Source organism: Trachemys scripta, chromosome 2 (genome assembly GCF_013100865.1).
Source record: "Trachemys scripta elegans isolate TJP31775 chromosome 2, CAS_Tse_1.0, whole genome shotgun sequence".
NCBI lineage: Eukaryota > Metazoa > Chordata > Testudines > Emydidae > Trachemys > Trachemys scripta.
In genome coordinates this window covers 241,874,188-241,946,276 of record NC_048299.1, presented here as the reverse complement: position 1 = coordinate 241,946,276, position 72,089 = coordinate 241,874,188, and the positions used below count along the sequence as shown (strand labels likewise).

General features: G+C 43.8%; 1 protein-coding gene and 1 non-coding gene across 3 annotated transcripts; both read left to right on the top strand.

Moving 5' to 3' along the window:
• The first annotated feature begins 36,280 nt into the window (after positions 1-36,280).
• Positions 36,281-36,362, top strand: TRNAS-AGA. Its single transcript has one exon. It is a non-coding gene; the product is annotated as a tRNA-Ser (tRNA).
• A 171-nt stretch (positions 36,363-36,533) lies between these two features.
• On the top strand, positions 36,534-59,134 carry C2H8orf37 (chromosome 2 C8orf37 homolog). Of its 2 annotated transcripts, none has more exons than XM_034763327.1 (6): positions 36,534-36,718; positions 39,598-39,697; positions 42,753-42,823; positions 43,854-43,919; positions 53,378-53,473; positions 57,198-57,446. In XM_034763327.1, exons 1-6 carry the CDS (start codon positions 36,594-36,596, stop codon positions 57,274-57,276), a joined length of 537 nt encoding a protein of 178 aa, XP_034619218.1. In that variant the 5' UTR covers positions 36,534-36,593; the 3' UTR covers positions 57,277-57,446. The 2 variants fall into 2 exon arrangements, with proteins under 2 accessions (XP_034619218.1, XP_034619217.1); XM_034763326.1 differs by lacking the exon at positions 57,198-57,446 and adding an exon at positions 57,681-59,134 and having other exon boundaries at positions 36,539-36,718.
• Positions 59,135-72,089: the final 12,955 nt, after the last annotated feature.

Here is a 72,089-nt window from a genome sequence, read left to right as displayed (position 1 = left end):
ACACCAAGGGGCCAGGTCCACAGGGGATGTAAATTGGAAAAGCTCCACTGACTGCAACAGGGCTCTTTTGCCGGGTTTGAGAGTCCAAGCTCCAACCCAAGCAGGAACACCTACACAGCTATTTTTAGCACCATAGTGTGAGCCCCACAAGCCCAAGTCTATAGATCCAGACTCGGAGACACACTGCCGACGGCCGCAGGTCTTTCTTTGCAGCGTAGACAAACCCTAAGAGATTTGGGAGCTGAGACGTGTTCCCTGATATGATGGGGAGCTGTATTGAGAGTGCAGTTAGACCAGCCGCTGCACTCATAGCCAGGCTTCTCTTTTGCACTGTTACAGTGCACTGGGTCACAATCTGACTTCTCAAGACTGTGTATTACTATTTATTATTTGAATAGTCTTAGTGTGATAGGTGCTTTACAGACAGTGAAGAAAACTACTTCTGCCCTGAAGGTTTCACAATCCAAAACTCCAATCCTGCCATTTGTTATGCAGGAGTTGTCCCTTGCACCCACTCGGGAGACATTGCAGGGCTGTAAATGAAACCCTAATAATTTCATACAAATTGTGATGTGCATGTCAATATGGGTGAGGTTCTTTGGCCAGTGTTATGCAGGAGCCCAGACTATATTATCATCATAATTGATCCTTCTGGCCTTAAAATCTATTAACCATATAGATCATTAATCTCATCTATTATTTTCCCAGCTATTCCATTTAAGAATTCTGGTCATTGTACTAAATATCCCATGCACACATTTTTACTATGCAGACACAGAAACAAGATAACATTAGGCCACAGACTAAAGCCCATGAATTAAATTTATATCTAGCTACATAATTAGTATTTTAGGCTCTAATCCTACAATCCTTGAACCCGTACAGAGCTCCATTGACTTCAGAGGGACTCCTCATGGTGCAAGGGTCCGCCTACATGGATCAGATTGCAGGATCAGGGCCTTACTCAAATTAGTTTGTTAAAGGGAATCTGCAAAAAGATTTTTGTAATTATTTTTATGTGTATAACGAAGGAATGGTTGGAGAGCTGATGGACTAGAGCCACTGAACATTTCACTTTACTATCCAGGATGAAAATTACCATTTATTTGGGGACATGTCAAAGTATTGTTTTCATTACAATAATAAATACTGTAAAGTCTAAATAAAAAATGTTCTAAGTTCTGGAACATGTCTTATCTAAATCTATATGATCTGGAAATACTTAGCAAAGGAGTTCAGTAATACAAAGCAGAAACAGAAAGGGTCCTGGGTAAAGCCTTTGGGAAATGCCAAACTATTAATTACACATTAACTGAATGGTTTTTATTTTTCTGTTTAACAGCAACTATTCAGCATCTATGCTATAGTGTAACAGTATAAGCTCGTATATAAGTCCGAGCTCTTTTGGTCCCTAGAGTCAAAGAGCTTTAAAGGATGATTTCCTCCCCTCCACCCTGCCCCCACCCCCCACCCCCCAAAAAAATCAGGGAAAAAGAGACAAAATTCTGATCCATTCACACATTTTGCAAAAACTAATGATGAATTAAAGTTGAGTGCTGGCAAATATTCTTAAAATAAAAAATAAATTAATGGAGATATCCTATCTCCTAGAACTGGAAGGGACCTTGAAAAGTCATTGAGTCCAGCCCCCTGCCTTCACTAGCAGGACCAAGTACTGATTTTGCCCCAGATCCTAAGTGGCCCCCTCAAGGATTGAACTCACAACCCTGGGTTTAAGCAAGCCAATGCTTAAACCACTGAGCTATCCCTCCCCCTGACTATTTACCTATGAATTCATTTTCTCACCAAAATTATTTCCCCCCATGAGTTTAAACATTTGATAGGAATTACTGATCTTGAAACACTTGCATTAAAGTCAAAAGAACTACTCCCATGAGTAAAATCACTCACCCATGTAAGTATTTGCAGGACTGAGCCCAGTGTGTGTTGCACTTTCAAGCTTGTAATGCTAGCCATTCATCTATAATAATAATAATAAATAATAACGACATTTAAAAAAGGATTTCCAAGGACATCACAAACTATGGCCCTGACCTGTAAGCACCTCTGTGCAAACACAGGATTCCCCCCAAATGCAAAGCTCTGGGGAAAAGGTTACATTTTGGGCAGGACACTGGAGTAAATCCCCGGCTATTATGAAAAGCACTACAGGATCTTTAATGTGTAGACAAAGCAGACATGACCTCAGTTTCTAAGGTTTCCTCAACTCCCACTGTAAAAGGTCACAGAATGGTTTAGGTGTTGTTGACATTTTGTTGTTTTGTTTTTGTTTTTCCACTTGGCTGACCTATTTCCTCCCAAAATTTAAAAGCCATAAAGGCAGATTCTGTGGGTACCTAAGATAACTAAGATAAAAGAAAGGAGTGCGGGCTCTGGAATCTCTTCTACTCTCTGGGTATCTATGTCATCACTAGCCTTTAATATTACTAGAAGTTGCATGTGCACACTGAAGGAAGAATGGATTAATTTGGAAGCCATGTATGGGAGAACCGAAGTTCATGGTCACATGTTAATCACAAAGCCAAGTGAAAAAGAACATAGAACTAGAATCCAGTATCTCTCCATCCTCATCTGCAATAGGCAGTTCCTCCCTAACACTAGTTCCTCAAACACTAACGATGTGCATAGGCCTCTCTGTGCAGATCGCCTCATCCCATATGGAGGGAGCTGGGAAGCCTCAGAGACAGCAAGAAAGCACAGCAGATACCCCAGATCTTGGGGTTTGTTGGTGGAACTGCTGCCAATTCAATGGTGGCAAACCCCACTTTTCTCCCTTCCCAAGGGAATAATTTTGGGGAGATTTCATGACAGAAATTCTCAGAGATTTCCTCCCTCTAGATTTCCTCCTACCTACCCACAAGACAGGGCGATCTAGCCTCTAGTAATCAGTCTCATCCCCTCCGAGTACACATGCATGGTGTATCATACTAACTAATGCCAATGACCCACTGCCTTCCACTGGATGGAATCTGTAGCCTGTCCAAATGTTTAAGACCCTGTTGCCCTCTAGTGGCTGCCCCACAGAAGAAACATACCTTAATGTAACTACAGTGAATGAAGCTCTAGTTGTAGGGGCCCTGCATTTCATCATTAATTATGACCTGAAGCCCGTGAAGCCACTGCATGTGGAATAAATGACAATCATGGAGTCCTGCACAGCAGTGGATTCATTATAATTCATCAGTCTGTACACACAGATTATGGAGTTTTTGGAAGCAGTATTGCCAACCTCAAAAGATAAAAAGTAGACTCATAGACTTTAAGGTCAGAAGGGACCATTATGATCATCTGGTCTGACCCCCTGCATGCTGCAGGCCATAAAACCGTCCCTACCCCTTCCCTGGACTCTGCTGTTGAAGTCCCCAATCCTGTTTTAGGTGACTTCAATCGGCAGAAACCCTCCTGCTAGAGATCCCTGCCCTATGCTGCGGAGGAAGGCGAAAAACCTCCAGAGGCTCAGCCAATCTGCCCTGGAGGAAAATTCCTTCCCGACCCCAAATATGGCGATCAGTAAGACCCCGAGCATATAGGCAAGAGTCTCCAGCCTGACCCCTGTCAGCCATTATACAATTTACCTACCATTTCTTGGTTTTCCTTGACTACTATGTTTTACCATTAAACCATTCCCTCCATAAATTTATCTAACTTAATCTTAAAACCAGACAGGTCCGTCGCCCCCACCGTTTCCCTCGGAAGGCCGTTCCAATATTTCACCCCTCTGACGGTCAGAAACCTTCGTCTAATTTCAAGCCTGAACCTCCCCACGGCCAGTTTATATCCATTCGTTCTCGTATCCACATTAGTACTAAGCTGGAATAATTCTTCTCCCTCCCTCGTATTAATCCCTCTAATATATTTAAAGATAGCAATCATATCCCCCCTCAGCCTTCGCTTTGTCAGACTAAACAACCCAAGCTCCTCTAGTCTCTTTTCATACGACAGGTTTTCCATTCCTCTGATCATCCTAGTGGCCCTTCTCTGCACCCGTTCCAGTTTGAGTTCATCTTTTTTAAACATGGGAGACCAGAACTGCACACAGTACTCCAAATGAGGTCTCACCAGCGCCTTGTACAACGGAAGCAGGACCTCCTTATCCCTACTAGATATACCTCGCCTAATGCATCCCAAGACAGCATTGGCTTTTTTCACCGCCACGTCGCATTGTCGACTCATAGTCATCCTGCGGTCTACTAGGACCCCTAGGTCCTTCACCTCTTCCGTTACTTCTAACCAATGCGTCCCCATCTTGTAACTAAAATTTTTATTAGTCATCCCCAAATGCATCACCTTACACTTTTTACTATTAAATTTCATCCTATTCCTGATACTCCAATTCACAAGCTCGTTCAAGTCTCCCTGCAGGATATCCCTATCCTCCTCCGAATTTACAACGCCTCCCACCTTCGTATCATCCGCAAACTTTATCAGCCCACTCCGGCAATCGGTTCCGAGGTCAGTTATAAATAGATTAAATAAAATGGGTCCCAAAACCGAACCTTGAGGCACTCCACTAGTAACCTCACTCCAACCCGACAGTTCACCCTTTAATACGACCCGCTGCATTCTCCCCATTAACCAATTCCTTATCCACCTCTGGATTTTCATATCGATCCCCATGTTTTTCAGTTTAACCAATAATTCCTCATGGGGTACAGTATCAAACGCTTTACTGAAATCCAGGTATATTAGGTCCACCGCATTTCCCTTATCTAATAAATCCGTTACTTTCTCAAAGAAGGAGATCAGATTCGTTTGGCACGATCTGCCCTTCGTAAAACCATGTTGTAATTTATCGCAATTGCCACTAACCTCCAGGTCCTCAACTAGTTTCTCTTTCAGAATTTTCTCTAACACCTTGCACACTACAGATGTTAAACTAACAGGCCTGTAGTTACCCGGATCACTTTTTTTCCCTTTCTTGAAAATAGGAACCACATTAGCTATTCTCCAGTCTAACGGGACCACCCCCGAGTTTACAGATTCATTAAATATTATCGCTAATGGGCCTGCTATTTCCCGCGCCAATTCCTTCAATATTCTCGGATGAAGATCGTCCGGTCCTCCCGACTTAGCCCCATTAAGGCATTCAAGTTTTGTTTCTACTTCGGATACGGTAATCCCCCATCCTGAATGCCCCTCTGTAGTGGTGCTAGTATCCCTAATACCTTCATTGGCCTCATTAAACACCGATGCAAAATATTCATTGAGATATTGCGCCATGCCTAGATTGTCTTTAATCTCCTCTCCGGCAATAGTCTTCAGCGGTCCCACTTCTTCTTTCTTTGCTTTCTTCCTATTTATATGGCTGAAAAACCTCTTACTATTGCTTTTAATTCCCCTCGCTAGGTCCAACTCTACACGGCCTTTGGCCTTTCTCACTCTATCTCTACATTCTCTGACTTCGCTAAGGTAAGTTTCTTTACTAATCCCTCCCCTCTTCCACTCTTTGTACGCTTTCTGTTTTTTCCTAATCGCCCCTTTGAGTCGGTCGCTCATCCAGCTCGGTCTAAATCTCCTGCTTTGTAATCTTTTTCCCTTTATTGGAATGCAGGCCTCCGACAGCTCATGCATCTTTAACTTGAAGTAATCCCAGGCCTCTTCTGCCTTTAGATCCATTAATACGTTTGCCCAATCCACTTCCCTTACCAGTCCCCTTAATTTGTTAAAATTGGCCTTTTTAAAATTATAAACCCTAGTCTTTGACTTAATTCTGTTACTCCTCCCATGTATTTTAAACCGAATTAGCTCATGATCACTGGAGCCCAAATTGTCCCCCACTACCACTTCCTCAACGAGGTCCTCACTACTTACCAGAATCAAATCTAAAATGGCCTCCCCCCTCGTCGGTTCAGCTACCACTTGATGAAGGAATTGATCAGCAAGCACATCTAGGAACATCTGAGCCCTATTATTACTACTAGCGTTTGTGCCCCAATCTATATCTGGGAAGTTAAAGTCCCCCATAATTACACAGTTTCTATTAGTAATTACTTCTCTAAACACATTAAATAGTTCCTTATCCATATCCTGGGTCGATCCCGGCGGTCTATAGCACACTCCGAGCACTATCCCCGGAGAGGCTCTAGTAGTCCTATTACCCAGTGTGAGTATTGCCCAGACGGACTCTGTGTTATCTAATCCATCAACTATTATTTCTTTACAGCTTATTTCACTATTGACATACAATGCCACCCCCCCACCTTTACCTTTGTTCCTGTCTTTCCTAAACAGCGCATACCCCTCCATACCTGTGTTCCAGTCGTGACTGCCATTCCACCACGTTTCTGTTATTCCTACGATATCTGGTTTCATCTCTTGGACCAAGAGCTCCAATTCCTCCATTTTATTACCTAGGCTTCTGGCATTGGTGTATAAACACCCTAATGTATGTCGTTTAGCCTGTCTCCCATTCGTAGCACTATAAGTTGCGGGCCTCCTTGCGTCCGTCCCCCCTGTCCTTCCTATGTCCAATCTCATCTCCCCGGCTATGTCTCCTCTCATTTTACTCACCTTTTCCATACTGGAATCTGGCGTGGAGATTAACTGTGCATCTCCCAACCTTCTCCCCAAACTTCCTAGTTTAAAGCTCTTTTGATAAGATGAGCCAGCCTCCCTCCCAGAAGTCTATTTCCTTCCCTACTCAGGTGAAGCCCATCCCGCGAGAACAGGTGCCTGTCCCCGAAAGCCTCCCAGTGGCCATACATCCCAAAGCCCTCCTTATAGCACCACTCTCTTAGCCAACTATTTATTCTCACAATCCTATCAGCCCTTTGCTGCCCTTCCCTCGGAACGGGCAGAATCCCACTAAAGATAATCTGAGCCTCTATCTCCTTGAGCGTCTTCCCCAGCCTAGCATAATCTCCCTTGATTCTCTCTAACGAGAACCTAGCCGTGTCATTCGTTCCTACATGAAGGATTATCAAGGGGTTCTTACCTGCTCCTTTTAGGATCCTTTTCAACCGCAGGTCCACATCGCGTATCTTTGCGCCCGGTAGACAGCACACCCTTCTGTTCTCCGGGTCCGCCCTGGTCACAGGCCTGTCCAATCTCCTCAGTAAAGAGTCTCCAATTACATACACCTGCCGTCGCCTGGCAACAGTGCAATCTAGTAATCTAGTCTCTAGTCCCTCTAGTCCTGACCTGTGCCTGTTCCTATCTTCCGTTATGCTCCCCCTTATGCCTTCCTGATTCCTCCCGGGGCCCAGAATTGGTGCTGTCTCCATCAACTCCTCCCCTCTCTCTCTCGGACTAGCTGCTCTTCTCTTCTTCCTCACTCTCCCACCTTCAGCCGCCATCTGCTGCCCCTCCACCTCGCTATCCAAACACTCGAACCTATTCCTGAGTTCTATTCCCCCCTCGCTGGCCCTTCTTTTCCTTGGCCTGCTTCTCACAGTCACATGCTTCCACCTCCCATGTTCTCCCCCTTCCATTCCCCTCTCACCGTCCTCTGCCTCTACCTGCGCTGCAGGACACTCTCCTTCAGCCCCTCCTTGCCTGTCCTCCATCAGCTGCTCAAACCCCCGCCTAAACTCCACCAGGGTATCTACCTGCATCTCTAGCCCCTTAATCTTTTCCTCCAGTAACACTATCAGGCGACACTTCATACACACATACCTGTGTTCCAGCTCCCCTGCTAGGACCATATACATACCACAGCTTCCACATGCAGCCATCTGCATTCTGTCTGCTCCTGCTGCTTGGCTCATGCCTGCTGCACTCCCTGCCCACAGCACCTGTGGACTCAGAGCACACACCACACCGTGCCCTCCTGCCTCCCCCTTACCTCCCCTGCAAACTCCCTCTCAAACTCCCCTGTTAGCAGCCCTGTTTGCTGCCGCTGCTGGAGCCCCTCAAGAGATCAAAGATCATGAGTCAGGCATCCACAAATCATGAGTTTGGCCCCAAAACTCATGAGACTTAAAATACCCATCAAATCATGTTTATAGTCTGTTCTTTGACTTTTTCACTCCCCTCTACACCTCTGCCAATGTACGTGTGATAATTTCAGATTGAAAGATCAACCTTTAATGCACATCTCTCCCTGAGTGCTCCGATAGAGATTCCACTTACCATCTCTTCACCCCTCAGAAAGGGGAAGTGCCATCCATTGCCTATTACTGCCTTCACTCTCTCCCCTCCTAGTTTATTTCCTTTGATAAAAGGATGGGTGGATGGTAAATAGTTTGAGAACCACTGACCTAATTAATGCATCATGATTCACATATCCATAGAACTTATACTACTTTTTAGAGTTGATGAGTTACAGACATGCATATTAAAGAACTTTAAACTTAGTATCAATCATCCATATAAATGACAATGTCACCGTAGAAACAACATGGAATTGATTTTGTTTGTCACAAGAGGCAATGCTTCCCTGACTCCCCACTATCACCACTTCACTACCCAAGACCGGGCAGCATTCCCCCAACTTCTCCTCTCTCCCTCCCACTACTCCCTCCACTTTACCCCCCCTTTCTTTTCCTGTCATTTTGGTCAGACCCCCTCCATTTCCTGTTTCATTTGTAAAGAGTGAAATTAGGGATTAAACAAATTAAACATGATTAATGGCAATAGAATACCATTTATTTAAATATTTTGGGTGTTTTCTACATTTTCAAATATATTGATTTCAATTACAACACACAAAACAAAGTGTACAATGCTCACTTTATATTTAATTTTTATTATATTTGCACTGTAAAAAGAAATAGTATTTTTCAATTCACCTAATACAAGTACTGTAGTGCAATCTCTTTATCATGAAAGTTGAACTTACAAATGTAGAATTATGTACAAAATAACTGCATTAAAAAATAAAACAATGTAAAACTTTAGAGCCTACAAGTCCACTCAGTCCTACTTCTTGTTCAGTCAATCACTCAGACAAACAAGTTTGTTTATATTTGCAGGAGATAATGCTGCCTGCTTCTTGTTTACAATGTCACCTGAAAGTGAGAACAGGTTTTCGCATGGCACTGTTGTAGCCGGCGTTGCAAGATATTTACGTGCCAGATGCGCTAAAGATTCATGTCCCTTCCTGTTTCAATCACCATTCCAGAGGTTCTACTCGATAATGATCCAAAGCAGTGCAGACCAACTCGTGTTCATTTTCATCACCTGAGTCAGATGCCACCAGCAGAAGGTTGATTTTCTTTTTTGGTGCTTCGGATTCTGTAGTTTCTGCATCGGAGTATTGCTCTTTTAAGACTTCTGAAAGTATTCTCCACAGCCCATCCCAATTGGACTTTGGAAAGCACTTCAGGTTCTTAAATCTTGGGTCAAGTGCTGTAGCTATCTTTAGAAATCTCACATTGGTACCTTCTTTGTGTTTTGTCAAATCTGCAGTGAAAGTGTTCTTAAAATGAACAACATGTGCTGGGTCATCAACTGAGACTGCTATAACATGAAATATATGGCAGAATAGGGGTAAAACGGAGCAGGAGACATACAATTCTCCCCCAAGGAATTCAGTCACAAATTTAATTAACGCTTTTTTTTTTAAAAAAAAACAGGCATCATCAGCATGGCAGCATGTCCTCTGGAATGGTGGCCGAAGCATGAAGGGGCATACGAATGTTTAGCATATCTGGAATGTAAATACCTTGCAATGCCAGCTACAAAAGTGCCATGCAAATAACTTCACACTTTCTGGTGACATTGTAAATAAGAAGTGGGCAGCATTATTTTATTTGTTGTTCAGCCAATCACTAAGACAAATAGGACTGAGTAGATTTGTAGGTTCTGAAGTTTTACATTGTTTTGTTTTTGAGTGCAGTTATATAACAAAAAAATTCTACATTTGTAAGTTGCACCGATAAAGAGTTTGCACTACAGTACTTGCATGAGGTGAATTGAAAAATACTATTTCTTTTATCATTTTTACAGTGCAAATACACCTCTACCCAAATATAACACGACCCGATAGAACACAAATTCGGATATAACTTGGTAAAGCAGTGCTCCGGGGGAGCAGGGCTGCGCACTCCGGTGGATCAAAGCAAGTTCGATATAACGCGGTTTCACCTATAACGCGGTAAGATTTTTTGGCTCCCGAGGACAGCGTTATATCGAGGTAGAGGTGTATTTGTAAACAAAAACAATATAAAGTGAGCACTGTACACTTTGTATTCTGTGTTGTAACTGAAATCAATATATTTGAAAATGTAGAAAAAACTTGAAATTTATTAAATATTTTGGAATTGGTATTCTATTGTTTAACAGTGCAATTAAAACTGCTATTAATTGCAATTAATTTTTTAAATCCCGATTAATTTTTTTGTAATTAATCGCATGAGTTAACTGTAATTAATCAATAGCTCTAAGTGAAACTGAATGAAGTTATGTTGAACAAGGGGAAGTTTTTTTAAAAAGTGTGCTCTGCTCTGTCCTTTCTTCAAGCCTACACTCCCCACATTCCCTGTTTTTCTGGAGTCCCACCAATAACAGTCCCTCCAGGGAACCTGGGGCCTCTGACTCCAGTCTCACAACTGATACATCTTCCCTACTTTACAAACATTTTAAAATAAACATTAAAACCAAATAAATAATGCCTAGACCCCACAAGTCAGGTTTGTACAAGAGGGGGAAAGTACATGAGACAGGCAATAATATCTTGACTCTCTCCTTGAGTCCAAGAGCATATCAGATTCAGGCCGTCAGGACAGGAAAGCAACATGGGACAATACCAACCTCCATGCATGCAGCAATCTTAATAGAGAAACACCCTGTGCGATATCAACTGGATAGTGGGGCCTCCTGAAATGTGATTCCTCGGGGTAAATTGGACTCAGATGCAATCTAATAATGTACAATGAGAAGATAATGCAGCCCATGGGAAAATGGGACCTCATAGAAACTAACCCAAAAAAATAACAGAGTACAACCTGACATTTGTGGGGGTGGATGGAAGTGCCACAAATCCGACTTGGGCAATACAGCCATAAAAGCCATGGATCTTCTCAAGGTACAGCCTCAGAATTTTATAGTTGCAGTTCAAGAAGCAGAAGCTGGAATCCTGCTGGACAATGGAGGCCATTTTAAAGGCATATAAGGATATTTTCAAAGGAAACCAGGGCCTGGAAGGTTTCAGAGTAGCAGCCGTGTTAGTCTGTATCCGCAAAAAGAAGAACAGGAGTACTTGTGGCACCTTAGAGACTAACAAATTTATTAGAGCATAAGCTTTCGTGGACTACAGCCCACTTCTTCGGATGCATATAGAATGGAACATATATTGAGGAGATATATATACACACATACAGAGAGCATAAACAGGTGGGAGTTGTCTTACCAACTCTGAGAGGCCAATTAATTAAGAGAAAAAAAACTTTTGAAGTGATAATCAAGATAGCCCAGTACAGACAGTTTGATAAGAAGTGTGAGCATACTTACAAGGGGAGATAGATTCAATGTTTGTAATGGCTCAGCCATTCCCAGTCCTTATTCAAACCGGAGTTGATTGTGTCTAGTTTGCATATCAATTCCAGCTCAGCAGTCTCTCGTTACCTTCAGCCCCCAACTAAAACCTCTCCAGCGCATCATCAGAGATCTACAACCTATCCTGAAAGATGATCCTTTACTCTCACAGATCTTGGGAGACAGACCTGTCCTCGCTTACAGACAACCCCCCAACCTAAAGCAAATACTCACCAGCAACCACACATCACTGAACAAAACCACTAACCCAGGAACCTATCCTTGTAACAAACCCCGATGCCAACTCTGTCCACATATCTATTCAAGTGACATCATCATAGGACCTAATCACATCAGCCATACCATCAGGGGCTCGTTCACCTGCACATCTACCAATGTGATATATGCCATCATGTGCCAGCAATGCCCCTCTGCCATGTACATTGGCCAAACCGGACAGTCTCTACGCAAAAGAATTAATGGACACAAATCTGACATCAGGAATCATAATACTCAAAAACCAGTGGGAGAACACTTTAACCTGTCTGGTCATTCAATGACAGACCTGCGGGTGGCTATATTACAAAAGAAAAACTTCAAAAACAGACTCCAACGAGAGAATTTGAACACAAATGGGAGTCTGACAATTGGTCCTCCTCCCCAGCACACCCACAAAATAAGGTGGAATCAGCTATGGAAACAGATAAGAAACTGTTACACATGGTTGTTTCTTTTACTTCAGACCTTGTTAGTATTTTTTGGCATATAGGAATACCCCATTACAAGGGTGCCAAACCAGTCCAGCACAGGCACTGATGGGATTCAGAACCAAAACCCAATACCAATGAAGGGAGACCTGTTGTAAGGATGGAGATACCATCAAGAGGAGATGGCAGAGCAGAAACTACAATACAAAAGTAAGCCAAGGATCTAATAGCCTTTGAGATAGGCATTCCTGTGAGGATCCAGCCATTAGAAAGACACCAGAAGGGATGGACTGAAGGAGTCGTGGGGGTGCGGTAAAACCCAGGTCATACGAGGTGACTGTGCAAGAGGAGGGCATGGATCAGCATTCACGTCGTGCTTCCTGTCAATACCCGGCCCGGGCTGGGGAAGCGAATGATCCAACCAGTAGGCCAAATTGAGAGATGAATCCTGGTGACATGCCACCTGAGGCACGTTGTGCATACGCTGAGAAGAGGACTATGCAAGACGAACAAGTGATCCAAAGGAATAGGAGACAAGAGCCAACAGACAAGACCCAGAGTTTGCCTTCAGAGATAGAGATCATAACAGAACAGAGAGACAGAACCATCTAGAAGCCAACTCCATAGGGAGGGGAGACTTCACAGATAGTTGGCTAGACTTGGAGACAAGTGACAGGAAGACAGAGATAGGCCACCCCACTGTAGTCATCTGTTGAGGAGACTAAACTATCTCAAAGACTAGCTAGCTGAGTCTGTAGAAAAGGCAAGACTGCAGCTTGGCTATGCACTAGCAACTTAGGGCTGAAAGGACATGGGGTGGGGGCCTGCACATTAAAATGCTTTTAAAATAAGGAAGATATATCATAATCAGTGGAACTGGAATCAGAGGGCCCATGTTATTGACAAGACATAAGGAAAACGGAAAGTGGTGAGTTAGGCTGGAAGCAACGCAGCCATGTGGACAGAGAAGGCTTTAATAAAGTTCCTCTTGTTCAGCTTCACTCTTTGCAAATGAAACATGCATGAACGGCTGTAGGGAAATGGCAGCCATCTTGCCATTGACAGTGATAGGAGATGATGGCCATTTTAAATAAGGAAAAATTTGTGAAATGGCAGCCTTTCATTATGTTTTCATGTGACAAGAGGGGGTTAAGCCCACACTATGGGTGGCGGAAGTCCCACCCTTCAGACCATGCTGGGCATGTTTCAACTACTACCGCGGTATAAAAGGGAGCAGCCCAGCTCATTCTAGGCTGACCGCCAGAGGAGAAGGTCCTTGGGCAGAGGCTCCAGCCAAAGAGCCATCACAGCCTTTGCCTGCGGGAACTGGAGACCCTAAGAGCCAGACCGGAGCTGCAGGGAATCACCCGTGCTGAGGAGCCTGGGAACTCCGATGGTCAATGGCCAACAATGCCTGGAAATGCAGTAGGAAGTGACCCAGGGAGAGTGCGTGAGCCTCGGCCCAGTGGAATCGGGTGGACCCGGGCCTCTCTACCTGGACCGCCACTCCCCTGGCNGAGCCTCGGCCCAGGGTCCTGACAGTGGCAGTGGGGTCAGCGGGGACTCCCACCTGAGTGAGGTCAGCATGTTTTGGTGGGAGTCCCCACTGACCACGCTGCCACTGTCAGGACCCTGGGCCGAGGCCCAGTGGAATCGGGTGGACCCGGGCCTCTCTACCTGGACCGCCACTCCCCTGGTGGCAGCCACTTCCTCCTCCCTGGATACTGGCCATCGGGCCTCACTGCCCTGCGCCTAGGGGCTGCGACATTGACTCCGGCCATTGGGCTGCATTAATCTGTATCAGAGGGCTGTTATATGGACCCTGGCTGCTAGGTCATATTGCCCTGCAACTGAGGGCAGTTATATTGACTCTAGCCACTAGACCATGGGTTCTCAAACTGGGGGTCAGGACCCCTCAGGGGGACGTGAGATTGTTACATGGGGGGTCGCCAGCAGTCAGCCTCCACTCCAAACCCCGCTTTGCCACCAGCATTTATAATGGTGTTAAATATATAAACAAGTGTTTTTAATTTATAAGGGGGGGGGTCGCACTCAAAGGTTTGCTGTGTGAAAGGGGTCACCAGTACAATAGTTTGAGAACCACTGCGCTAGACTGTGCTGCCCTGAACGCAAGGGCTGCCATAATTTACTCTGGCCACTAGGCCGCGCTGCCCCAAATGCAAGGGCTGCTGGAATTGACTCTGGGCCCTTTTGGCTGTTGCGGGGGAGGGGGACTGTAACAGCAGTGGTATCACGACCCTACCCCATCCCGAAAGGGGGACCAGGTGTGCGTATCCTGCGACAGCTACCTTAATTAAGTTCTCAGTAAATGTTTCCCTATATCCGTATCTGGGTCTGGCAGTAAAGTATATTCTGAGCCAGCCTCCTTTTGTAGTATATGAACTAGAGCTAGGCAAACTATTCATAGAAAATAATTGTTAAATAACCTTTCAAGTGAATATAGTTTGTTCTTAAATGAGTCACTTCATCTCTTTCTCTGCTGTTTGTTATATGTTATTCATGGGCAGTAATTGGTTTCCCAAGTCACGTAGTATTATTTCTACCTGTTCTTTGAATCAGTGACACTTTCAAGAACAGAAATAAAATCAAAGTTTCAAGATGGGCACCCAATCACTTCTGACATGAATCTTTGTGCAAACATACATTTGCATAAGTATGTTCTTGCAAATAAACGATTACACATCAGAACGTTAACAGAAAATGATTTAAAAGGGTTGGGAATACTGTTGGAGTTCATTTATTTTTATTCAAAACAAATCTGTACAAATACCTGACTGTAATGCAAACTATATAATTTATGCATCCTTAGATTTTTAATAGTGCTTGTATTCGCAAATCAAAGATACACAAACGTAATTCCAAAGAATCAGAATATACGCTATTGCCTTGTACATTAGTTAACTTATGCAACATTATTATGATTATTATTTTTATAAGGTTAAACAATAAATATGAAATGTAATCTCACCTTTCAAAAATAGAGAGATGCACCTAAGCAGCAAAATTTCTATCCAAATCTAGATTTCGAATATCCCAAAGTTCAAGGTTAATACTATCCAGGGTTTTGGTTCAGGATCATCTCTAATAGCATGCGCTTGAAGGCTTTACTTATTAAATGGCTGTATAAGTTACAGAACGTCTACACTGGAAAGTCAGTGAAAAATGTTTGGCAAAAAGCAAACAATATGCCAAAACAAAACCACTCCGGGCCAAATTCTGTCCTGAAGTCTATTTGGCCTGCATGTGGGATTTGGCCTATTTGAATACAACTTTTGATAAAACTTACCAATTTAAAAATATATATATGCTGCTTAAACACTATTTTATTGCAGAAAGTGAATTAACTGAAAATACACTGTTCATATCAGGTACTGTACAATTTGAATCTGCCTAAAAACTGTCAGAAACCCTTATTATTGACTTTGGGTTATGCTCCAGCAGTAATATTAGCTCACTTCTCATGTTATTCTTTTCTTTTAATCAAAATCATTATCCATGAGCTAAAGTTCATCAGAATTTTTATGAAAAAATAGATATTTAAAATGTACAGCATTTTTGCAGTTTATCATTCTTTCTACTGTAGTGTAGCATGAACTCTTCAATTTGCTTCTGTAAATATTCGCAACAAATCAAAGAAAGTACTATAAGTCCATGCCACGCATTTTAAACTAAACATGGAACGCATGCCAGGGTATGAAATGTTTTTTTAATTCACTAATTTTCCTATGGGATTTGTTCTTCCATGGCGACAGGCACACCGATGGGAAAGGCAAACTCTGAAATGCCATATGCTTAGTGCCTATTGTTTATTCCTCAATGTTCTATTAGTTTTCCTTCATTTCTCACCTGTGCTGTGTTTGGCAACTGCTGGCAACTTGACTTATGGTATTTAATACACATGGATTTTAATTGTTTTAAATGTTTTCATTATATATGTTTTTTTCTTATAGGTCCATGTACCGTTCTGTTGTACCCACTGAATTTGGTTACATTAGGTTGAATTTGGAACAGGGACTCCAAAGGGAGTCACAGGAGTATAACATAGGGCAGAATTAGGTCTCGAGACAGATTCTGATCTCATTTGCACCAATATAAATCCAGATTAGCTCCACTACTACACTGATATAACTGAAATTAGAAGTTGGCTCACTAACTCTAAGATCTAGATGTAAGAGTTTTCTTCCTTTCAGCTGCCAGTGGCTGCAGAGTTTAGCCACCTAGAATACTTCTCTTTTTCAAAAATTGTCTGTCCATTATATGCATGTATCCTAGAACATACGAGCACACTTATTACTCAAGGCCTCAGTTAAATCCTAAGGAATTGTACTAAATAATGGTAAACCCATGATGTATGCAGAAAAAAATCTGTAATAATCCATAATTCACATTTCCTGTCAGTGCCATACAGAAAATATAGCCTTGCTGCAAGTTCAGCTTTACATATATTATCTTTTCTCTAGAAAACAAACACCATTCATCATGATTATTATATATAATATAAAATCACCGTTTTATCCTTAGTCGGCCCAGTTTTAACAAGTAATCTGTCTTGGCTAATCCTATTTTCCCATAGCTGATATAGAACACAAACATTTGTAAGCACAATTAAATGTAGGCAAATCTAAAACTGCACTAGAACTAGCCTCTTGCATATCAAAACCTCTTAATTATTGCAGGTTCTTGGATTTTGGGTACAGATCCACACAACCACCTACAATTTTGGATCCAATACAGACACAACCACCATAGCAGCACGAATAGGAGGATGTATAGGGCCTGGAGGCTGAGTGAGTGGACGTATTGCTGAGTGAAAGGGATATGAGTGAATGTGCAGGTGTATGTCAAGTTAGGGTCGGAGATGAGTCAAGGAGTGCATGGTGTTTATCTGGGGAAATCAGTGAGTGCTGGGTGCATTAGTGCGTGGATGAGGGGACCAAGTGAGTGACTGGATGCACAGGTGTGGGGAGGGTGGCTGAGTGAGTAAACAGGTGCATTTCTGTGAGTTTGGGGATGGCTAATGGGTTCCGAGATGTTTCTTCTCCTACTTCGGCTATCCCTTGATGCGAGGATGTCTACCGGGGGGTTCATTGGTGGGTTTTAAGTAGCTGAGGAGCCCAATTCGTGCCTTGCAGATTTTCCCACAGAAGTGACAGGTGTAATCTTGGAGGAGACAGTGTTGTTGGCTGGACTGTTGTGCCCTTTCTTTCCTCCTTTGTCGCTTCTCTGTCTCATGAGCACGTCTGTTCTCCTCAAAGTGAGCTGTGACTTGGGTATGGTGTGGCACCACTGTGTTCTGTTCCGACCAAGTCCTCCCAGTTTTTTGGGTTGATGCCTCCCTTTTTAAGGTGTACTTTCAGTATGTCTTTGAAGTGCTTCTGCTGCCTTCCCTGATTTAACTGAGAGAAGAGTACTTGCTTCAGGAGGCGAGTGTCAGGCATACGTACACAGTGGCCAGCCCAGCAGAGTTGATGTTTCATGACCTGTGCCTTTATACTGCTGATGCTGGCTGCAGAGAGAATGCTGATCTTAGTGCGTCGGTCTTCCCGGCTGATCCTAAAAATCCTCCTGAGGCAGTGTTGCTGGAACCATTCAAGCTGCTTGAGATGTTGTCTGTAGGTTACTCAGGTCTCACACCCATAGAGAAGGATGGGGATGACAACTGCCTTGTAAACCAGGATCTTGGTACCTGTTGGCAGATCCCTATCATTGAAGACTCATTTGAGTCAGGGCCGGCTCTAACTTTTTTGTCGCCCCAGGCAAAAAAGGAGAGCGCCGCCCCGCCGTAACACCCCCCCCCCCCCGCGCCGCCGCCACCCCCCCCCCCCCAGCGCCGCGCCGGGTCGCCCATACCCCCACCCTGAGCAGCTCACCAGGCCACCAAACCGCCGCCCTCCTCCCCGAGCGCCACACCAGGCCAGGCCGAGCCGCCCAAACCCCCCAAGCACCGCTCCGCGCCGGCCAAACCCCCGCCCCCCCGCAGCACCGGGCTGGGCCGCCCAAACGCCCGGAGCGCCACGCTGGCCAAACCCCCGCTGTCCCCCCCCAGCACCGGGCCGGGCCGCCCAAACCCCCGGAGCGCCGTGCCAGCCAAACCCCCCAGCGCCAGGCTGCCCAAACCCCTGCCACCCCCTGGAGCGCCGCACCGCACCGGGCCACCCAAACCCCCAGAGCGCCGCGCCGGGCCACCCAAACCCTCACCCCACCCAGTGCCGCGCCACACCATGCCACCAAAGCAAAAAAAAAAAAAAAAACCCTCGAGCGCTGCCCCGCCAAACAAAAACAAAAACACCGCGAGCGCCCCCTGCCACCTCAACATTGGCCACCCCTTATAAGGTGCCACCCCAAGCACGTGCTTGGGCAGCTGATGCCTGGAGCCGGCCCTGATTTGAGTAGTCTTCCAAAGGATGTGCTGGCACAGCAGATCTTGTATTCAATTTCTATGTCAATGCTGGTTCTTTGGGAGAGGTGGGTGCCAAGGTATGGAAAATGGTCCACATTTTCCAGGGGTTCCCTGCTGATGGTGATTTGTGGAATACAAAGAGTAGTTTGTGCAGGTGAGGGATGGTAGAGTATCTTGTTTTTCCCCCCGATGATGAGACACATCCAGGCTGTGATAGGCATCCACAAAAAGATTTAGGGTACTTTGCAGGTTGGCCTCTGTGCGAGAATGATGCAGCCATCTGCATACTGAAAGTCAGCAATGCTAATTTTCATGATCTTAGATTTTGTTTGGAGACGTCGGAGATTGAGTATCATATGGATGGGGAACTCCTCAATCTCGATTCCGTCAGGAAGGCGGTCATGGATGAGAATCAGGATCACAGAAAGGTAAATGGAGAAGAGTGCTGGAGGAATGACACACCAGTGCGAATGATGAATGGTTCCGTCTCTGAGCAAGTGACTGAGATACATGGCTCTGGGTGGGTGGGCTCCATGACTATGTGTGTATGTGTTGACCTAGATTCAATCTATAGAAGATAGTGGCTATCAGTTGGCAGTGGGAAACATTGTGGGGAACTGGCAAAATCTGTATGACTGTTCACTCTCTTTCAAATTAGCGCATCTGTCCAAACTATTGTCAAAGAGGTTTGCAGTCTTAGGCTGTGACTCCCAGATTCCCAAAGAGGAGCAGTGGCCAGAAATACCACCTTCAGCTAATCAACAGATTACATCCTTTGTTCTCAGTTGTGGACTTTACCAGAATGTCTTTAAGTATATCAGAAGTAAGAAGCCTACTCAACAATACGTGGGGCTACTGAACAATCAAGGTGCTAAAGGAACACTCAAGGAAGACAAGGCTGTTGCATAGAAGCTAAATGAATTCTTTGCATCAGTCTTCACTGCAGAGAATGTCAGAGAGATTCCCACACCTCAGTTAGCCTTTTTAGGTGATAAATCTGAGGAACTGTCCCAGACTGAGTTGTCAATAGAGGAGGTTTTGGAACAAATTGATAAATAGTAGTAAGTCACCAGGACAAGGTGGTATTCAATTCTAAAGGAATTCAAATATGAAATTGCAGAACTACTAATTGTCACTACTATTTTGCAGAACTACTAACTGTATGTAATCTGTCACTTAAATCAGCCTCTGTACCAGATGACTGGCAGACAGCTAGTGTAACACTGATTTTTTTTAGAGAGGCTCCACAGGCAATCCTGGGAATTACAGGCTGGTAAGCCAAACTTCAGTACCAGAATAATTGGTTGAAACTATAGTAAAAAACAGAATTGTCAGCCACATAGATGGACACAATATGTTGGGAAAGAGCCAACACAGTTTTAGTAAAGGGAAACCATGCCTCACCAAGCTATTAGAATTCTCTGAAGGTGTCAATAAGCATCTGGACAAGAGTGATGCAGTGGAAAGCTTTTGACAAGGTCCCACAGCAAAGGCTTTTAAGCTAAGTGAGCAGTCATGGGAGAAGAGGGAAGGTCTTCTCATAGATCAGTAATTGATAAAAAGATAAAGGGGAGAAATAAAAGGGTGGCTAGCAGGGGAAAGACTGAAGCCAGAGCTCCATGGAAGCGGAAGAGAGCCCAAGCCCTGGTGCAGGAAAGGGTGTGGGTCCAGCACCTGCCATCACCACAGCTGACAGCTGCATGGCCCCTGCTATGGCAGCTCGGGGCTCCAGGTGTCCCCACCACCTACGGCAGCTCAGGCCCTGCTGTCCTAGGGCTGAAGTGGAAAATGTCATGGAGATCTCTGAAAGTCACAGAATCCTTGACCTCTGTGACATAATCTTATCCTTAGTCATGATAGAAAGGAAGGGGAGGGAGAGCAGAGGACGAGGACCCAAGTTCTCCCACTACACTGGGTCCCAACCCAGGACCCTAAAGGGGCATTGTAGTGTCCAGACTACTTGTTGGTCCACCCCAAATTACACTCTGCCCTGGTTTGCTGCACACCAGGCTGTGGCGTCTCCATTTGGGGCAGGAGCAGAGTTTTAGTAGTATCTGCTTCATCTGCCAGGGAACAACATCCCATTCTTCAGTGCCTTTTGTGAGTTCTCAGCACCAAAGGTGGATGGAAATATGGATCACTTCCCCAGAGTGCCCTTACCAAAGCAGTCATTCTGTCAATTGCCCCAGGCATCAATCTCACTTCCTTGTGCAGCCTGTAACTCCTCCCTCCAGGCTACCAATGCCCTTTTTAAACAGTTCCTACAGTTGGTGCATGCCCTATAGCTGTTGAGGGGTGGGGTGTCTCTGGCCCAGTACTGCTTCTTGTTTGCTCTAATTGAGCAATAAATAGTTGTGGCTGAGTGGCTAAGGTGATAGATTAGAAATCCATTGGGATCTCCCCATGCAGGTTTGAATCCTGCTGACTATGAGCAAACAGAATTTTTGAACCCTTGGTCCAGTAGCTCCTCCCCTTAGGCTGGAGTAGGGGCCTTCAGACATGGGCAGGCTTGCGTCTACCCGCCTCCCAGATTTCAATGGGTGCTCTGGTTTAGTATGGGGTCTGCCCACTCCTTGAATACTGTGTGCAGTTCTGGTTGCCCCATCTCAAAAAAGATACATGAGAAATGGAAAAGATACAGAGAAGGGCAACAAAAATGAGTAGGTGTGTGGAACAGGAAAGATTAAAAAGACTTGGGACTGTTCAGCTTAGAAAAGAGATGACTAAGCAGGGATGTGATAGGTCTCTGAAATCATGAATGGTATGGAGAAAATGAATACGGAAGTGTTATTTATCCCTTCATATAACAACAAACCAGGGCTCACACAATGAAATTAATAGGCAGGAGGTTTAAAACAAACATAAGGAAATACTTTTTTACACAACACAGTCAACCTGGAATTCATGGCCAGGGGATGCTGTCAAGGCCAAAAGTATAACTGGATTCAAAAAAGATTAAGAAAAATTCATGGAGGATTATCCAAGATGGACAGAGATGCAATTCCATGCTCTGGGGGTCCCTAAACCTCTGACTGCCAAAAGCTGGGACTGGATGACAGGGGATGGATCACTTGATAATTGCCCTGTTCGGTTCATTCCCTCTGAAGCATCTGGCACTGGTCACTGTCAGAAGACAGGATACTGGAGACCCAGTATGGCTGTTCTTGTGTCTTGATATGGATGGAATGACAATCAAGCCAATTCATGCCCTCTTACTTTTTCTGTGTACACATTTTTTCCACTGGTTTGCTCAGGCAAAAGTACAAAAGAAAGCCCATAAAAAAACATAATCCAGAGAAAACAAAATGTGGCCAGTTAAACTATAAGCAATGTAAACAGGAAAAATGTTAAGTCATTTGGAATCAGAACATCAGTTTAAAAAGCTTCAAAACAACAGCTTGTTTGGAGGGATTTTTGGTTTAATTCTCTTTCGACAGCAACAGTGATATAGGGTAGGGGATACTGGAACAGAATCAAAATTGGTGTAAACCAGGACCAGTGAGATACTGCTATCTATCTATATAAATTAGCTTTTCTTTTTAGCCAAAGATTAATGAAACACCTCACAAACCCTGCATATTTATGTACAGTGTACAGATAAGTATGCAGTGTACACATGTACTGTACACTATTCTTGTACATTACCTGTCAGCAGCTTCATCAGAGGCTTTACTTTTTTAGACTTTGCAGCCAAGGAATTAGCTGTGGCATTGCCAAGCAGCTGTGTATCCTCCACGGACTCTAGAACAAGCTATAAAAGAAAAAGGTAAACAGGCTTTACCAACTCCTCGCAAACCAGAGCCAGCACTTTAAAACCAAGTTGGTAATTTTCCGCCTGGCAAATCTTGAGGCTGGCATCTCAGGTCACCATCAGACATCAACCAATTCTAGCAGGCTATTGTTGGGATGGCAAGCTGAGTGAATTAAACAAAAGCCAGAACAAGACAGTATGTTGGGGGGTCCTATAACAAGGCAGTTACCATGTGGTCCGGGGCTGTTCTTTCCTGGGACTCTTCCCTTGCTGTCTGCTTCTTTTCTACTTGACCCTTCAACTTGTTGGGGAACTTGGACCATCGGACACTGCAAGCCAGAGACAGGGCTGGTCCTTTGTCTCTTAGCACCAGGTCCTCAACTAAGGACTGAGTATGCAATTCTAAAAGAATATGCATAGAATGATACCACAGATCTTCTATTATTTTTATCTTGTTATGTGCTTTGGATATTTTCTAGCTTTCTCTATTATTTTAATAAAAGTATCTAAGGTTTTACTTTGCCCTCAGTGTGAGTATCCTTGTTGTCCACCCTCAGACTTCCCATAAGATATTGAACTCCATAGTGTGAATTCTATGTAGCCTGATTCGGGGGGAAGAACCTTACTACAGTCAGAATGATTGGTCATTAATCTAACATTATCAACCTTAAAAAGAGTCAGGCAACACTGAGAAGATCCTAGATCTAGAAAAATAGTGAATTCCATGCTTTTTTTTTTTTTTTTCCTTTAAGCACCTAGGTAAAAACTATGAGTTATTCATTGGGGTTTTTGTTTGTTTGGGATTTTGTTTGTTTGTTTGTTTTTGTTTGTTTGTTTGTTTTCTGTTATTTTACATTGTAGCTTAGGTTCATTGCAAACTCTAGGACAGTAAACCTTATAAAATTTGCTAGAGGCTCACAGAGCTAGCATAAACTAAAAAGTTACAAGCCCACATAACCCTAATTTTATGGTCATATAACACATTTATTGCTATAGCATAAGTTTGAGAAGACTGTTAAGTATTCAGCATGGGAATGCTGGGAATTTTTCTTAAATTGGATTTATGAGAGAATGTGTTAAATTGTGAGGGAGGCCCTTTTTTGTTCTACAAAGCAGAATACCTATTAGGTTAAACACACGGTTTTACAAAGAAGCCAAAACACTTCCTCCTAATCATTCACTGAGGCCCCAATTCAGGAGAGCACTTAAGAACCTGCTGAATTTAAGCATCCATGGGACTTAAGCATGTGTTTAATGTTAAACATATCCTTAAATGCTCTCCTGAAAAGGGATGCTTTCCTGAATCAGGGCCTGTGTATTTGCTTTTTAAAACATTTTTAAATGTTTTCCCCAATATTTCTTTTCTTTAACTTTTTTACATTTCTCATCCTCACATGCATGCTTTACTTTTACTTCTGATCTGTACTTCTCATTTAAATTACATCTATCGTGTTAAATTTGTATCTTCCCTTTATTTTGTTGCTATTTCCTACAACCACATCTACCCAAGGTATTTATTGAGAGCCAAGCATTCCTGTGCTTCTTTGTTTGATGTGAAGCATAAATTTGTTAAATTCTAGTATTTCCTTCTATTTCTTTTTTTAATTATATTTGTAATTACAATTTACTTTCCACCATAGCTCATACTTACTCTCTCTCTTTCTGTTACTTTCTACACTGTTTTTATTGATGGCAAATTTAATGTCTACTCTCCCTTCTTATAAAGCATTATGACTCCCTTTTTAACTTTTTTCTACAGATGATAACACAATCAAGAGTCTCTTCGCCTAAAGCCATGCCTTCTCAGTTCAGACTGGAGTATCCTTCAAAAACAAGAATAGAAGTTGTGTACTGTCTGCAACATTAGAGGATAAACTGTTTTCATTAGAATTTGATTTTCCTTCATTCTTACACCACAAATGTCTTTATCCATCTGTCCCTATATTAATCTCACTAAAAACAACTCTTGACTTAAATTTACGGATAATCCATTGCCCCAATGAAGATCATTAAAATAAACTTTAGACCTGCAAAATGGTTGCTTCAAGTACAATTTACTTTCCATTACCTTTTCCTTAAAAAACAATCTCACCCTGCAGTGTCCCCTGCTGGTAGAAATTAGCTAAAGTTTGAACAAAACCTATTTTTCTGTGTTTTCTAGCAAGAAACAAGCTATTTTTTAATGAGATGAGGTGGATTTTCATTTTTAGGGTGAAATCCTGGGCCACTGAAGTTAATGGGAGTTTTGCCATTGACTTCAGAGGGGTCAGGATTTCTCTCTCTCTCAGGAAACTACGTTACTTATCAGTCTGAAAAAAATAGCTGGATTAGCTAGTTATTTCAAATACAAGTGATAATTCCACTATTGCTTTGCTTTTATTTTTAAGGATATTAAATCATTCTCTTTTGTTACGTACATGAACTAGTGCAAACCCATTGAATGTACAGATTTGAAGGAAGCACAGAACAGTCAGAGACATTATTTCTCTTTAGGTTTATAAACTAATTAAACATAAAAGCTTGTTTGAAACAACATTCATACATAACCCACGTGCTAATCTACCTTGTAAAATATACAGTGAGCAAGATTCGGATGCTGAAGAAAAGACTCAAACAAACACAATGCAAGAAGACAAAGAAGGAAATGCATATGGAACCTGATGCAATAACCAGAATTATTTATCCTAAACTGCTAAAGCTATAACGAAGGATCTTTGCCAGAAAGGAAAAAATGTAGTAAAATATCTCAGAGTTAATTAAATCCATAAAACATTAAAGCAGGATTACAACATTATTCAGAAGGACCTTTAAATACATTCATAAAGAAACTGAACAAAGAAATATTACTCATTTTTTTTTATTCGTGTAAAGGAAGGATTTTCTTATTCTGTCCAGACAGGAGCAAATCCTTGGCCCAGCATGCACCCTGAGAAACTAGCTAGGAACTTAGCGGACAGGCATGAGAGACATCCTCCCCTAAAGTCCATGGGACAGCTATGGAGCCATTCCATCTCAACAAAGCTCCAATGTGGTGAGAAGGATTGGAGAATCTATGCTGCAGCAGATTCTCTGGCTTTACCACTGATCTCCCTCAGATCACCCATATCCTGCCCCTACCTGTGTGCTGCTGAACAGGGAGTCTCTTCAGAGCTGGGCTACATAACATGCAGATGTGAACGCCTTACAGAACCCCACAATACAGACCCCTCCCTTCTGAGTATCACTGCACTGGGTCCACTGCCTGAGGGGGCCTTGACAACTGCAGAGGCAGTTGCTTGATTTTCCCCTAAGAGGACAAATCAGGTACGATCCACATTGTGGATATGAGAGGTCCTGAATGTATTATGTGTCCCCAGAATGTGGTAGTCATAAAAGATTGGCCGGGTTTGAAAGACTTAATGGCTCACTATGTGCTATATCACTAGGCAAGGAGACACCAAGGGAAAGAGATAGCAAAGAGAGGAATGTTTAACCCCACATAGGGAGAGGAAGGGGAGGAGGATCTCACAGTCCTGGGGCAGAGGAAGGGGGAAGTCAACGGAGAAGAATTGGAAGAGGGAACCCCACAGTGTAGAAAAGAGGAAATTACAACCTCACTGTGTGTGGCAGAGGAAGTGGGGAAAGCTCCTTGGGAGCAGGAAGGAGGACCCCTATATAGGAGAGAGCAAGGGAATACATAACTAATCAATGAAAAGCAGTGTGATCCAGAGGACATCCACTCAGGAGACTTGGGTTCTCTTTCCAGCTCTGCTACTGGCCTGCTGGGTGACCTTGAATAAGTCACTTCCTCCCTCCATGCCTCAGTTTCCTCTCCCATCCCCTGTTTGTTTGAAGTGGAAGCTCTTCAGGACCATAACTGTCTCTTACTATGTGTGTGTACAGTGCCTAGCACAATTTGGGATCTCTAGGTGCTACTCTAACACAAATAATAATAACCAGTAGTGCAAGTACAGTGGTATGGTCCAGTATGCCATAGCTGGTACGGCGTACTGGAAAGAGAAAAGAGGAGCCCGCCCCCTGCCCTTCCATGGAGCTGTGTCTCCTCTGTCTGTACAGCAGCCCCACCGGAGGACAAGGCTTGAGGGGCAATAGCTGGGTAAGAGAATGTAGGATTTCTTGGTGTTTTGGTCTCCTAGAAGAGCAGATATTTAAGAACAGTGTGAAAACTATATCAGGTTTAAGAGCTTGATAATAAAGATACTTTAACAAAACAAATAAAAGCAATCAGAGTTCACCGGAACCATTATCTCCCACTCACACAGCCCTCCACACCCACAATCTTCTAGTGGTTTGGTGCTTAACCCCAACTCCCCAGCTTATCTGGAGAATCATCCCTGGAAAATATTTTCCAGTGTTGGCTACTACGTTATGTAATAGTATCACTGTTTTGATTTTTATCCCTTCTGTCCCTCTGCTAACCTAGTCTCATATGTTGTTGGTCTCTCAATGCAGCTGTGCAGTGGGCTGATAATCTGAATGATTTTTCCACAATAGCCCCCAATCCTTTTCAAGATCAGTGTGCTGGATGGCTGTTCCATATAACTCATATTCCACTGCTTTGCCCTTTCCTCCCAGACCAATTATATTATATTTACCACTAATTATTATTTTTATCTTTCAGATGGAACCATTTTTTTCTTGGTCTGAGATGTTTCCTCTGCACCAATCTGCTTTATCACACCTTCCTTCCTTCCAGCCTAATTTACAGGAACAGACACCCCTGGTGCCAGAGAACACAGGTGCAGTGATCTACACAGTGCCTGGCAATGCACTGTTTATTTGAAGTTACTCATTATTATTGTTGATTTGGAAATACAACCTTTTTGATACACAGCATTACAAGCCAACAGATTTTCCAGAAACTACTTTACAATGTTTGTTATGCCTCACAGAGATCAAAATATCATGGTTATAGGCAGAATTTCCAACCCTACGCCAGATTCATTAAAAGGATAATGGCCCAATGAGTAGATATTTTTTGCATCACAATATTTATTTAAAAATCTTTCCTTCCCTTGCTAACACCTGAATTATCATACTGTTGACGTACTTATCTAAAAATTGGCTGGTGTGGCTCTACACATTTGAAAACACATTAGCTCCTCAGCAAGACAGACCCAGCACTTCACTTTGGAAGTTTTCCAACACTTTTTAGGAAAAATTTAACATTCAGGAGGATTGGACGGCTTAGAGGACTGTTAATGGGATACAGAGTCTTGAAGTTATCAGTTCAAATCATGGTGGGAAGTGAGTGGAAGTTGTTACAGTCCGAAATCTGTTTGATGGCCTACATTTTTGATCCGCGTCTAGTCCCCAATGGACAATTCAGCTGGCACCAAAAAAACCAAACCAACAGCCCACCATTACAACTGGCTCAGCTCCTTTGTTGGAAGGCTCGGCAGACAAGTCAAAGACTGAATCAGCCTCAAGCTTAAATTGTCCTCTCATCTCTAGTGCTAGTCCCTCAGCATCACTGATGAGATACATTGACAGCATGGCATGAGGAATTTTGCACTTACTGCTACCCATGCTGCAAATGTTCTTTAGCAGAACAGAGTCTCCAGATCTAATACTTTACTGAGTATTAAGTTAACACAGAAATATTTATTATAGATTAGACTACAATTAAGAGTCTGCATTATGTCTTAATTTTCTTACATTTGTGCATTGGGACATTATTAGGAAGTAAGTGCTCCATCATTCAAAATGATACATTGGACCCACTGATCAGGAAAAGGATTTGAGGAATATTGTGGAAGAGTCATTGAAATGATTATTTAAGTGCACATCATTGTCAAGAAGCCTGGTCTATACTTGAAATTAGCACCATTCAAGCCATCAATAGCCAGCAAATGTTGTAGCTGCTGTAGTACAAACCCCTACTGTAGACATCGCAAGCCATGATTTGCACCAGTAGATCTTATCCTGCCTTAAACTAAGAAAGCTTCATCAATGTAAATCACAGCTTTCCTTGTCTATAATAGGGGTTCACACCAGCCCAGCTATGCAAGTTGTTGGCCACTGATGGCTTGAATCAAGGGCTAGTACTCATCATAGATAAGGCCCATGTCTAGTTATGTTACAAACCATTTCTTTTGTTTTAATCTGATTTTCTTTTTATTCTCAATCCTGTTTCTAATTACACCATATGAGTCTTAGACTACTGTTTGAGAGTTTCCTGCAAAACCCCAATGAAGTGAAAGGTGAAACAACCTTCCACCTCTATGAAGAAGGAGTAAAGCAAGTGTGTCTGAAGTGCATTCCACTCAAGATCCTCAATCAAAAGCACATGGACTAAGGAGCCCTCTCCCATAAGGTATGTCACTTGCAGGCCTGCAGAGTGACTGACACATAGGAAATACCTAGAATGGCCTAACTCTATTCCTACCACTATTCCAGTGATGTATAGGGGCCAGAAACTTGACAGAAACACCCCCCAAGAAATACCCCCTGCATAAGTGGAGAAAAGCCGCCAGAATGACTCTACACCACCCTCTCTTGCAGTCCCCAGCATCAGAGGCATATTGGGGGAGGATGGTGGCATGGCTGAAGTACACCACACTCTGACTATCTCAGCTGTGGAAAATGGCAGTTAGTGGTGAGTATAAGTTACAGCAGCCCTGAAGGTGCTCCAGCTTATGCTAGGAGTAACATTGCAAAGGTGGCTTAAAGCCAGCTTGATTCCTTTCCCCATACCCTCATTCCTGTGCTGAGCATAGCTTGGCCAAAATGAGGAATCTGGCCCAATAGGTCAGATTCACCCTCGTGTAAGTCCACAGACTATTATACCAGGAATTAATGTGGCCCAGTAGGTCTATATGATTGCAACAGGCCAAGTTTAGAATGACAAGACAGCAGCAGGCAAGAAATTTTATAAAAGCAATCTCTTCGGTTTGAAGGCACAGGCCTTCAAACGCTGTTCAACTGAGCAAAACTTCACTAGATTCATGAGAGAAGCTCTTCGGCAGTCCTGACTTTGGCAGTTATCCTGTAGCGACTCCATACATTTCTGACACCTAACAACAGATAAACACATTGACAACCACAGGGTTGATTGAAGGGGAAAGAAGCTGTTTTGCAGGCAAAAGAAAATGTACTTAGATTTCTAAGGCTATTTGAAAGAATGCCAGAAAAGTACTTGATTTCGGCATTCTTAAGCTCCTTATGATGGTGCAGCAAGTGGTCTTTCCACATGTGATGATGTATTTCAAGACAAGAGTTTCTTCAAGATTTTCCAAGCCTGCAGGCTCCTGATCCTTTTTCAAATTACAGAAATGATAGTATACCAGGGAGAATTGTGATTAGTCTAAACTCTCCACAGCTGTGAAAGACAAATGTAAAAATTCCACTAAAGAATCCACTTTTGGACTAAATTTACCTACATGACACCAACTCCTAACCAAGGGACTACTTAAAAGAGCTGGAGCAGGATCAATGCGATTCAATTGCTTCCATAGCATCAACCACGGGGAGGCTCACAACTGTTCTACCCAACACCTCTCCCAGCAGTGCTGTCATTATAAGCTGGTTGTATTCAAAGAGTCCAGAGATGTGTGGGAAGGAAAATGGAGCTCTGAAATAAAAGCTTAAGTACAAGGGAATTCAAAGACGACTTGCAATTCATTACTCGTAGTACCAGGAGAATTATAAAACACCTTGTAACCCAGAGGCTTTGCCTGGAGCTGTTAAGGACTGTAGCCCTCACTTCATCACAGGCTGACAAATTTTGAAAAGCGCTTGCAAGAGAAGCCAGCAATGAGCTTTTTGTCAACTTGCTAGAAAAGACAGCACCGCTTATTTTATTTCTTTCTCTTTTTCTCTAAATTGCTTCCTTGAGTTACCAATCAAACATAACATACAGCGTTCAATTCCATCATTTTTCTTAATGTGTTACAACTGAGAAAACTGGCCTTGTGCCAACATGAAACATTTGACCTTCCATGTGTGTTTGAAGATGGAGGAACATACAGCACATGTTGGGAGACCAGTGATTCACATCACGTACATTTGCCTGGATTTATTAATAAAGAAATAGGCAATATTCCATTTTTACAGGAAGCACTTCAAAAATATGATAAAAACAGTGCAAAAATCCCCCAGCTGTTTAAGATCTCTTCTAAAAAACTATTTAAAAATAAATAAATTACATGTGTTTAAGGGGGTACCATCAATTCAAAATTTACCAATTTCTAAAATTATATTATAAGTACTATCAGGTAGTTAAACGCTCCCAGATTACCTCTGCCAATTTCATAGAATCATAGGATTGGAAGGGACCTCGAGAGGTCATCTAGTCCAGTCCCCTGCACTTATGGCAGAACCATCTCTGACAGGTGTTTGTCTAACCTGCTCTTAAAAATCTCCAGTGATGGAGATTCCACAACCCCCCTAGGCAATTTATTCCAGTGCTTACCTACTTTGTAGGATTTTAGCATCACATTTTTAAGCCTCCATTACAGTCGTCAATCCTGGAGCTGCTAGGCGTTGGTCTGGTCCCCAGAGTAAGCCACAAAGTCTGTATCAGCATCAGGGGAACAGGTGGCTGCTGTGGCGTCACAGCCATACTCCTTATAGCAAATACAAGGAGGAGGTTGACATAGGAACTGCACTGGTGGTTATGTACCACCAGAAGATTCCTCTACTAAGTGGAGTATACTACCATTTTGCACTAGTGGACCATGGTAACTTGGCCAGAGCAAGGCTATGAATCTGGCCATGAATTTTCAAAATGCTGAGATTTTCACTCAAAAACATAGCTGTTTTTTTAAAGAGATCAGGCCCATTTTCATCCCAAAGTGGTTCTATTCCAAGTGAAACCTCACAGGTTTTTAGCGAAATTGGTCCATTTTCTCAAAATTGCAACATGTGAACAGCTCACATTTTTTAGTTTAAAAGGACCGATATATAAAATACTGAACTGTACTATTCATTTTATATGATTCATTTCGCCTCTAAATGGAGACATACCCCAAAAGCTACTCAGTCATATTGCTCTAGCACCATGGGCAGAACTTATAGCCACAAAGATGCAACTTATATTTTAATCTTCCTGCTTTTGTCCATAACTATAAAAGGCATTTGATTCTAAAAGTTTGTAATTATAATACTTGGTGCTCACCTGCTGGTCATACTTCTTCCTCTGTCAAACGCCATTTTTTGAGGATGCCATGTTTTGCAGATGAGAGTGAGTGAATGAGAACTAGTTGGGGGCCTGCAGCCCTGGGAAGCAAAAATGTGGGTTTGGCCCAAACGCTCTCCCTCACTTCCTAGCACATCACTTGGGTGCATACAACAAAATAATTAACGTCTTGAGAGCTGACCACCCACATGGATGATTAAATTATTCTTACCTTCATGAAGATGATGATCTCCCATTTAAGCATTGAGTTGGCCTATCACCATTTAGCTTTGTAATGAGATCACACCCATGAGCTTTCCCCATGTCCCAATCACATCATGCTGTCCTGTGACCAAGGTGGGATGGCTACTATTGTGTAAAATGTTGGGGTGGACCCCAAAATCCTAAGCAATTAGTTAAAGGTAAAACAAACAGGAATGTCCATTTCCAGACTGATATCTCATAAAAGGAGGCAGCAGATTGTACTATGGAAAGAGAGATGGGGATACAAACTCATTTCCTAAAGGCTGAGTGGTGGAAAGAGAGGTAAGAGGGCTAGAAAATCACACCACTAACAAAGGGAGGGTGGAATACAGTGAGTAGATCAAAGCTTCTCTCAGCAGGGAGTATTTTTTTCCTTCAATAAACCATTCCCTTCCAATCTCCCAATGAAGCAAGTCAGCTAGAGATGTGTGCTGTGGAAAAGGGGGGTTTATACAGACCAGGGAAGACCCTTTAAGAGGCTCTTTACGGAACAGGTCGCATAGCACTTCCAGCACTGTTTTTGCAGAAGACCTGCTGTGTACTGGGAACCAGCTGGGGAAAGGGGTTTAAGGCGTCATGGATGCAGCAACAGTTCCAAGCCTCTCCACTGTGCCCCAAAGATAATTTCATGGCCGCGCCCGGGAACCATCTGGGGAAAGGGGTTTAAGGCGTCATGGATGCAGCAACAGTTCCAAGCCTCTCTACTGTGCCCCAAAGATAATTTCATGGCCGCCCCCGGAGGGACTTTATTCCTCCCCACCCTTCCAGTTATCTAACTGATGGACTCTCCCAATGTGACAATGCAGTTCTGGCGGAACCTAACTGAGAGTGCCAACTCAGGACAAATTGCTCAAACAGGGCAGTTACAGCCCAAGGCTGGGTTTTTTTCCACCTCGAAGGCAAACCAAACCAGCCAGACTAAGAGGACTTCAGTCTCACCCCACCGGCTAACCGCAAGTCTCACAAGCAATCTCCTTAGACACTCCAGTTTCCCAGTATTACCACTAGTGCCACTCGGTATGGGGACAAATGGTTATGAAAACCAATACCCAAGTAAAAGAAAAAGGTTCTCCTGATCCCAAAGGACCAAGCCCCAGACCCAGGTCAATATACAAATCAGATCTTACCCACAAATCACGCTGTTGCCAAGCCTTTAGAATCTAAAATCTAAAGGTTTATTCATAAAAGGAAAAAGATAGAGATGAGAGTTAGAATTGGTTAAATGGAATCAATTACATACAGTAATGGCAAAGTTCTTGGTTCAGGCTTGCAGCAGCAATAGAATAAACTGCAGGTTCAAATCAAGACTCTGGAATACATCCCCCGCTGGGATAGGTCCTCAGTCCTTTGTTCAAAGCTTCAGCTTGTAGCAAAGTTCCTCCAGAGGTATGAAGCAGGATTGAAGACAAGATGGAGATGAGGCATCAGCCTTATAAAGTCTTTTCCAGGTGTAAGAACACCTTTGTTCTTATTGTGGAAAATTACAGCAAAATGGAGTCTGGAGTCATATGGGCAAGTTCCTGCATACCTTTCTGAGTCTCAAGGCATATTTGCCTTCTCTCAATGGGTCCATTGTATAGCTGATGGTCCTTAATGGGCCATCAAGCAGGCTAGGCAGAGCTAACACCAGTTTGTCTGGGATGTCACCCAGCAGCATAGCATAAGTTTGAAATACAGACAGTATAGAGCCAATATTCATAACTTCAACTACAAAATTGATACACACATATAGACAGCATAATCATAACCAGTAAACCATAACCTTGTCTTAGACACCCCATTTGACCCCCTTTATACAAGATTTGGGTGCCACTACAGGACCTTGGTTGCAACAATGATCTATATTGTCCCAGATTATATCAATAACATCACACCCAGGATGGAATTTTCTCTTCCTTGTGGAATCCTTCATCTCTAGTGAGGCAGCACACCAGTACTCAGCAAGTTGGGTTTGGGACCCTAGCTGAGTTGAAGCTAAGTGGGGATTCTCAGGGTGAGCCTTTCACATGTCCTCTCCCTGCTTACTTTCCCAGAAAGCCCATTTCAGATTCCTCCACCACTGGTTGTCCTATCTTGGATTCCTACTAACAGCAGTATGTGGAATGAAGTGCCCATTCTCAGCCTGAAATACCAAAAGGCACATACCAGTTAAGCTGCTACAGATGGTAGCTGTAGCTCTATCCTATTTGGTAGAAGAAAGGATTCACCCAGAAGAAGGGAAAGCAACTCCCCAAGAAGGAAGGCCTCTCGTGCTCTTTTATTACTTCCCTCATCATGTTCCCATACCATACAGAGCTCCTGTTTTCCTCATATAAACCCAGGATTATTCAGTGTGGGTCTCTGGCCCCCTTTAGCGGCGTGTCAATGAAATGGAATTGACTGGCCTTCCATTTTGGCCTGCTCTTCTCCCAGCCAGCACAACTCTGCAGCTATCACACTCTTGCTGTCCTGCTCCCCTGGATCCCTATGCTACTGCAGCCTCCCCATCCCCAAAGCCGTGGTAGCCTGTAGGTAATTGTCCAGTCATGAGGGTAGAGAGAGCTGTGGCACTGGCAGCATCCCTGGTGGCAGGAGTCTGTTATGAAAAGTGATATTAACAAACATACAAGTATCACTATTCACAGCAGGCTTATTCAGCCCCGGCAAGCCTGGGGACAAATTAAACCCTGGATGGGGAGGTCGGGGGAGACAGTGGAGGGGTCAGAGCCTGAAGCCGTGTGGGTGGAGCCTGGGGTCTGCCACTGTGCATCCAGAGCCCAGGACTGGAGCCCGAAGCCCCACATCCAGAGCCAGCCTCCCGGTCACCCCAGGGCTGAAGCCCAAAGCCTGAGCCCTGGGAAGGTGGGGAACTCACCAGGTGCCTGCTCCTACAGCGTTGTGCCCCCGGTGTTTCCAGAGGGGGCCTGGAACCCACCGCTGGTGGCAGCCCCAGCAGTCAACACCAAGGCAGTGCATCCAAAAGCAAGAGAGAGGGGGAAGGGCTGCTGCTTTGCTCCCTCCCCCCTATCATAGCCCAGGAGGTTGTGGCCACAAGAAAAGCCCCTGGTGGACACAGTGGCCTCATTTGAGAAACGCTGGCCTAGGAGCCGGACATGCCAGCTGCTTCCGGGAGCCAGGGTTGTCAGGGAGCCTGCCTTAGCCCCGCCGACCGGGAGCCGCCTGAGGTAAGCGCTGTCTGGCTGGAGCCCACACCCTGAAACCCTCCGACACTCCAGCCCAAGCCCCCTTATGTACCCAAACTCCTTCCTGGAGCCTGCACCCCACACTGCACACACACACCCCCGCACCCCAACCCTAGCCCTGAGCCCCCTCCTGGACCCAAACTCCCTCCCAGAGCCCACACCCTCTCCCGCACCCCAAACACCTACCCCAGCCCTGAGCCCTCCTGCACTCCAAGTCCCTCATCACAAGCCCCACCCCAGAGCCCACACCCCCCGCCGGAACCACACCCCCTCCGGCACGCCAACCCCCTGCCTCAACCCTGAGCCCCGTACTCCGAACCCCTTGGCTCCGGCCTGGAGCCCACTCCTGTACCCCAAACCCCTCATCCCCAGCCCCACCCCAGAGCCCATATCCCCAGCCCTCACCCCGTCCAAGCCTGGAGCCCCCTCCGTCACCTTGAACCCCTCATTTCTGGCCCCACCCTGGAGCCTGCACCTGCAGCCGGAGCTTTCACCACCTCCCACACTCCAACCCCCTTCCCCATCCCATTGAAAGTGAGTGAGGGTGGGGAAGAGTGAGCGACAGAGGGAGGGAGGGGGGGGAAGGGGCCTCAGAGAAGGGGCGGTTCCTCGGGAAAGGAGTGGGGCTAGGGTGTTGGGATTTGTGGGATTAGAAAGTTGGTAACCCTAGATCCAGCTCTGCTGCCTGTCCAAATGTACCTCACTGGGCCCACTTTCCTTGTCCCCACATGCTTTAGCCAATGGCCATCGCCAGGGAAAGGGAGACCTGCAGTCCTCATACACCATTTTCCCCTCAATGAACTAGCCAGGAGACTGCCCGGCAAGGCCTACAACTTGCCACCTCCCAATGCTGTCTTGGATGGGGTGGATTTGGTGGTCCTGTCCCCCTTAGAGAGCATTGGATCCAGTGTGACAAGTGCACTTACGGAAAAAAAAAAACACGTTTGTATGCACAAATGGGGCTTGTGGGTGTAAAAATATGGGCATGACAGGTGCAGCTGCAAAAAGAAAAATACCTGTGTAGGTGCAAACAGCTTTGCAGGTGGCAAAAATGTACCTTTGATGGGCGCAGCTGCAAAAAAAAACTTTTGTGGGTGCAAGCAGCCTTGTGGGGGGGCAAGAAAGTGATTAGCTGCGAAGACAGGCTTTTGTGGGTCATGCCCATAGCTAATAATCTGGCAGTCATAGTGTTGAACCTGCAGGGACCACCGATTAACAAATAAATCAATGAAATAAATAACAATTACATTACAGACCATACACAATATAGTTCTTTTAAAGGCTTGCCCCAATGGAGCAAAGTGATCCAAGAACCAGAACAAATCCAGCCATTGCAGAAAGGCGCTGAGGTAAGTATTGACTATGCTTCTTATCGTGCTGCACCAGCCTCAATTGCTACAAGTAGTCGTGGCCGAGTGGTTAAGGCGATGGACTAGAAATCCATTGGGGTCTCCCCGCGCAGGTTCGAATCCTGCCGACTACGAGCCGAAAGTAATTTTTGGCGGGGGCCCCTGGAGCTTTCCGTGTTTGTGCGGGTAACGCGGCGGCGGTGCGGGGATGTTTTATTAGTTTGCAGGAGAGGAGGGGCGGCAGCCGTGCCCCCGACGCTCGAAGCCTTTCCGCGGAGGCGCGCCCAGCCCGTGCCCCCCCCCCACCGTGGCGCGCGTCCCCGCGGGCTCTTTGGCAACCGCCGACGGCGCGGCCCGGCCCGGCGATGGCGGAGGATCTGGACGCGCTGTTGGACGAAGTGGAGACCAAGTTCTGCCGCCTACAGGCGCAGGGGGCGGTCGGGAAGCGAGACCGCGGCGGAGGCGAGGAGGTGGCCGGGGAGAGGGACAGGTTAGCGGCGGGAGTGGGTGCGCCGCGCTCTGGGGTGCCCGGTGCGGCCTCCCGGACCCGCCGTGCAGGCCCAGGGCTCCGTCCCTGCCTTGGGCGTCGTGTGTGTCCCCTACAGCCTCCCCCGGCCCTGGGCGCCGCGCGTGCCCGCGGTCCCTAGGGCCTCCCCCCTCCCCGGGGCGCCGCGCGTGCCCGCGGTCCCTAGGGCCTCCCCCCTCCCCGGGGCGCCGCGCGTGCCTGTATCCCCTGCGGACTCCCCCTCCCCGCGGTGTTAAAAGTCCGGGCAACATCACAGTGGGGGACCGGGGCTCAGGCAGGCTCCCTGCTTGCCCTGGCTCCGTGCAGTTCCCGGAAGCTCTGTGCGCAGCCCCTGCCCCAAGAGCCGGCTCCGCAACTCCCATTGGCTGGCAACCGTAACCACTAGGACCTGCCGAGGCGACGTCTGTGGGCGCATGGGCAGCGTCCAGAGCCTCCTTGGCCATCCATGCACGTAGGGGTCGCAGGGACCTGGCAGCCGCTTCCTGGGAGCCTCGGTAAGTGCTGCCGGGACCCCACACCTCGTCCTGTACCCCAACCCTCTGCCCCAGCCTGGAGTCCCCTCCAGCAACCCAAATTCCATCCCAGAAGCCTGTATCCCCTCCCTCATCCCTGAGCCCCTTCCCACACCCAAACTCCCTCCTGGAGCCTGCACCCCAAACCCCTCATCCCTGGCCCCACCCCAAAGCCCATACCCCAGCTGGAACCCTCACCCTCCTGAAGCCGCCTCCTGCACCCCAAATCCCTCATCCCTGGCCCCACCCCAGAGCCTGCACCCACAACCAGAGCCCTCACCCCCCATGCACCCCACCCTCCTGCCCCAGCCCAGCAGTGTCTCCTGCACCCCGAACCCCTCATTTCTGCCCCCCCCGAGCCCACACTCCCAGCCCAGAACCCATACCTCCCCTCCACCCCGAGGCAGAAGAGGAAAGACAAGCTTCAATTTGTCTCTAAAAGTACCAGGACTAAAAATACTCCATTCCATGATTTTGCAAGTACTCTGGTGCCCTCCCTTAACACATAAGTTGGAGTGTGATGCTAACCACTAGTAAAGATAGTGGTATCTTATTTGGAAGTTGAACCAAAGGCTAAGGGTGTCACTCAAGGCCAGTGCATTGTGGTAAACGTATGTTATTTGATATACTTTATTGATTATTAATAGTGGACTAGCAAGATACCATACTTGGAAATTAATTAGCTTATAAACTGTACAAAAATCAGTGTCACCAAATTTTGATTAGTAAAATAAACAAACATTCTGTGCAGACATGAATATGAACTACAGCAGCACAATATTTATTAGCAGGATATGTAAAAAGTTCCCTATGCTATTGTTGTAATATACAGTGAAGTATGTACTGTCTACATGAAGTATGTTACCTGACTTTTAGTGGTTAAACACTAGCTTATTCTACAGTACGCAGAATGTTGAAATCGCTCATATCATTCCAAAAAAACCCAAGACTCAATGTTACTGAGTCTCAGTCTGTAACTAACTCATTCAGTTTCTTCAGAACAACATAGGCATTTTTAATCTCTCATCTCCACCATCCTTACGTCCCAAATTGACATTTAAACCAAGGATTGTCAGTTTGTGTTTGTTTCTGAGGCCTTGGCTACACTGGCGCTGTACAGCGCTGCAACTTGCTGCGCTCAGAGGTGTGAAAACGCCTCCCCCCCCCCCCCCCCCCCGCCCCCGCACGGCGCGAGTGTAATCAGAGCCTGCAGCGCTGCACGCTCACTCACAGTGCTGCAAGCACTGGAATACATACAGCGCCGCGAGAGAGCTGTGAATTCCCAAGTGTAGCCAAGGCCTCAGAGAGAGAGAGAGAGAGACAACCATTGGTGGTAAATGCCAACCTAGAGGCAACCATGGTGGAAATAAGAGATGTAAAAATGCATTAAATCCTTTTCTCTGATTGATCATTTGATCCTTATTTTTCTGTAATTGCTAAACTGCAATGTTGTAATTGATAATTTAAGCCCTTAAATAGAAATATTCACAAATCTAAGCAGATTTTCAGTGGGTTTAATGTTAGATTCTTATTACTGTATTCTATATTTCCTGAAATACAGTACCATAACTACTCTGAACTATTCTTTGCTTTTTCCATCTCAATTTATACTCTTAAGGAACTTTCATATTGTAGGTTTTGTCAACCCATTACAATAATTAGGTTTTAAACCCATTATTTAGCATTTGTGTACCATGCAGGTTCAAAGTTTTGTAGTTGTATTTTTTAATTTGTGTTGATTTAGAGCCAAATTCAGACATGATTTAAACAGTCACAGATCCGTGTCTTCAACAGCAAGTTGAACTGGTTTACACAAGGTATGAATTTAGCATTGAATGTTAAGGGATTGTCTCAAATATATATATATATATATATATATATATATATATAAGAAAGGACATTCAGTGAACACCAAAGCTGTCATTAATGGTTCCATATGTAGCTATATGTATGTATTATACTATAAACATGTCTATAAAATCATGCAGTGTTGTGTACCAAAATTTTGAAACACAAATTAAACTTGTACTTCAGAAATTACTGTATTTTGATCTGTCTGAAAAGAGTCAGGAATCATAAGCAGATAGACTTATGTACTCAACATTGCATTGACAATTTAGTAGTATGTGCAAATGTTCAGGCTGATCTCTAATTTTCTTCTGCTCTTATGCCACTAACATTTTATGCCTTAGATACTAAAGATATGTTAGAGGGGAAATAGCTGAATGTTTTTTAAATGTTTCTTGAAACTAGGTAGGTATGGTTGAAACGCTTGAAACAAGTTTAACTGCTCATTTTACACAATGATGGATTTTCCTCTACATTTTTCAGATCAGCTAAAATACTAACAAAGGCTGTCGTCGATGAAGAGGACATAGATGACATAATTAAAGATATCATTGATGAAAGCAGCTTTTCCAAAAAACCTGTGGTGAGTAGAATTCTGAAAAATGCATGAAGAGGTTCAGTCAGAAAATTTTCAGAAAAGGGAATTTTGGGGAGGTTTTTGTTTGTTTGTTTTTTAATTGTGAGAGAGTAGGTGGGTGTAGTGAACTTGGGAGCTCAGGATATGTGAACCGAGTGGAGGTTCAGAGAGTCCAAGAACCAGACTCTCTCCCTCAGTAAGTGGTGCAGCATGGACAAGAAATTATGGAAGCTATGGCCCAGATCCAGAAAGGGATTTAGGCATTGTGGTGCCTAACTTTTAGGCATCTAGAAAGTCACAGGATCAACACTGCAATTCACAAAGCCTGAGTTAGGTACCTTGGCTCCCTAAACAATGACTGTGGAGATCACAGAAGCCAGCATGATAGTTTGGGAGCTGGCAATGCTAGCCCATGGGAAATTCTAAGGAGAGGTGTGTGTCCTAAACCATACGGCTCTGGCAGAGACAGGTACCTATCATAGAGTATCAGGGTTGGAAGGGACCTCAGGAGGTCATCTAGTCCAACCCCCTGCTCAAAACAATCCGCAACTCCCCCCCCGCCCCGATCCCTAAATGGCCCCCCTAAAGGATTGAGCTCACAACTCTGGGTTTAGCAGGCCAGTGCGCAAACCATTGAGCTATCCCTCCTATCTCTGTTAGCAACCCATGATCAGCAACTCACCTCCTGGAGTCAAGTAACTTAGGGGTCCTAAGTAGGAATAAATTCCACAGAAAATGATGGAAAGAGGAGAATATGATGATGTTTATAATTTTTAGCACAGAGGTTAGAGCACTTGCCTGGGATGTGAGAAATCCAGGTTCAATTCCCCCCCTTTGCCAAAGGGGGGAGAAAGGATTTTAACAGGCATCTCCAACCTACCACGAAAATGCTCTAACTACTGAGTTATGCGATATTCTGGTGTGTGGCTCCCAGTCTTTCCTGTTGACGCTGTTCTATGTAGTAGTAAAAGAGTCATTGGAGCAGGGGAACTGGACCTTGGTCTCCCACCTCCCAGATGAGTGCCCTAACCACCAGGCTACACAGTCTTTCTCTCTCTCTTTCTTTCTTTCTTTCTTTCTTTAGCAGGAGAGATTGAGGGAGCCCTGACACATTGCCTAGGCTGGGATACCCAGGGTTGTGAGGCACCTAGCTACCACCTGCCTTATCTATGCCTGCCATGGTAATCCCCAACTCCTCCAGCCGGAGGCCACACAAGCACTCCCCTCTAGGCCTTACAGGCCCCACTGTTACTCTACAGGTTAGTGATAGATGCAGTCCAACCTTTGAGCCCTCCAGGCGTCTCCCTAGTGTCCAGCCCCTGGTCCACTGGTATTTTCAGTATTCACAGATTCGCTGCTTCCAAAGAAACAGTACTCACCAGCGTACCAGTTCTATATCATAGCACCTCTCCACTCAACACATAGCCTTTCAATATACTTGATTTCACTACAAATATGAGTTTATTTAACAAAGCACAGATTCAAGTAATAGCAAGTAGTATTGGAAACAAATGTTTACATATAAAATAAAGTTATAATGCATTCTTGAGCCTAGACTTAATTACCAAGATACTCTCATGTCTTGTAGAGTTTGGCTCACCCAAAATCCTTGCAGCGCTTTTTATCCAGTTTAGCTGTAATACTCTTTTCATGAGACAAGTATGCGGTCAGCTTGGCTCCTGTATGAAGGATTCCATGTGTTCCCCCTCACACACACACACCCCCGCCCCGCGCAAGATATACAAGTCCCATCGTTTGTCTTTATTCCTAGACAGGGCACTTCCCTGCTCATTGTTTCATCTTGTGAATTTCCTTTCTTGTAAATTTCACAATCTCTTATTTTGCCTGTGGCTCAATATGCAAATAGGCCTACATTGTGAGCCATACAATACACAAATGACCCGCCCAGGGTGATAGGTGTCTGCTGCCTCCTGTCTGAAAGGAAAATTTTTGAGGTGTTTCACGTACTGGTGACCATCCTTAACTCCAAGACCTTAACAACACAAATTTTAGAATAGATATATAACTCCTTAAATATTATCCGCACATACTTTTTGCAGTGATGACAGTGACCAGTGGGATACTGGCTCTTGGTAGAGACCTCACATGCCACCCTTTGGTGAACTGTTATGCTTATATCCAACCCAGAGGATCCCTGTAGAACCCTATGCACCCCCCCGTGCTTCTGCCATTTGGCACCAAGAAGTCCTTGGGTCACAAGGCCAGTATCAGAATATCCCATAACTCAGTGAATAAACTTTATATGAGCTGCTATCAGGGAAAACTTCTGAAATTCCAATTAAATGGTCTTGTACTTTCCAATTTCTTTTTCTGTCAATACTTGTCTAAATAGAAGCTTTCTCTTCTTCAGTTTACCTCCTTTCACCATTTTATTAACTGATGTTGCAGTCTGGTGTGTTAGTATTTCATGGAAGCATTGTCTGATGGTTAGCGCACAGAACTGGGAATCAGAGTTAAATTCCTAGCTAAGCTATGCATTTACTGTATGACTTTGGGCAAGTCACCTAGACTTCGATTTTTAAGTGTCTACTAATTTTCAGTGCCACACTTGAGACATCTAGGATGTGCTTAAAAAAAAAGGGGGGGGGGTGGGCTGAGCACTCACAATTCCAGTTGGATAGATTTGAAAGATGTACATTTTGAGTTTAAGTTATTTGATTACTATCCCGGGCCAGATCATTATTCTCTCCTGCCCCACAATACCCAAATAGATTTGTATGGAGAGGGGCGGAATCTGCTGCCTCCATTGCATGGGCTTCTCACGGAGCCCTCTGCAGAGTGGGGGAATCTGCATTTGGGGAGGAAATTGGATGAGTATAGGTGTTTTATGAGCCTGGTTCCCTATCCACCAATGGGGGTATCTGCTAAAATTGTGATGCTTTTTGAGAAGAGCCAAATCACGGTGATGGGCAACTTGCAGTTTTTCTACCCTCATTCCAGCTTCCATCAGAGAGGTTTCTGGCCCTTGCTGCTTAAGCAAAATTGAATAGCTGTGTATGTTGCTGTAATGCTGCCTGGTTCTGTCTCTGTTTTGAAATAGAAACTGAAATCCAAATCTGCAAGTCCCACATCTGAAAGAAATAGTGCTTCCATTCAGGCTCATGGTAAAAGGTACGTGAAGAATGCTGAACTGAATACACTAGTGTGCAAATTCTATAATCAGTCTAGTAATGTATACTATTTAAACTATGATGACACTGAATTACAAAGGAACTAAGTATTTAGGGGAGCTTTCATAGGAGAAAGGACAAATAATTCAGCATTTTGACAGTTTTCTGACTCCAAAGAGCAAAGTAAGTTTTTCATTCATTTAATAGATTCCAAGGCCAGAAGAGACCATTGTGATAATCTGATCTGACCTCCTGTATAACATGGGCCATAGAACCTCCCCCAACATGATTCCTTCTGAATGTTTAAAAAAATCCAATCTTGATTTTAAAATTGCCCCGATGGAGAAACCATCACAATCTTGGTAAATTGTTCCAATGGTTAATTACCATTAAAAACTTACACCTTGTTTCCATTCTGAATTTGTCTAGCTTCAGCTTCCAGCCATTGGATCTTGTTATACCTTTGTCTGCTAGATTGAAGAGCTCATTATCAAATATCTGTTCCCCATGTAGGTACTTGTATCCTGTGATCAAATCTCCCCTGAGGCTTCTCTTTGTTAAGATAAACAGATTCAGCTCCTCGAGTCTATCCTTATAAGGCATGTTGTCTAATGCTAAATTAAAGTACTAAAGATTACTCCAGTTGTAAATAATGTTCTGCCACATGAAAAAGCATTAACAGTTCAAAATTAATGTTCTGTTTTACTTTTCTGTGTTTATTTTAAGTCCCTATACTATTTGGTGAACATGTTGCACATAGTAGAGTGTTTCTGTGACTCTTGCTTATGCACATGTTGAAAAACTTTTAACTCCTTATATGCTCCTGGATGTTCAGCATAAGTCCAATAAAGTAACACTTATTTTACAAATACTGTGCCTTGCCATTCTAATTAAAGTGATGGACTTGCTGAAAAGGTACACATGCTCATTGGAGCAGGACAAACTAGGTCAAATCAGTGTAGGTTATTATTATGCTACTTTTCCCAAATGACTTTAACTAATTTTACTATTTCTCTGTTGAATTCATGTAGCTGTTGTCCAGTGTATCTTGGTGGAAGCTCTACACCACGTGGTATAGGAACAAATATTTCACAGAGGTAGGAAATCTGAAAGATACTGCCCATTTGCATTATTACAATCTTATGTACAGTTTCTGTTGAGAGTTTAAATAAGTGGGTTAAACTTGCCTTACCGAAACATGTAAGAGATTTTGATAACTTGAGTTACATGTGGTTTATTTCATGAGTGTGTTTTAGAGACCTCTTGAGAGCTTATCTGCTCAGTATTGACACTAAAGATTCTATGGCCCTTTTTATAAAAGTAGGGTGTCCTGGCTCTTATGATTTCACCATTTCATTAGTTCTGCAGTCATAGTTATCCAGCCTAGGCCAGACTTGGATTTTTAATTAAAAAAAAAAAATCAATTAAAGTTTCATGGCCATCTTTAGACATTTTAAGGAAGGAAAAAGCATGCAAGGCAACCTTTTTCCTTTGCAGGTAACATTTAAAAAAATAAAATAACCCATCAACTTACAGCAAGTCACAAAAAATTTCAGCCTAAAGGGAATTTTCTTCTAAATCGTGTTTTTAAAGTGCTTATAACAAACAGCGTCTTCACAACCAGAATTATGGGCCAGATCTTGACTCCTATGCTAAGGATTTGCACAGGGATTTTATGTGGGAGACTGAGGCCTTGGCTACACTTGAGAGTTACAGCGCAATAAAGCCTCCCCCAGCGCTGTAACTCACTCCCCGTCCACACTGGGAAGGCACTTACAGCGCTGTATCTCCGTGGCTACAGCGCTGCAGGTACTCCACCTCCCCGAGAGGATTAACAGCTGGTGTGGAGTGGCTGAGACGCTGGTGCTCCAGTGTAAACGGGGAGTTACCTTATTATGCAGTGATTGACCTCCGGAAACACCCCATAATCCTTTTAAGTGAAGGTTCCTCTCTTTGTTTTGTTGTGAACTCCGGGGCTCCGGGAGCTGCTTATCAAAAAAACAAACACAGCTACTGTTTGCTGTGAATGAGTAGAGGCAGGCAGGGGGGCTCCCTTTGGAACGCCCACAACTAATGTTTGCTTGAAGAGAGAGACGGCGCGCGGGGGGGGGGGGTCCATTTCAAGCTGCTGCTTATCTGGTCTTTGAGGAAAAAAACAAACAGCTGCTGTTTGCTTTCAGCAAGTGAGAGAGGGTGGAGGAGGGACGGAGGTCGGAACTTGCAAGGCAGGGTGCTGACACAGTGTCGGCACTCCAAAAATCCACTCTCTCCCCCCGCACACTTCCTGTCACACTCCACCCCACTCCACCCCTTTTGAAAAGCACATTACGGCCACTTGAACGCTGGGATAGCTGCCCATAATGCACCACTCCCAATGCCGCTGCAAATGTGGCCACGACAGTGCACTGGCAGCTGTCAGGGTGGGCAGACGGCAGCGCTTTCCCTACTCAGCTGTACGAAGACTGGTTTAACTCACAGCGCTGTACAGCTGCAAGTGTAGCCAAGGCCTCCATCTTTCCCTGTAAAGCCACTTTGGTGCACACTAGCTTCAGTTGTGTATGTGACCTTTACACCCCTTACCTCAAAAGGCAGTTTTGTTTAGTGGACCTACTTAGTTGTGGTTACACAAGCTATGCAGCCACTCAAACTTGCTTAGAAAGAGGAATTGTGGAGTATTGCTCCTTAGGCCTTGGCTACACTCGGGAATTCACTGCACTGCCGCGGCAGCACGGTGAAGTGTGAGTGTAGTCGCGCCGCCAGCGCTGCGAGAGCTCTCTCACAGCACTCTATGTACTCCGCCTCTCCGAGGGGAGTAGCTTGCAGCGCTGCAAGTGAGCGTGCAGCGCTGCAGGCTCTGATCACACTGGCACTTTACAGCGCTGCACTCGCTGCGCTCGGGGGGGGGGGGGGGGGGCGTTTTCACAACCCTGAGCGCAGCAAGTTGCAGCGCTGTACAGCGCCAGTGTAGCCAAGTCTTAGTGTGCAGGGGAAGCAGTCTTCCTCAGTGGCCTTTTCCAGGGTGACCTGTAGCAGTTGAGCTGCTTTTGAGCCCTCTGCAGCATATTATCCTACTGCACTGCACTAGCATAGCTCTACAATCTAAGGGTATGTCTACACTACGGGATTAATCCGAATTTAGATAATTCGGATTTGAGATACAGGTTGTATAAAGTCGAAATGAGTGCGGCCACACTAGCACAGTAATTCGGTGGTGTGCGTCCAAGTACCGGGGCTAGCGTCGATTTCTGCACCGTTGCACTGTGGGTAGCAAATCCATAGCTATCCCATAGTTCCCGCAGTCTCCCGCGCCCATTGGGATTGTGGGTTAAGATCCGAGTGCCTGATGGGACAAAAAACATCGTCGCAGGTGGTTCTGGGTACAGTCTCACTTCCTCCCTCCCTCCCTGCATGAAAGCAACGGACGGCAGACAACCATTTTCGCGCCTTTTTTCTTGGGTGGGTGAACACTGCAGACTCCATACCACGGCAAGCATGGAGCCCGCTGAGGTCAAGACAGCACTCATGAATATTGCAAACACCTCGCGCGTTCTCGTGGAGTTTATGCTCAGCCAGGACCAGAAAAACGAGGAGAGGAGGCAGCGGCGGCGGCAGCATGATGAGGACATGGACACAGACACGGATACAGAATTCAGTGAAACCACAGGCCCCGGTGCTTTGGAGATCATGTTGTTAATGGGGCAGATTCTATCCATGGAACGCCGATTCTGGGCCCGGGAAACAAGCACAGACTGGTGGGACCGCATAGTGTTGCAGGTCTGGGACGATTCCCAGTGGCTGCGGAACTTTCGCATGCGTAAGGGCACTTTCATGGAACTTTGTGACTTGCTATCCCCTGCCCTGAAACGCCAGAATACCAAGATGAGAGCAGCCCTCACAGTTGAGAAGCGCGTGGCGATAGCCCTGTGGAAGCTTGCAACGCCAGACAGCTACCGGTCAGTCGGGAATCAATTTGGAGTGGGCAAATCTACTGTGGGGGCTGCTGTGATGCAAGTAGCCAAAGCAATCACTCAGGTGCTGCTACGAAAGTTAGTGACTCTGGGAAATGTGCAGGCTATAGTGGATGGTTTTGCTGCAATGGGATTCCCTAACTGTGGTGGGGCAATAGACGGAACCCATATCCCTATCTTGGCACCGGAGCACCAAGCCACCGAGTACATAAACCGCAAGGGGTACTTTTCAATGGTGCTGCAAGCACTTGTGGATCACAAGGGACGTTTCACCAACATCAACGCGGGCTGGGCGGGAAGGGTTCATGACGCTCGCGTCTTCAGGAACACTACTCTGTTTAAAGGGCTGCAGCAAGGGACTTACTTTCCGGACCAGAAAATAACCGTTGGGGATGTTGAAATGCCCATAGTTATTCTTGGGGACCCAGCCTACCCCTTAATGCCATGGCTTATGAAGCCATACACAGGCAGCCTGGACAGGAGTCAGGAGCTGTTTAACTACAGGCTAAGCAAGTGCAGAATGGTGGTAGAATGTGCATTTGGCCGTTTAAAAGGCCGCTGGCGTTCATTATTGACTCGCTCTGACCTCAGCCAAAGAAATCTCCCCATTGTTATTTCTGCTTGCTGTGTGCTCCACAATCTCTGTGAAAGTAAGGGGGAGACCTTTATGGCGGGGTGGGAGGCTGAGGCAAATCGCCTGGCTGCTGATTACGCGCAGCCAGACACCAGGGCGATTAGAAGATCACACCATGAAGCGCTGTGCATCAGAGAAGCTTTGAAAACCAGTTTCATGGCTGGCCAGGCTACCGTGTGAAATATCTGTTTGTTTCTCCTTCATGAATACCCTCCCCCTTTACTGACTGATTTTCTGTAAGGAACCCACCCTGCCCCTTCCCCCAGCTTTCTTTCAAACCAAATAAAGTCACTATCATTTAAAAATAATTTATTCTTTATTAATAGATTAGAAAAAGAGGGAGGGAACCCGGGTGGTATTTGGGAGGAGGATTGCTGGGAAGGAAAAAGCCACAAAGAAAAGGTTAAAAAAATGACAGCCTTTTGCTTGGGCTGTCTACTGGGGTGGAATGGGAAGGTGTACGGAGCCTCCCCCCCCGCGTTCTTACACGTCTGGGTGAGGAGGATACGGAACATGGGGAGGGGGGAGGGTGGAACAGGGGCTGAAGCGGCAGTCTGTTTTCCAGCAGCCGTTCCTGAACCTCCACCAGACGCCGGAGCAGCCCCAGCGTTGCATCCTTCATCCTCTGGTCTTCCTGCCGCCATCTCTCATCTCGATCGTCCCTCCTCTCCTCACGTTGGTCCCTCCTCTCCTCACGTTGGTCCCTCCTGTCCTCACGTTCACTGACTTCTTTCCTATACTTTGAAACTGTTTCCTTCCACTCATTCAGATGAGCTCTGTCACTCCTGCTGGATTGCATAATTTCAGAAAACATGTCCTCCCGCGTCTTCTTCTTACGACGCCTTATCTGTGATAACCTTCGGGATGGAGGAGGGAGGCTTGAGGAATTTGCAGCTGCTGTAGGGAGGGGAAAAAAGAGAGAATTGTTTTAAAAGCTACATTTTGCAGAACAATGCTTATACTCTTTCACGGTGACCAACACTGTTCACATTACATAGCACATGTGATTTCTGTGCAAGGTCGCATTTTGCCTCTTAATGCTGAGTGCCTGTGGCTTTGCTGCTAGAGATCAATCACAGGTCTGGGCAACAGAATTCGGCTTGCATGCGGCCATGGTAAGCTTCAGCGCCGTCCGTGCTTTCCAACATACCAAGCATAGCTTGTAGAGTGCTGCAGAAGCCTGGCCAATCTCAGCCAGTTGGGGGGGGGGCAGTGTGGTGGTGCTTGTCTGGGCCCCTTCAGGCAAGTAGAGTGCTGCGGTTTTTCTGTTAACATTCAGCAGCACCAGAAAACAAACTAACCCTGCAGGAAGATCCCTGCAGGCACCAAACTACCCGCCCCCCCGCCGCCGACCCCCCCCCCCCTCCCCATGAATTCTCTGGGATGATCACAGTACCCTCCCCCCACCGCGTGGCTGGTAACAGGGAAGATCTCTGCTAGCCAAACGCGAAAAACTAACTGCAGGGAAGGATTTATTTTCCGCCACAGGCAAACAGCCCAGTAGGAACGGCCACCTCTGTCCCCTTAATTAAGTTCCCGTATTTCAACCAGGTTACCAGGAGTGATATCACTCTCCTGAGGATTACACAACAAGATAAAGAACGGATGTTGCTTGAATGCCAGCAAACACCGGGACCATACGCTGCCAGGCTTTGTCAGGCAATGATTCCAGATTACTTGCTGCAAGCATGGCGTGGTCAAGTGTCCTACCATGGAGGAGGGAATAAGGATGCACTGCCCAGAAACCTTCTGGCAAGGCTTTCGGAGTACCTCCAGGAGAGCTTCATGGAGATGTCCCTGGAGGATTTCCGCTCCATCCCCATTCACGTTAACAGACTTTTCCAGTAGCTACAGACTTTTCCAGTAGCTGAACTGACCGCGAATGCAAAGTCAGGCAAAGTAATCATTAAAAACTGTTTGCTTTTAAAACAAGTTTTATATTTTAAAAGGTAAACTCACCTGAGGTCCCTTCCATGGGGTCAGAGTCTTGGGTACTGGCTTGGGAGGCTTGGGAGGGTACTTCAGTCAGGGTGATAAAAAGATCCTGGCTGTTGGGGAGAATGGAGTGCTGTGTGCTCTCTGCAAGCTCATCCTCCTCCTCCTCTACCCCCTCGGCAGAATCCTCAGGCGTCGAGACTATCCCCGACCCAGAATCCACGAACAAAGGTGGGGTAGTGGTGGCAGCCCCCCCTAGAATTGCATGCAGCTCGGCGTAGTAGCGGCATGTCCGTGGCTCTGACCCGGAGCGACCATTTGCCTCCTTTGTTTTTTGATAGGCTTGTCTGAGCTCCTTGACCTTCACGCGGCACTGCTCAGAGTCCCTATTGTGGCCTCTCTCCATCATGCCCTTGGAAATTTTTTCAAAAGTTTTTGCATTTCGTCTTTTAGAACGAAGTTCTGCAAGCACTGAATCCTCTCCCCATACAGCGATCAGATCCAGTACCTCCCTCACGGTCCATGCTGGTGCTCTTTTTCGATTATCAGCCTGCATGGTTACCTGTGCTGATGAGGTATCTGTGGTCACCTGTGCTCTCCACGCTGGGCAAACAGGAAATGAAGTTCAAATGTTCGCGGGGCTTTTCCTGTCTACCTGGCCAGTGCATCCGAGTTCGGATTGCTGTCCAGAGCGGTCACAATGATGCACTGTGGGATAGCTCCCGGAGGCCAATACCATCGAATTGCGGCCACACTAACCCTAATTCGAATTGCTAAAATCGATTTTGGCGCTACTCCGCTCGTTGGGGTGGAGTACAGAAATCGATTTAAAGGGCCCTTTACATCGAATTAAATGGCGTCGTTGTGTGGACGGTTACAGGGTTAATTCGAATTAAAGCTGATAAATCCGAATTAAAGTCGTAGTGTAGACCAGGCCTAATAGCCTAAATGTAGGCTTCCGTATTTTTCATCAGGAAAAATTGGTAATCTAGCCCAAGGGTTCTCAAGCTTAATTGCACCGCGATCCCCTTCTGACAACAAAAATTATTACAAGACCCCAGGAGTGGGGGACTGAAGCCTGAGTCTGCCCGAGTCCCACTGCCCTAGGCAGGGGGGCCAAAGCTGAACCACAAGGGCTTCAGCCCTGAGGGGGCTGTAACCTGAGCCCTGCTGTCCAGGGCTGAAGCCAAAGCCTGAGCCCTGCTACCCACGGCTGAAGCCCTTGGGCTTTGGCCCCAGGCAGTGGGACTCAGTCTTCGACTTTGGCCCCAGACCCCAGCAAGTCTAACACCAGCCCTGGCAATCCCAATAAAAAGGGGTCACAACCCACAGCTTGAGAACCACTGATCTAGCCTAAAAATCATTGTGAAAAAACAAGCTTTTAAAATACCAGCATTCTCCAATATTAAATAATTTACCTAATACTTCAGTTTAAGTGTATTACTATCCATTTTCCCCCGGGGTTTTAAAACTATCTTCAGATTAGTTGTCAAATGTAAAACCGCTTTGCTAACTACACCTCTACCCCGATACAACACGACCCGATATAACACAAATTCAGATATAATGCGGTAAAGCAGCGCTCCGGGGGGGCGGGGCTGCGCACTCCGGTTGATCAAAGCAAGTTTGATATAATGCGGTTTCACCTATAACACAGTAAGATTTTTTGGCTCCTGAGGACAGCGTTATATCGAGGTAGAGGTGTACTCAGTTTCTTAATGTGTTTTTTGTTATTTAAAATAGAGCAGTATGTTAACAAACTCCTTTATATTAAGTCCTGATCCTGCAGTTCTTATGTGAATAGTCCTAAAAGCCCCAACTTGGTAAGGTATTTAAACACATGTGGACCTTTAAGCACAGGAGTAGTCCCACTGGAAGTTACACATATAGGCCATCCTGTTGAGGCCAGTAGAACTGCTCATACAAGTGAGGGTTTGCAGGATCAGGCTGGTAGTGGAAACAGTATATGGTATAAAAATATATAGAGAAAGCCTTAGAACGTGCAGAGGAAAGATCCAACTGTAAGGACATGCATTCACGATGAAACATAGGAATCTTACAAGGGCTTAGGTTACTGGTGAGTACATCAGTGGGGAGTGAAGGGAAATAAAACTGAAGACCAAATAGAAAACCACTGGCATATGACTTTTTAATATATGGATTTCTCTTCAAAAAGCTACAATTATTACTTTTTGTCTTCTAAATGTTATAGTTAGAACTGACAGCACTGCCTTGAGTTAGGGTTGCCTAAAACTTTCCATTATAAGACCCTGTTTTTGGTTGTGAAGCTAACTGTTTAGACTGAAGTTTTCCATGCTGAATGTCTGCCTCAGGCTGATTTTTTTGTTTTTGTTTTGTTTTGGGGTTTTTTTGTTTTTGTTTTTACGTTTAGAAAAATTAGTTTAGCCATTTCTGAGAACAAGGGAAAATAACTTTTTTTAAATATTTTTCAGAACAAGTTCACCATTTTGTTGAGCTCTAATGCCTCCATAATTCAGAGCAGGATCTCAAAATGTTTCTGGGGGTGGGGGGAATGGTCCCGGTGGGGTCAGAAAGATACCTTTGCTGCCCCTGTAAACATGCACCCAAATCTGCCAGGCACCACAACTGAGATCAGGGAGCCTCTCTCCTGTGCTCTTATTGCTCCCCTGCTGGTGCCCAGGCAGTGTGGAAGAGGAGTCAGCCTGTTTCGAGTGCTGAGGAATGAGAAGCAGAGGGAAGAGCCGGGGATAAGAAATGGGGGAATGGGGACCCTGCTCCAGGGAGGGGAACAGGGGCAGATGGAGATAGAAATAGCACCCCTGGGAGAGGAAGACATGGTTGGGGACTGGGATAGAAAAGTCTCCTCCAGAACCTGGAGCAGAAACCAGGAATCTGAATTCCCTACAGACTTCTGCTGCTAGCCAACATGTGTGAAGCCTGCTGACAAAGTATGTATCTCATCCTCCTCTTGTGGCTGTCCTGCAGATAACCACCTAAAACTATTACTGTCACCAGTTAGTTATTCTGTCAGCTCAAGTGAGAGTGCTCTGTGCTGTGTGTCTAAAGATTCCAACCGTGGAGATCAGTATGGGTGGAATTTGTTTGTTCAGTTTGCTTTAAAAAACCCAGTAAATTACATGCAAAAAACTATGTTAAGAGAACGTTATGGTTGTCAAGTCAAGCATTTATTTATTTCTATTCCCATTCAGTGTATAGTCCCATACCTTATTTACTGTGTACCATCCAAATCTGCACTGAATACAGAATTATTAATTCCTTTACAGACTTTTTTAGACACTTAGCACCATTGCATCTGAATGCTTCACAAACATCAATCTTTACAACACCCTTGTGAGGGGAGGTGGTGGTATTCTCATTTTTACAGATGGGGAACTGAGGCACAGAGAGATTAATACCAACATTATCAGAAGTGTCTGCCAATTTTAAGTGCCCAACTTGAGACACCTAGGGTCTGATTTTCCAGAGAAATTAGAATTGCATGGTACTTTGTATGTTTAAAGCACAGCTCCCATTTACATCAGTTGTAGCTCTGAGTGCTCAGCACTTCTGCAGATTAGGCACCCAGAAAATGAGGAACTCACAGTAGCCACCTGTGAAATTTTTGATTTTAAGGGATATACTCAGCATCACAGAGGAACCCTCTGGCAAAGGCGGGCATAGAATCCAAGGAAGCATTTTGCTTCCTTAGCCATGAGACCATCCCTTCTCTTCCTACAATCCCGTGCCTCATTCACTACACATCTTCCACCTTCACCCTCCAAATGAGGCAGGAGTTGAGACAATAGCCTACATAAACTATATTAACCTAGTTAGTTCCCAGCGCACCATCCAGCTGGTGCACTGAATGTGGCAGTGGAAAGTATGGTATGGGCTCATGTAATTAAAGCATGTAGAATGCCTATGCATGAGAGGGCACCTTAGTTCTGGCATTTTGTAACTTTTGAGGACTTGATTTTGAAATCTTAATGTATCTTTGTAATAAATCACTGATGTTTGATTATTTTACTTTGAACAGATCATGTGATCAGCTACGTTGTACTGCCTGTGACTTCAATGTGTCTCATTACAATGACTACCAATGGGATAAGTCATGTGATTATCTCTTTTTCAGGTATGCCTCAGGTAGACTTGAAATTTAGTATTTGGGGGGGTAATATGCTTATCAAAAATGTACATTTTAATAGATAAAGAGCCATATTTATTGCTGGCATAATCAGGTGCTGTTCCTTGTAAATAGTGTCACTTTCACTAGTGATGAATTTGGCCTCTTGTGTTCTACTGCAGTATGTCTCATTTATGAATAAAGTAAAAATATGACTGTCCTTATGTATATTTGCCACCATGTTTTGGGTGACAGACTTATTGCTTCTGTCAGTTTTTTTTCTCTCCACTGTTAAGTACTGTGCTCATGCTATGTATATAAGCTGTTCAGTGAGACTTAAGCAGTTTAAAAGCCTTTGTTTTAAAAATGCAGAAGTTTGACTAAATGCAAGGCTTTCCATGGGAAAAAACCTTGGACCAATTACTTTCAAAATATTTTTGTTGTTGTTGTTAAATTGTGGTATTTCTCCCTCTCCCCCACCACAATGGGGATTTGAAGTCCCTGAATTTATCCTTTAGCCACTTTGACTTCTAATTTCTCTAAAACCTTTCCTAGGTTGGATTGTAATTACAAATAAGAGGTTTATTCCTGATTTATACAGGGAATTTAAATACAGTGCATTCCATTTATTTTGATAAAATCTGTTTTGATCAAAAGTTTGTTCTCTTAAAATACATTGATCGGGTTAATTGGATGTTCAGATTGTTTGTGCGAACACCAGGGGGTGTATTGTAGCTTGTAAAGAACACTAACACCTTATAAATAATAACACATTAGTAAGTCATCTTATTATTAATAGTCTCTTCCTTGTTCTCTCTCTGATCCTAAGAATTGACAGAGAGACCCTTGTTTTTTTTATTAATACAAATTATTAAAAATACTCTGCACTGATAAGTTTTTGATATGACTCTTTGGTAATTAGAGAGTTTCATGAACTAAAGGGCAGAATGTATATTATTTAATGTACAAGTTATTCTGTTCCTGAGATTTTGAATGAATAAAATAAAGAATCTAATCAAGTGAAAGGCATTGTTATCAACTATTTCTAATTTGATTAAAATGTGTAATCCTCAACATGATGTTCAGCAATTTAGGCTAACCTGGAATTAAGAAAGCAAATTAGGGGATTAAAAGTGAGAATGAACCAGTTACGTACCAAGCGGAATAGACAGAGGACAGATATACTTAGGGCATGTCTACACTACAGACTTAAGTTGACATATGTCAGGTTGACTTACAGTCACCACAGTAATTACTGCAGAGGCTGATGTCCACACTACCCTCCTTCTGTTGGCTTCCACCGACGGAAGAGGGATAGTGTGGGAGGCTGAAAGCCAGGACTCTCAGCTCCCTACTGGGAACCAGCTCCCCCACCCCACCCCCAGGCTTCTCGGCTCCCCACTCCTGGCTGGGAGCAAGGGACAGCCTCCTGGGCTTCTCGGCTCCCTAAGTAGGGGCCTCTGGGCAGCAGCCTGGCTGGAAGCTGGGGGCAGCCAGGCTCTAGCTACCTGGCTTTCTTGTCAATTTCACAAAACTGAAATTGACAAGAGAGCCAACAGCCCATATAAGTAAGGCAGTGTCTGACACTGCGTCGCCCTGACTACACCGCCATAAGCTACACCTCTCATGGAGGTGGAGTGATGATGTCAGTGTAGCAGAGCACTTACATCGGCGGGACAAAGCTGTAGTGTACATCATTAGGTCGACATAAACTGCCTCACATTGACCTAACTATGTAGCATAGACCAGGTCTCAGATATTTGATTACATTCACTTGCAAACACAACCAGCTGTCCAATTTTTTGAATATTAATATTAGACATGCCTGGTCTGTTAAACAACATGTCATAGATCTTGTAATAATGCTTACTCTGTAACATCACTCTGCTAAACAGAGAGCTCTGATGACAATAATCCTATGTAATGTCTCTTTAAACAAAAGCTCACTCTTGTAACGATTGTTTTGTTTCTCATATTTACATGGCATGGATTTGTAAACCTGTTAATCCTTCCTAAATAAATAGTGTAAAATTGAGATGTAAAGGATGGACAAGCAAGTGAGTAAATAAGCATCTACCCCACTGTTTTTAGTTCTCAAATTTCTATCTAAACATTTTTATTGTGCTCATCAGTGCAGTATTTGAACATCTATAAGGGCAGCAGATGAAGGATTAATGGAAAGTGCAGGCTAAATGTCAGTCATGGTTAAAACATTAAGTTTACACTTGCTTTTTGAAATAGTTATTTCAAAATAGATTGGTCCTTTGGCCTCTTCATTTGCATTGCTGGATGCTAGCGTAGAAGTAACTTGTGACTTGATGTTCTCCCTATTGTCTATCCGTCTGTATTATGAGATGTGATCCCTTTTGCTTTCTACCCTGCTCCTCCATCCCTATCCCTTTCACCACAGACCCCATAGTGATTAACTTGCATATGCTATTTCCTGACAGCAGAATGTCACTGTGCATATGGATTCATTTATGATACAAGTGAACCAGTTTAAGATACTTAGAATAGGATAGCTGATACTGTATGAATCTAAACTAAATGGATACTTATAACACACTTCAGATTCACTCTCTAGACCAGATTGACCCCTCCCTAAATTATTCCCAAGTAGGGGAGCTAATACTACATTAGTCTACTTGGTATTTCTTTCTGATTGATATTTTGGAGGATGGAGTTCCCTCCTCTGCAGAACTAACAGAGAACTAAGCCTAAAAAAACTTCAGGTTTCAATACACCTGCAAACAATAGTGACAGTACACTGAGATCTTTACTCAGGAAAGCATTCTATTCAAGACAGCACTTCAGCACATGCTTGAATCCCATTAAAGGTAATGAGACTTAAGTGCACACTTAATGTCTAGCATGTGTTTAAGTGGTTTTCTGAATCAAGGCCCAAAGCTTGTTTCATGACCTACTATCTGGCCTGAGTGCAGGAATGGCTGTTATTGCACTGTACTCTCCCTGTGGTTGCTGATCCCTAATCTCCTGTCTCCCTGCGGGTTGTATACTGCAGAGGAGGAAGAGCAAGCAAGATGCTCTGTCCCAGTCAGGATTATACATCATTCGTGTTTCTTGCAGATTTTTTTTTTTGGTGGGGGGAGGGAGGGAACCAGTGCTGCAGAGAGTGGCTGTCTCCCTTCCCCTCACCTCACCCTCGCTCCCTCCCCACCACAGACCTCAGTGTGCATAAACCACCCACGGAAGGGATCGACTTAACAAAATGTTCCTTTTCTTCCAACTGATGTCACTAAAAACAGTGTAACAGGAGGGGTTTGACCCAATAGTTTGCCTTCTTGAATTTTTATATGCTAGAACATTGTGTTGCTCTAGTAACAAAAAAGTTAGCCTGACCTGTATAAACTTCAGAGCAGCCCATGGCTGATTTAGCCTATAATTCATTATTAAATCAGAGATGCTATTGCATTATAACATCAGTACTTACCATGAAGGTGATTTAAAAACTGCATATAAAAAGGAGACTGGCCTGTTTAAATAACTTCATTCAGCATTGCTTGGGGACTTTATAGTTACTGTAGTCAAAGCTCCTACAATGACAGTCCATTAACTGACAGGGAACTGGTTCTGAGGACAACAATGCTGCATTTACTGGGGGGGCCTGTGTGCTTGTGGTCCTCCTTCAGGTAAGGAAGAGGATTTTCAGCAACTGCTCTGGCACCACAACCACTACACATTTTCTTAAATTGTATGTGATTTCTCACTTCAGATCTCATGATAGTAGAAGAAGGACGCGAGGAGGGGGAAAAACAGTCTTGAGAGCTTGTGGGTTGGAAGAAGATAAGTAGATGTAGGCAACAGAACCAGGAGCCCGTTGAGTAGCTGGAGAGGAGTAACACTGCTGTTCTCATTGGCAGTTTCCTGCATGCGTATAGACTGCCATAGAAGCAAGAGCTGTCCAGCAATCACATTGAAGTGTAATGCACCTAGCATGCTAAAAATGTGCGTAAAAAAAAAACAGATGTAATAAGGTGTCTTTATAAAGCTAGTCTGTTAGAGTGGTTTCAGCAGAATTGGTTTCAGCAGAATGCATGGGCTAAGATCTTTTCTCAGCTTCACACACAACTCCCGCTAAAGTCAGTCCCAGTGTACGCACATCCAATGTCAGAATTTGGACCCATAGTGCTAAGTGCTTATTTTATAGAAAAAAACTAACTCACGTGGTACTAAAGTGAACTTATTTGATTGACAGGAATAACATGCCTGAACTCAGTAAATTAAGAGCAAAGATGATAAAGAAGAAGGGATCACGGGCTTATGCTTGTCAGTGCAGTTGGAGATCCATTGATGAACTAACTGACCTCCGAACAGACCGGCAGCTTCGTTGGGTCTGTGGTAAACATGTAGAATGAAGTCTTCTCATGTTTGGTATGCGTTCCTGTGTGAAAACAGACTTTCAAGTCAAACTGACTTCCTTTTAGCATGCATTTCCCACTCCATTTTCTGAGAACAGAAAGGAAGCTGAACATGTTATCTAGAGCTAGATCGTGACACTGAATTCAAAACTGAACGTTTTTCCTCTCACTGTAACTGTCTCATGAATTAAGGGAATTCATAGAGGAAACAGTCAGTTTGGAGGCATTCTGTTCCCTAGAGTGCCAGCTACAGGTGACATTAGAAGTGTCAATGAGAAGTGGGGTTGAACAGCCCCTCCCCTAGTGCCAATGGAGGGAGAAGAAGCCAATGAAACCAAACGGAGCACGAAAAAAGGGAAGAGCAAGAGCCCCGAGCCAGCAGAAGTCTGTACAAGATCTGTGACTCCATGGAGTTGGGGAGCAGCCACGCCCTATGGCACTCTTTCAGAGATGGGTGGATATCCGCATGGGAATTAATGCTCCTCCTCCCACTCTGCCTGTAGCCTTATGCAGGGGTGGCAAGGTGTGCTGCCCAGGGAGTGAGTAGTACAGATCGAAATGGATGAGAACAAGACCAGCTGTCACCACACAGGGCTTCACTTTCCTTTACCCTCAAATCCCCAAGAGCTGCAGATTTTGGAGACTCCAATCCAAGCTCCTTAGTGCTCACTACTCTTTAGTTTCCTCAAAGCCCTTTGTCCAGAGTAAGACATTCCGTGGAGACTCTGAGGTTCACCACTTAGTTTCTTGGCCTGGTCTCTCCTCGCTCTTTTGTTTCACTGCAGGGAGGGGACAGTATGGCCCTGAATTATTTAACGATATTCAATAAGTTAAGATGGGGAAATATTAGCTCTGCAACAGTTAACAAAGATGCTCACATTTAAGAGTCAACAAGATATATCCCGACTGTCCTCGTGTTTGGGTTTTTCAGTTAAAAGCTTCATTTCAGAAATATTCCACCCCCCAAAAGTGTGACTTGCCCATTGCATTCCCCCTTAAAACAGCTCCCAGTATCATGTTAGTTGATGAGATGTTTTGATTTAATATTAATGTCATAGTAGCTAATAAGCCCTTGTTTTCTTCACTACCTCCATATTTAAAATATGCACAAGTATTATGTCTGGCTTGTTTTGTTTCAGCACTGGAAATTATCATATTGAAAAATGGACTATAGTTCAATTTCGGCAAAGGGGATGGGATCATTTCATACAGTGATGTAAAAGAAAATGGAATGAAAACACTGTACTGAAACTATTTTTACTATTCAATAAAATAGTATTCTAAGGATTAATTCAGAGTTACTTGATGTATGCAATTCCACCTATACAAAGTGATAACTGGTTTTTAAACACCTGTCATACTTTAATTACATCAGGAGAAATATGAGGAGCATTCTGCAGTAAGCAGATGAATGAAGTAACTCAAAAAGATTGGAAATTACTGTCATTAATTTCTTGGGAGGGTTGTAATTAAGAAATCCTCTTAACCAATCTTATAATAATTGTCATGAACCTAAAGTTCTGAATAGGTGGTTCTAATAAATGTAAATATTCCCTTATTAGCAAGGAGAATTTTCTTGGCTCTTCTGATGATGCTGTATAGTCATCTTCATCTAACTAAAGACAGTCTTTTCACATCCTTGGCCAAATTGTCTGTGGTATTTTGGTTGCAAGTAAAATTTGGTAAGTTTTCTGCTGGGTGGCCCTGCTGTAGATTTGATCATTCGGTCCTTAGAAAAATGTCCTAAGAAAACTCCTAATGAGTGTGTATCATCTGCAAGTTCACTGGTATTTCAAGGCAAAGTTCCAGCTTTTAGATAATACAGAACTGCAGGTTCCAGAAAATAGGCAAACCTAGAGATCAGTTGATGGACTAGTTCTGAAACAACTGTTAGAAAGACAACTCTGCTTACCTGACAACCCAATATGAAGAGCTTCACCATCCTCGGTTTGGATTTGTAAGGGGTAAGTATTCCTGGGTTTTCTTCGGATGAGCTGAGTGATTTACAGGCTCAGAGAATGCTAGGTGGGGTTGGGGTAAGAAGAAACCTACAATCAGGCCATGATTTATTGAAGAGTTTAGGAGAAGGAAACTACTTTCCATTCTTCCTCTAGAGGGAGTTCAGGTCAGCTCTGCATTTCAACAAGTGATGAGTTGCTTTGGTTTTGTTTGGCTAATTCAAAATGATTTTAGAGGAACTTCCCCTAAGTCTTTGTTACCTAGTATTTGGAAGGCACCTCTCCTATATGGAACCAAATATTCAAGACTTTTGTTTCTGATAATGATATGCAAGATACACAGCTATTAAGCTGACCTAGTAGTAATGCTCTGGGAGATGTGGGTTTGCTGACTGGTCTCTTGTTTTCAGATTCAGCAACACCTCGCAGGGACCTCGATGAGTGAAGCTAAGCCAGTAATGAGCAGGGAACTCCAGTCACTGCTTTCAGAGCTAGCAAGCAGAAACAAGGGAAAATGATGTGTTAAGTTAGATGGAAAGTGTAGATCTAAAGAGTCAAAGGTGCTAATGAGACCCTGTCACTGTCCAACATTAAACAAGGTTTGGTAAACAGAGACCTCAACCTGCTTCAGACCATGGCAAATGCATTAGAAATCCTCTTAACCTATTATTAAAGATATAGAAAAGAAAGGGAAACAGTTAAAGCATTTGAAGCGTAAAAAATTAAACAGGCTCTCGTTTTAACAACATCCCTTGTTCCCTTTTCTTTAACTAGAGAGAGTTATTAAAAAGGAAAAAGCCCCTTGCATGACAGTCTTTTAGATTATATCAAAGATGGTCATAACTGTCCTTTTTGGGGAAAAGAGAAGTTAGTGGAGATGGGTTGCAACTGTTGTGCAAGCCCAGTCCTGTTTCCTCAGAAAACAAGCACCCAAAAAGGCAGAGAAAAAGACAGAAGATGCAGCTTCTCTGGTGCTAAATTTACTTGTGACCTCGCTGCTTGAGAAATACAAGCACAGCACACGAGCTTATCAACCACTCTGAGTCTCGGCAAACTTGTACCAGCATCGGGCTGTTTAGGACATTGCTTTTAGCTGCTTGTCTGGTCAAAGGCTTACAACACTGTTGCAAAATACACCTCTAGCCCGATATAACGTGACCCGATATAACACAGATTTGGATATAATGCGGTAAAGCAGTGCTCTGGGGGGAGAGGGGGGCTGCGCACTCCGGTGGATCAAAGCAAGTTCAATATAACGCGGTTTCACCTATAACGCAGTAAGATTTTTTGGCTCCCGAGGACAGTGTTATATCAAGGTAGAGGTGTATGTAGTCTTGGCCAGCTAAGCCAGACTTTTTGTTAGGCAGGAACAAAGAGGAGAGAAGAAATAAAGTGGAGAAGGAAAAGAACACATGGGTGAGAGGGGACAAACTCTCATATCCCAGGTGTTGGCTGAGTTTAAGCCAGAGCCAGTAGATGTGGTGGTATCATCTGGGTCCCTCTCTCTGCCCTGCAGTGGTCAAGACATCTCTGAGGATCAGAATGACAAAGGCCTGGGGCCCTAGCAAATAGTGGGATGGCAGACTCAGACTCTAAGCTCAGAACGGGCCATCATGATACTCTAATCTGAACTCCTTCACGTTGCAGGCCACAGAACGCTCACCCATCCAATCCTGTAATAGACCCCCTAACCTCTGACAAAGGTGAAGCTCGCTCCTTCCTCTTCTCATGTCTCACAGTAAGCCATCTTTTCCCCCCTCTGAAGTCTCTTTTTATTTTTTTATTTTTTATTTTTTTTGAGGCGTCCGAAAAGGAAGTGATGGGCAGAATAGCCCATCCTCTCATTTTGTCCACCTGTTAGGCCTAATTTCTAACGCACCAGTTTTGGTTCATTGATTTCCATCTCACACTGTTTTTGTTAACCAGGCATGATCTTCATATACAATCCTTGAATTATAAGCAGTAGGCCTCTTCATTTGGACTAATTCAGTCCGTCCTTTTTTGCACCTTTCCCCATCATCATTTATTATTGTAGATTATTGTGACATGTTATGAACTTGCACTCCCTTTTCACAATTGAGCTCACAATTAGGGTAAATTTGTAGGCTCAGTTAATACAACAGTGACTAACAATGTAACTGGAAAGTGGAGGCTACAGAGGGGGAGGAAAAGGGAAAAGACCAAATGTGACTGAATGTAAGAAGGAAGACTTTAATCTTCAGGAGAGTGAAGGATGAATCTATTTACAGTACAAATCAGCTGTTCTCATAGGTCACCCTACACTTTATTCTCTTGCAAGCTAAAAGCATTGCGAAAATGGTGTCTTATTTCTGGGTGGAGGCAACTATCAGCTAATAGCACCAGCTAGTACCAGCAGGGATATGCTGCAAACATACAAGAAACAGTGAAAATTCTAGAAGAATATTGGGGGCACAGGTAGCCTCTTCTTGAAGATGTGGTTAGAAGCCTGAATACACAAATGAAAGAATCCTACCATTCATAGTTTCTTCCTCAAGGAGTCTAACTACTTGTCTGTGGCCTTGGTTAGAATGTCAGATATAAGAGCTCATCACAAGTGAAATGTAGGTACAGTATTTACAAAAACAGTGTTATTGCATTTTGATTTGTATAACTGCTTTTATTTACAGTTACATTTCATGTAGTTTTAGATTTGGGAATAGTTACTACATCTGCAGTTTAAAAAACTAATTCTTAGTTCTCTTTGAAGGGGGAGGATGCTCAAACTATTAGGCTGGAGAGGTAATTCTTGAAGAGTGACAGTCCAATCCATGTGCAGTCTTAAGATACTTCATATATCCCAGCTTTTTGTTAATATCGCCATGTAAAGCACCTAATCTCAACTAGTAAAGTGCAGGCCAATACCTAAATCCCCCAGGTCTGGAAAAGTGCTTTATTTAAAACAAACAGAGAACTGGTGTATAGCATGTATGCTTCCATTGGAAACACAATGCATGAAACAGATAACAGAACAATAGCCAAGGATCTTCTTATAGACTGATGTAATGAATCTTAGCATCAGACCTGTGGAAATAATCCAAGGTAGAACATAGCTCTAAGCATAGGTTATTTTCAGCATCCTACATAGGAGTTGTTTCTCCCTTGCAAAGTTACCCTTCTTCTCAGAGGAAGCTGCTCCCCTCCGATCTAGATATAAAACCAAGAAAGGGACCATGCTTCATGTGGTTTGGTCTTTCCCAAATTTAGCTTCTTTCTGGGTGGAGTTTATAACCAGAGGATATAAAAAGTTACTCATTTAAAAATGTCATTCACTCAGTCTCCCATTTTGTATTTTGTTAAATAGCTGTATTACAGAGAAACACTGACTAATATAAGTGTGACCTTTGTCTTCTCTCAATTGTTGCTTTGGAAGAAAAAAATGTTACTACTTATACCTCTGGAAAAGACAAGTAGAAAGCATAGGACTTCTGTTTTGTTCAGATCACTCCCCAGCACAGATAACATTGTCCTCCTGCTTTTGAGGGTTTTGAACTAAATGGCTTTGAAAAATGTTAAAAGACTATTGGATATTAATTTAGCAGATTGGGGGAAATCAGCACATCAGAAGGCAGCCTGCAACTTGTAAAATAAGCCCTGCTGTGCTCTTCCTATCAAACGGAGCCCTATAAAAGTAAAATGCTGCCTCAAATTATTTCTGTGGGAGAGGATGTTAAATAAACATCTAGAAAATTATCTGGTAAGATTGTGATACAAGAGGCCAGTTCCTAGTTATAATCTACAGACTGCTGCCCAAGTGGGAGGGAGAAGAGGACAGCATCTGTATAAAATAATCATAGTCACATTGCATTCTGCATCTTATCCTGCAAAGTTAGTAAAAGCAGAACCTATTAAATTAGTAGTGGTTTATAAATAGTACATGCGTTAGCCGAAGACATTGGGCACATTCTATCGTTACATCTATATAGCTCCCCTGAAGGCACGGAGGTTGCATGCAGTTAGAGCAGAATTTGACCCACTGTTCTCAGATTAAAACATCTTTGGGCAAAGGACCTCTCCAGTGCCTAGGCAGAGAGACTATAGTCAAAGCCGTTGTGAAGCCAGGGCTTCTTTGTACAGCATAAAGGGACATGTATCACTAAGTTCCTCTTCAGAGGCACCCACAGGAACCAAAATGGGGCCTTTGCACGCACTCAGTCTCTGGTCTGCAGTATCCAGGCCTTCCACCACACTACTGCAGTCATAAGAAACAGCCCCCCAGCTGAGTCCCAGATATCATGCCCTTCCCGGGTTGTCAGTAAACACAAGTGAACTGTCCCACAGGCACAGTAGGGCTCCTAGTGAGCTCGTGAGCCAAGTTGGAACAACAGCTTGTCTCGAATAATAGTTCCACAATGGTGGTTTAGCATCAGGCCTTCCCTTCCTTCAAGGAGGGGGCCCTCAAGGCAGCAGTTACTCAAGATGCTCTTGCCCTTCTCCAGGTATTGAAGTATAAAAGCCTGCTCTCCTCTTAGTCTGCCCCCACCTGTGATGTGTTTGCTTTTCTAAGTCTGACATCTTTCACAGGTGTGGCAGGGCAGAGTTCTTCAACCCTATGTTACCTAGTGTGGGAGTTATATAACCCATCACAAGGGTCTCTAGGCCATCAGAGAATTATTTTTCAGGAAAGGGATCACTGCATCTGCTGCTACCAAAATCCAGTGGCCCTAATATGCTGTCTGAGTGGCAGAAAGAGGCCACACTGACTCCCCATGCCCTGGCTTTGGTTTGTGACACATTTTGTTTCCTCAACATATAAAGATGCAGTTCACCCTCATAAAAGTAGTAGTTTTAAATGTTTACATTATGGTAGTGCCCAGAAGTCCCAGTCAGGCTTGAGGGCCCATTGTGCTGGGTGCTGTACAGTCACAGAAAAGCAACAGTCCCTGCTTTGTGGGTGAAGTGAATTTCACTCTGAACAGGGAAAAAAACGCTTACTAAATCAGAAATGTGTAACTTTTCCCACAGGTTTCTATATTATATTACAGTGTGCTGTCAGCAGTCACAAGTAGCATTAGAAAAGACAATACAGTATATGTTGGTGAGCTGTGTTTAGTCAAGTTAAAGAATGGTGGGTTTTAACATGAATAGAATTCTGAATGTGAAAAATTACACAATCCACACTACAGAGGGCAGAATTGCATTGAGCAGAATACCTCCTGTTCAGTCTTGTGTTAGGTCACTTTATAAAAACAGCTTGATACATACTTTTCAAGAAAAGGAGAATCCGTTTCCAAAACTAAACATGACATTTTAAATTAAAACTTACCAAGGCTTCTTAGCTTTGCTTCCTGATATAGAGAAATTACAAGTGTGTCATCCAATCCCTGCAGCCCCTATAAATCAAAGAAACATACACCTCTTCCTTTACCATCTTCAACATAAGAAAATAATTCAGTTTTCTTTCTCTTGTCTCACAGAATTTACATCTCCCCACCCCCCAGATTAATCATCACTCACAGCACAATCAATCAGTAGATTATGTAGTATTTGTTCTGGGATTGGGTGGAAAGGGGCTGTGTAATTTAGGAACTCATAATATGCAATAAGACATTCAGACACTGTGTGGACAATAGATAGAAATAGGGTATGTCTTAAAGAGACAACAAAAAGGCCAGAATTTAGCACCAATAATGAAGTTGCATTAATTCATATAGAAAACAATTTAGAAAGTTGTTTGAGAAGTTATGTGGAAGTCAGACTAATTGAAGGGCAGAATCTGAAAGCCAGGGTTTTTTTAGAATGCAATAATCTGAGCTCTTATGCCATGCAGCATCATGTACGTGATCTAACAGCACAAATGGACTGTATTTAGTAAGGTCTCCAACATACTAAGTTACTGTAACAGAGGGGCAAATGCTGTCTGCAGGTGCACAAACAAAACCCTACTGAAGAAGATTTTGTCTATAAAGCAAGTATGGAAGTAAATGTGTTTGCATTGAAGTAAGGGCATAATTTGGTTCTTATCTTTAACATCAGTGCAAAACTAGCTACATTTCCTATCTCAAATTTGTTTCACATTATTGATATTTATCTCCCTCTAGCAGAATGCATAATACAGCTGAGCTTTTGGTAAAGGGCAGGTTTGAATATTACATTTTAAAGTTGATCAAATTGACTAGAATGACTACAGCTGTTAGACATGAGGCATGAGTGTCTGCAACACTAAGAGTTATTGCAATAAGATAACAAAAGGCAGGTTGGAAAGATCTACATTATTTGAATGGGCAAGATATTTATATAAAATCCTGACACTGTCATCTTCTCAGATTTATGTTTGCTAGATTGACGTTGAACTGGACTCCTAGTCAATACACTCCGACTAACAGTTGTCTCAGAACTCATTTCAGGTTCCTTGGTAAACCATTAAATGTGAAGATATGGGGACAAATTCACAGAGGTTGTAAACTACTCCCTCTCCATCAACTCCAGTGGAGTTGTGCCAGTTTACAACAATAGTAAGTGTTTTGGGGCTACATTAAGTAATGGAATACTTTTAAGTACTGGGACAAGTTTGTCCAGACTATAATTCCATAAATCTCTGCCTGTTTCTCCATCTGTAGAATAGGGACAGTGGTCTAGGTTTATCCTTGATGGACCTCCACTGACTTAAGAAGATGCACATGTAACCCATGCCTGGTTGGTGTGGTGCTCTGTCCCCCTCTAGTGGCACCTAGCTGTTACAGAAGTTTCTTTTCCTACATGCTTTTAATCAAAGAGGAATCTTATTTACAAGTGATAGATGAGAGCTTTCAAAGTATTCTTTCCAGTTTAATTGGCTGCTCCTTAGTGTACAGTGCACAGTTTCCTTTAGAAATATGTGTACATGTCTGTACATCTTGGAGAATCCATCTACAACAGCACAATAAGGTGCCATTCAATTTATATGTGCTCTTTTCCTTGTAAGTAAACACATAACAGTTAACAAAATGTAACATCCATGGAATTCTTCATTTTATTTATATGAAGTGATTACAGTCTATTTCTTTCTGTTGCCCCATCAAAAAATGGCTTCGTATCTTCGTTATGCCTTCTTGCCATCTTCAGAGCCTAGCTTGCACGGTGCTTGGGGTTCTATAAACACTTTTGAAAGAATCTTTTAAAGCACTGTAGTAGTTACATTTTCCCACATGTGCTAGAGCTAAAACATTTCTTACCCTCTCTTTTCTTCATGCTAAATGTGTCTGTGGAGTTCCAGTTCTATTCTAGTAAGGAAGGACTGAATTACATTTTTCATCTACTTCTAATGAATCTATAAAGTGAGATGAAAAGAAAGGTACTACTAACAGATCAAGAAACCTAACCATGATTCTGCAGAGAGAGATTAAAAACCAAAACACACTGTTCTATAGAGTTGCAAAGTATACTTTCTGGATGTGAACTAATCTAGCACTGTCTTGAGTAATCTGAAACAGTGGTTTTAAGAGAAATGTGAACTGTCCTCATTTATCTCAATGACTTTTTGAAGTGTCAAATTTTCTTTAAAAAGAAAGGAAAAACAGACTTAGTCTGGAAATTGCCTGTGCAAAATGTGCTTACCATTGCATTCTTAATTTGTATTCACAGTTACATGGACACCCAAACAAACCAGGGGCAGAAGAAGCCCCTGAAAGAGTCCTGCATCATCTTTTCTCCAGTGACTGATGCTAAATACAGTAGTAACTTCCATATTTAAAACTTCCATCACTACTCCATAAGGACCATATTTTATCCCTGCTCTTTGTGAAAATTCACTTCCCATTCCCTTCAGCAGGAGACCCATTCTAGATCAAACGTTGTATATGGCCAGGGCGGGCTCCAACAGAAAAAAAAAAAAAAAAGCCGCGATTGGCGGGAGCTCTACCGCTGCTGCTTCATTCTTAGGCGGCAATTCGTCAGCAGGTCCTATCCTCCGAGAGGGACTGAGGGACCCGCCGCTGAAGAGCCGGAGGTGCCACCCCTTCCCATTGGCCGCCCCAAGCACCTGCTTGCTGCACTGGTGCCTGGAGCCGGCCCTGTATATGGCCCTAACAGTAGCCTTGGTCCGCAAGCCATAATTAGACTCAGAATTCAGCCCTGACCTTAGAATACATTTGTCACCCTTCGCCTGAAGCCCAAATGGATTTTCTTCTTTTCCATTGGCTATTACCTGAGAGTGCAGTATGAATACTTATTTTTGATTGCATATTAAATTTTATAGCCAGTTAAGTGGTATTCATTGAATCAAAGACATTATTAACTTAGGCCTGTTAGCAGTTCAAACAAAACAGCAGGGTGACAATGAAGGTTACAAACAGAAAAAAAAAAAAACTCTCTCTGCCAGGGCTTTATTTCATTTCAGTGAAAAAAGCAGTAGAGTGTAGCCATAGTTTTTAAAAAATTGTTTCAGACCCTCAGAGACATCTGCCACAAACCCACTGCCAAGAAAAAAGACCCAAACAAACAAAGAAATGGGTTCACTCACCTACAGCTTCCAGGAGAGGCCATTAACATGTAAATAGGCTACTTCTTTCCAGGTGTCTCTCCTCTGTGGGAAGGACAGGTTTTTTACATTCCCACCATACTCTGTCCCAGCCTAGGACTACAACAGGGCTGCATTAGGCACTACATTTCCCAGCCTGCCCTGCTCTCTTGTTTTTGGAAGAGAACCGCATTCACTGCTTCTTCTTAGCATATGCACAACTGTGTCTCGGGTGGCACTTGACCAGGATTCATCACTGAATTTGGTCCACTGGTTGAATCATTAGCTTCCTCAGTTTGGGCCGGGTACCTAAGGGGAATGCAGCGTGAACACTGATCTATGCCCCCCATCCCTCAGCACTGAGGGAAGAGAGGAGTTGTAGCTCACCTTGCATGAAACTCTGGCTTTGACTCTAAAGCCAGCATCAGCAACGTGGCCATTATTACAAATGTCAACACGTTCCCTGAGTCTGCTTCCTCAAACTGGGGGTCGGGACCCCTCGGGGGGGGGTCGTGAGGCTATTACATGAAGGATCCTGAGCTGTCAGCCTCCACTCCAAACCTTCTTTGTCTCCAACATTTATAATGGTGTTAAATATATTTAAAAATTCTTTTAATTTATAAGGGGGCAGGGGGGGTCGCACTCAGAGGCTTGCTATGTGAAAGAGGTCATCAGTACAAAAATTTGAGAACCACTGGTCTAGATAATACCTAGTCCTGCCTTGAGTGCAGGGGACTGGACTAGATGACCGCTCGAGGTCCCTTCCAGTTCTATGATTCTATGAATATAAGTGCTCATGCATAATGAATAATATGACTCTCTGAATAGCAGTGAACTGAAGTCAAACCATTTACTCACAAATACATTCACAAATCTATTTGTTATACAATAGCTCTATTTAATATCTTAAACTGAAATCATTTCTATGAAAAATTCTTTGCATTTCTATGAAAACATGCATGCGTCTTTTGAAAATATTTGAAAGATGCAATGCAGCATCTCCTGACTTCCAACCCTGTGGCCTACTTAGTAGAATATACTTCCTCCTTCTAAAGGGGAGGATATATTTCTCTGGTAAGAGTTTAGCCAAACTGTTAGAAAACAAGATTTTTCAATCATTTAGATTCATTCCGAAACCAGCTTAACTTCCTCAAAGACTGCATTGCAACATATTCTGAGCTTTTCCCAGACTGTTGAAGTCCAGTCTGAGATCAGAATTTTTTTAAAGGACAAATAATCACAGTTTGGAGCCTTCAAACAACATTAGAGTAATAAGAAGGAAGGAAAAATGTCTGGAAATTAATAGATCAGTTAAATTGCCACCATTTTACCTTTGTTCAGTTAAGGGGAGATTTCAAAAGCCCAAATGGGAATTAGGAACCTAAATTCCATTGACTTTCAGTCTTTTCTGTCTTGGAAAATCTTCCCCTTACTTCACAGCTATTCCTGGTTAAAATACCGTGCTGTGCCTGTATGACAGGTTGGACACAGGAGGAGAGGTTGGTATGGGGGAACCTGAACCACTGCTGTTGGGATGTACTGTGAGGTGGGCACACAGAGAATGGCTGCTGCCAGGGCTCTCCTTTCCCAAGTTTTAAAGGCCCAATCAATCAAACAGTGAAGTCAGGGGACAGATTCCCATTGATTTCAGTGTAAGCTGGAGCAGGCCTTGATTTCATTTAAACAGGGCAATGAAGTGACAGTAAGTCATAGTAAAATGTTTGATTCGTTTCAGAAATGTTAAAGAAATCCATTTTTCAATCTTAATTCCTTCAGCAGAAGAGAAAATATAAGTAACGTACAGTATCTGACAACAAGGAAAGCTGTTCAGTTCTTGTTCTGTGACGTATATTGGGACATAGCTCCGGGCAAATACTGCCATGAGAATGCTTCAGAGTTCACCCAATAAGGTGATTTTTTTTTCAGCTCTTTAGATACTAGGGTCAAGTTCTAATCATGTATGTTAATTTACTATAGAAAGCATTAAACCGAGGCATTTATATCACATTCCTGTCAAGCCCGTATTTTGGGCCAGATTTTCAAACGGACAGATGTCTGGGGCTGGATACCAAAAATGCGCACACATCTGTATGCACCATTAGGACAAATGCTCATGCAGACTGGATACAGGGCCACTTACATACCTACTTGCACATGCAGTAACAGTAATTATGCAAATTAGGCATGGCCAACACCCAAAACTTAGGTCACCAAGCTACAAAGCTCAACAGAAGAATTCTTCCATCAACGTACCTACCACCCCAAGGGCATGGATTTACTATAGCGATGGAAAAACCCGTTCCTTCAGCAACTGTCTACACTCTCATGCTACAGCGGCATAGCTGCAGCACCGTAGTTGTGCCACTGTAGCGCTTGTAATATAGACATACCCTTAGACACAGTAGGTGTGTCGACACTGGAACTGAAAGGTGTGTGCTCTCATTGAGTGAGCACACTAAAAATAGAAGGCACATGAGCGGTGAGATGGACTAGTCACCCAAGTATGTACGTAAGGTCTCAGAGAGGATCATATATGGAGCAGCTAGCCCCTCTCATCACCATAGTTACACTTCTATTTGTAGTGTGCCAGCTCAATCAGAGCTAGTCTGGGTATGGCTCACAGGCACCAGCTTCCTCCGGCCCTGGGGGATGCTCAAACCCCTGCTCTGCCCCAGGTCCTGCCCCCACCCAACCTCTTCCCCCAAGTCCCCATCCCCACCCTGCTTCTTCCTGCCCCCACTCCGCCCCCAGCTGATCACGGAGGGCAGGAGGCGCTGGGAAGGAGGGGAGAAGTTGATCGGTGGGGCCGCCGGCAGAAGGGAGGTGCTGCGGGGAGGAGGAGAGCTGGCTACCAATGGGTGCTAAGCACCCATTAATTTTTTGGGGGTGCTCCAGCCCTGGCACACACCTATGGATGGATCCTCTAGCTAAAATGTATACCTTCCAGCTCTTGAGTAGGCATACCCACAGTTGCCCACATTGTTGGTTTCTTACTTGGAAAATCAAACCTTAGGCTTCTGACTGATTGAAAATATAGCCTTCAAAGCTTCCAGAATTTGTTTTGAAATGACTTTGATTTTTTTTTCTTTTTAGAAATACTGCTTCTGGTTTCTGAAATGCTCAGTTGCTGGCATGTGTCACTTTTAGAGGGAACCTCAAGAAGGGACACCATCTTTTTATAAACAAGTAACCATTTTTTAAAAATCTGTCTGTGACAAGAACTCTGGGTACCAAAAAGTGCGCTGCTATAATATTTAGAATAACCAACATTTACAAACATATATTTTAATTTGGTTAAATTCAGAGGGTTTTTTTTAATCTTTTGTTTTATTATATATATTTTATTGTTTTGGGGTTTTTTTCAAGAATAAATGGAAAACAGAAAAAAGGCAAAAGAACAAAAAGTAAAGGCATGGGAAGGCAGGGAATTTTTGTATCTTTAATCCAGAGGACATACTTACATTTAAGTCATAAAATATAAGTTTATAATGCAAATACGGCCAAATATGTACTATTTTGATATTCACTGGGCAAAGACAAGGTCCACAAGTGTTAAAATTTCTTCCATTAATAAGTAGAGATATCAATTAATCGCAGTTAACTCATGTGATTAACTCAAAAAAATTAATCGTGATTAATTGCAGATTTAATCGCAATGTTAAACAATAGAATACCAAATGAAATGTATTAAATGTTTTGGATGTTTGTCTACATTTTCATATATATTGCATTCTGTGTTGTAATTGAAATCAAAGTGTATATTTCTTTTTTATTACAAATATTTGCACTGTAAAAATGATAAACAAAATAAATAGTATTTTTCAATTTACCTC

Coding starts and splice junctions, on each gene's coding strand:
- C2H8orf37 (XM_034763326.1), top strand. CDS start 36,594: ATGGCGGAGGATCTGGACGCGCTGTTGGACGAAGTGGAGACCAAGTTC. Junction 42,824..43,853: donor ATTCAGGCTCATGGTAAAAG/GTACGTGAAGAA, acceptor GAATTCATGTAG/CTGTTGTCCAGTGTATCTTG. Junction 43,920..53,377: donor GGAACAAATATTTCACAGAG/GTAGGAAATCTG, acceptor TACTTTGAACAG/ATCATGTGATCAGCTACGTT.